The sequence below is a fragment of the Adiantum capillus-veneris genome, chromosome 15 (assembly GCF_014529385.1).
Source record: "Adiantum capillus-veneris isolate H3 chromosome 15, ASM1452938v2, whole genome shotgun sequence".
In the NCBI taxonomy this organism is placed as follows: domain Eukaryota; kingdom Viridiplantae; phylum Streptophyta; class Polypodiopsida; order Polypodiales; family Pteridaceae; genus Adiantum; species Adiantum capillus-veneris.
In genome coordinates, this window is record NC_140945.1 from 87,189,321 (window position 1) to 87,261,409 (window position 72,089).

General features: G+C 44.0%; 1 protein-coding gene across 3 annotated transcripts; it reads right to left on the reverse strand.

Moving 5' to 3' along the window:
• Positions 1-8,588: 8,588 nt before the first annotated feature.
• LOC147441020 (beta-1,4-xylosyltransferase IRX14-like) lies at positions 8,589-51,647 on the reverse strand. 3 transcript variants are annotated; one of them, XM_086482778.1, is made up of 4 exons: positions 51,389-51,647; positions 50,184-51,218; positions 49,446-50,066; positions 8,589-9,489 (listed from the first exon to the last, which is right to left on the reverse strand). In XM_086482778.1, the coding sequence occupies exons 2-4, from the start codon at positions 50,912-50,914 to the stop codon at positions 9,246-9,248; spliced, it is 1,596 nt and encodes a 531-aa protein (XP_086338904.1). In that variant the 5' UTR covers positions 50,915-51,218; positions 51,389-51,647; the 3' UTR covers positions 8,589-9,245. The 3 variants fall into 3 exon arrangements, with proteins under 3 accessions (XP_086338904.1, XP_086338905.1, XP_086338903.1); XM_086482779.1 differs by having other exon boundaries at positions 50,184-51,243; XM_086482777.1 differs by lacking the exon at positions 51,389-51,647 and having other exon boundaries at positions 50,184-51,347.
• Positions 51,648-72,089: the final 20,442 nt, after the last annotated feature.

Consider the following 72,089-nt stretch of genomic DNA (forward strand, 5'->3'; position numbering starts at 1 on the left):
ACAGAAAACGAATGTTTGAACAGAACCAGTCAAGCAAAAAACCCACCATAATGTTTTAAAAAAACGTCTTTCCCTCCTGTGTTAGCAATACGGCAGAGTACTGCTTAAAAGAATCCCAATCAAAACCGGTCGCGAGATAAGTTAAGGCCAGAAAAAAACCTGAGATGTTTAAGTGGTGAGCTCCATAGCTCTATTCGTGAAGCAGGTAGTAAATTCTCTCAGACAAAAACACAACAAAAAACAACCACTGGCTAAGTGAGGGGCAAGGTGACCCTCACCTTGTTTATATAGAGGTTGGACTGCAAGTCCTCTGAGCGTGAATGATGAGTGAGGCGAGCCGCCCTGCTTTGTGATCGTGTGATATCATCAAGTGGTACATAGAAACCCTTGAAAGGGGAGATCCATAGCCAGGAAGAATAGGCCGCCTTCTCGGCGTAATGAGAACAGAGTGTTTACTCACGCTCGTCACTCCAGGGAAAACATTATACGCTTTTTTAGTCAAGGGCCGTGTCCCATAGCCTATATATGGCATATTGTAAGCAGTAAACAGTATCCCATCAAATGCGAGCAAGATCAATGTGTGTGTGTGTGTGTGTGTGTGTGTGTGTGTGTGGGGGGGGGGGGGGGGGGGGGGGGGGGGGGGGGGGGGGGGGGGGGGGGGGGGGGGGAATAATAAACAGAATATATATAGTACCGTAGTGTGTGTGTGTGTGTGTGTGTGTGTGTGTGTGTGTGTGTGTGTGTGTGTGTGTGTGTGTGTGTGTGTGTGTGTGTGTGTGTACCCGCCCTTTCCCAGGCGCCATACACAATAGGTCGCTAGTAGGCCCATTGTGTATGGGCCTACTACCTAATAAGAGAAATAAGGTTCTCTTTATTAAAATGTAATCCAAGCCATTTATGATGGGTGAGAGCCTGTATGATAGTATTACAGATCTGATTTCTATTAAACCCATTAAGGTAGTATTTTTTAATAAGCAAAAAAACCTCCTACCATGCAAGAGAAGGGTTAGAGGAAGAGTAGCAAATTAGGTGTAGTAGGCAGATACAAGAGCTAATAGCAGCCTTGTAGGGCCTATTGCTATTCTTTTTTATGAACTCTATGAGTGGTAGTTTTAGGAGATCTCTTTTCCACACAAACTTTAGATCATACCCACACCCAAATGGGGTATGAAGGATTATTGAGAGGTTAAGAAATTGGACGGACGTGCAGAAATCCCCATTGGGTGTGATGGTCTCATGGAGAGAGGTAGGTTCAATTTTCTGGCAGTGAGGGTAAATTAGACAAATTTCATTGGGGAAGTCCCTATTGTTGACACTCAGTAGGTCATCCATGTATCTATAAGTATGTTTGAACTGTGGAAGTTTACTCTTGTAAGTTTTCATGGTTTTGAGACACCACATGTATTCAAAGAAAGCAAGGTAAATATTACACATAAGTGGAGAGCAAGAAAAACCCATGGGGATGCCAAGGCATTGGTTAAAGCAAAGACCACCTGAAACTATAGTGTAGTTATTTAGCAACCAGGAGATGTAGGAGCAAAGTTTAGCTTCATCAAAGTGTAGGGAGTGCACGGAGTGAGATAGGTGAATCCACCTAGGTTTTTTGGAAAGAGAGATGTAAAAGAACTTCTTCTTTCTAGCATTGGAGAAAGCCAATTTAATTACCTTGGCAAGAACAACTTTAAGGCCAAAATCCCCATTAAGGGGAATGTTTTCGTAACATTGTGTAATGTCAGCGGTAAAGATGTGGAAGATATGTTGAGAAAAGTTAAGTGATACCTCCGTAGAGTTTTTAGTAAGCCAAAAGGGGTTATACTAGACATGTAAGAAGTCTTGGCAGATTTTCTGTTTAGTGGCACAAATAAGCTCAAATTCAGATAAAATAAGGTCAATGCAAAAAGTAATATCCTTGGTGATATCGATAAAGATACAATTGAAGGCATCAAATATCCACCTGAATTTATGCTTATGGATTTTATAAGTGGAAAAAAGCACTAGAAGCTTATTGTTCAGCACAGAATAGCCAGGCAGCCCTAAGTGATTAGCAATTTTATTGGAAATAGTTTGAGGTGTAGCATTAATATGACAGAAATCCTTACCAGATACATGAGCGGCTTTCCAAGCAAGGTATTTTCAAACAATAGTGGGACAGTTAGAGCTTTTGTCGAGCCCAACAACAAACCATTTATCAGAGATCTTTTGAAAATCAGGAGTTAGCTGTGAAGTAAGCCAAGAGTCATCAGATGATAGCCATTTATTAGGAAGTTGTGAAATATGAAGGAAGCATTCATTCACCACTTCCCTTAAGTCCGGTAGGACTGTCATCTCCAGTCGGAGAGCACTGACAAGGTCAGTGAGACAGCTAAGTATAGTTGATAAGGCAAGGTATGGGTTTTTGGGAAAGTTAGGTATATGATTGAGCCCTTTGGCCAAAAAAATTTGTATTTTAAACTTTTCAATAATACTAAGATCATAAGTGCAAACATGGTTACCAAAATCCTCAAAATTTCTACAAAAAGAGGTAAAAATTGATCACATGTACAATGAGGGACAGAATCCTGCCGAAGAAAGTCATTGTTATAGATCAAACTTTTTATGGGATGATGATATTTTCATCCTATGAGTATATTGTCGAGCAATTTGTGATTACCAAAAAATAGATCAAAGCACTCACAAAAAAGATTTTTTGGTTGAACCAATCGAGGCGTGCATTGTAAAAGAGACAGTGTAAGTAGATGAAACCATTTTCCGGATCCACTTTGTTGAGAGTTCTTCTTCCGCAAGGGTTTGTAGCAACCTGCAATATAACCAAAGATTAAAATTCAGGGAAGTTTCTTATGGGGGGAGATCTGTCTCTTCCTCTTGTAAAGCTACGAACTTTTCCTCGGTTAGAGGATGAGCTAGGTGTTAAGAAAGAATTGAAGGAGTTGGGGGTGATCAAAAAGTTAGTCCTTTTGAGAGTTGGGGAGTCATCCTCATCAATACATGGTTTAAGAAGACTAGTGATGAGCTTAACACCTTTAAAGTTAGCATAAGTAGTTAAGTAAATGTCAAATTCATCAGCTTTTAACTCTTTCAAGATATCAAGCATGAGCCCACGGAAGATGTTGAAGGCAATCTATGCGATTACAATCTGCTTAGCCTGGCACCTAGCCAAGAGAAAATGAGGGAAAGATAGTCCACAGGTTTCTCCGGGAAAAGTAAGTCCAAATGGTTGAGAATAAACCAGATTGTATGATCAAACCACATGATGTTGGATTCACAAGAGGCTTTAGGGTCAAGAAATCTGCGGGCACATTTCACATAAGGACAAAAGACGTTCCAGGTGGACTCAGTATAAAAATCAGGGTTACTCTTAGCGAATTCCATGTTTCCTTTGGTGTGAATGTACAGACCTATATTAGAGGGGCACTTGGAGTGGTCGATGAGATTGAGGTTGAATGGTGCTTTGATTAGCTCACCTTTATCCAAGAATTGCACTCCTTTCAAAATCTTGAGTCTGCAATCTTCCACAGTAGAGGCAGGGAGGTTGGCAAGATAAACCCAGGTTTCACTTAAAATAAGTGCTAAGAAAACTTTGTTGGGCAAGACCCAAAGCTGATGGTCAACCCCGAGGGATTCAATTTCAATTTGTCTTACGGGCAAGACAGGAAAAAATTTAGAGATTTTGGGCACCATCTCTAGGAGGTTTGAGTCATTGAGGGAGCAAAGATTACTCTGAAAATCCTTAACAGCTTCAAGGGCTGCACTATCTCGATAGAAGATTCCACCAAGTTGTAGAATAGAAGGAGTGGTTGGTGCACAGACAAAAGAGGGATTAAGCCCACATAACTTTCTAAGAAAGTTAGATAGTTCTGCACCAGAGGAGGAGAATAGAGCGATCTCTTGCTGATATTGCGAGGATAATAGAGGAAACTGGGCAATGTATTGGGAAATTAAATTTACTCCTTCCATGGAGTCTTTGTCCAAAGTTGCTAAAATCTTAACCCAATCATTAAAAGACAGCATATGTAAGACAGATAATTTTTTGACAGAGGTAAGAGCCGATTCATAAATTAGTTGCGAAGCATCCAAGCTGCTAATACATCTGAGAACAAGAGAAGTAGCCACTGAGAGGAGCTCCGAGGTCAGTTCCAATCCTTTGAGAAAGCAAGAGTCTGCAAAAACAGTGAGGTGAGGTTCACTTAAATTTGCTATAGTAGATAATACAATCTTTGGCCTTCCTAGAGAGGAAGGGTCTAGTTCTAATTGCCAAGGCATTCTTTGGTTTATGGTCCTTAAGGTAAAGCTTAATCTGTTCGAGAATCTTTGCATGATTTTCAGGGTTGTGATTAGTGCTCATGCGAGCTGTCTTTCTATAGGGGTAAGCAGTCCTGAAAAGGGAACAGTGTAAACATAAATAGAAGAAAAAACAATAAATTGTAATTATTTTCGGGCCTGCAAACCTTCAACCAACAAAGTCAAGGACTATAGTAGCCATGAGCAGGGATCCAGAAAAAGAATCTAAAAGGGACCACCTAACACCAGTCAACCAATCAAGGGATTACAGACTGTGGGTCCAACTTAGAACTCAATTTCGAAGAGAATTTCCAAAGCCAACATCCCGGTTTCTCTTGAAAGAAAAACCTTGTGTAAAGGATGTGTGTATAGCTGTTAAATATTAGATATAATTGAATTTTTACATTCGAAAGACAACTGGCAAATGGAATCAAGGAATAGATATGCACAAAAACAACTCAGTATTAAAATCATTTAAGTACAATGTTTGTCGGAAAGAGATCCCCTTTCAGTACGCAGAAAGTAAAAGAACTTCCGAAGTCATTAGTGAGTGTTCCATCCAGAATAAAGTAGCTTGCCAAAGTAAAAAAACCTTTTCCAAGATAAGATATAGTCCTTACCTGCATCCATCCAAACAAGACAACAATTCAGTTAGCCTTGGATGTGTTTTACAGGTATCAATGGACCATGTCGGTTGTTATCCATGTCCATCTTTATAAATAAAAAAAGTAAACCTTAAACAAGCTTGGACCACAGTAAGACCTTTGTGTTTACAAGTTTAATTACCACTTCTAATCTAAGTGACAGATTTCCCTTCTAAACTAAGTGGTACATTCTCCCAAGAAATTTTTATGAGTTTATTTATCTGTTATATTAGTGAGGTATTTTTTGGTAAATAAGTAAAGATATTCCCTTTCTGATGCCATCTTATCTTTATAAGTCATAAACTATTAGCTAGCCAAGTGGTAGAAGCCTAGCTGGTCCAAAAAGAAAGGGGGGCAACTTGTGTATGTAAACGCCATAAAGCAATGTTGCAATTAGTGATAATGACCAGGTCATTCAAAGCATATAACTGATCTAATTTCATCCTATGAAACGAACACATGGGCCCGAAAATAGTGGTACAACAGTTTAAACACACCTCCCCTATACAGAAGTTTTTTCCAGTGACACAAGCGGTAGACAACATGCCATAAAATATTACCAGCATTGAATTAGTAGTAGGAATCCAACTTTATCCACGGTACGACCTTTCCAAAACCTTTGCTTGGTTTCATTACCAAGCCAAGACTGCCATATACGTACCTTCAAAAAAAGCCAGCGAACCAATTCATCAACCATAAAGCTGCCCCAAAATGGTACCTAGCGCATCAGATGCTACTAAGACCAAGAAAACCCCTATATATCGAAAAACCCAGTTTATTGCCGGAAAAACAAGTAATGTCAGCAGTCAGTAAAACGTTGCCATAGCTTTGAATCAAAGGTACATGGTCTCAAAGTAGTTCAAAGCCATGTTGGGGGCAGCTTCCTAAAAAATAGGAAGAACTCCTTTAAAATTCCCTTTGAATATCATCAAGCAGTAGATGCCAAGCAACCATATTCCATGCTAAGTAACATAATCCTAAAGACCAAAGTGTATAAGAACCACAGAAAACGAATGTTTGAAAAGAACCAGTCAAGCAAAAAAACCACCATAATGTTCTAAAAAAACGTCTTTCCCTACTGTGATAGCAAAACGACAGAGTACTGCTTAAAAGAATCCCAATCAAAACCGGCCACGAGATAAGTTAAGGCCAGAAAAAAACCTGAGATGTTTGAGTGGTGAGCTCCATAGCTCTATTCGTGAAGCAGGTAGTAAATCCTCTCAGACAAAAACACAACAAAAAACAACCACTGGCTAAGTGAGGGGCAAGGTGCACCTCACCTTGTTTATATAGAGGTTGGACTGCCAATCCTCTGAGCGTGAATGATGAGTGAGGCGAGCCGCCTTGCTTTGTGATCGTGTGGTATCATCAAGCGGTACACAGAAACGCTTGAAAGGGGAGATCCATAGCCAAGAAGAATAGGCCGTCTTCTCGGCGTAATGAGAACAGAGTGTTTACTCACGCTCGTCACTCCAAGGAAAACATTATACGCTTTTTTAGTCAAGGGCCGTGTATATGGCATATTGTAAGCAGTAAACAATATCCCATTAAATGTCGGGCAACATCAAATGTCGGGCAAGATCAATGTGTGTGTGTGGGGCAGGGGAGGGGGGGAGTGGGGTGGAAAAGGTAAAAATATTAACCAGAATATCTCTAGTACCGTAATGTGTGTGTGTGTGTGTGTGTGTGTTTTGTGGGGGGGGGGGGGGGGGGTCCATAATGCCGCATACAACATAGCAGCAGTACTCCCTTCAGGTTGGCTCTTTAGGCACGCAATACCCTGCTACTATCCCCATTTATGGTCAAAACAATCCCAAGAGCCCGCTGACTATATTGTATGTCCATGCCGCCCTGTTCCCGCTGCTTGGCGCACTGTCAGATACTATTGTCATCATAGTTTAATATTTGGATCCAACTTCTATTGAGCATCCCTTGCTGGATCCAGAGCCACTTCTCGCTGAGCCTTATCGTTTCTTCACTTCAATGTCTCTCATGTAGCAAACCCCTCTTCGGCTCCAATTACTGTGCTGATCACCATACGGCCTAGCACTGGTGAACTCTTCCATCACCTGGATCTCACATGCTAGGTGCTGCCTCCACCCGCAAAGTTGTTTTGCCTACTGATCAGTATAGCCAGTGCTATTGTTACAACTCTATTATTGGCCAGATTTGTGCAACGCTACCATAATTTCCTTGCATCAATCCAATATACAAACATTGACATGGCTCACAAATTGCATGTCTAGCGCAGCCGATGTGCGTGTGCCACTGGTAACAGCTGCCCTAGCCCCATGTGACTCTTTGCCACTTGGGCTCGAAACAGCTCTAGTAGCTGCTGTCATGCCTATGCAACAACACCCTCTTCCTGCTGATCTGACATACCCTCACCTGCTACGGAGAGTGAACAGATTCCAAAAGGCTTTGCATGCATTTTGTGAGGTAAACATACATAGCCAATATCAGCTTTTGACTTCATGTCTACAAGCTCCTCGGTGTTCTACAATAGCCAAGAGGCTTGGCCCACCTCACTAGCCTCAATAAGCTGAGTGTCCGCATCTCCTAGGAGAGGGCCACCGACTTTAACATGTGCTCAGTGTTACTACCATAGCCACACGCCTTGCCCATTATTTTTTCCTTGGACTCAATAAATCCAATATACCCAGATGAATCCAGGATAACCCCAGATTCACCCTTGAAGGAAAGTGTAAGGTTTAGACCGAACCACCAGCTCCATCATGCATAGTATTGACTAAATACCACGACATCCCCACTAACGTCGTCAGTGCCCAATAGTGGGTGAAGAACCAGGTACTAACATATGCTCCCAAACACAACACACACCACACGCACACACATGAGCATACATCAACACACAGTTCAGCCTTATGGATCTCGCGGAGGGTTGCCTCATGGATCTGCCTTCACCTCTTTGGTTCCACGGCCCGTACTGCCACGGATGTGGGCCTGCATATTGTTCTCGTCTCCAATTTTCCATTGGCCAACCTCACCGTTCACAGAGTCCAACCTCTCCTTCAAGAATGTAACAGGCCCTCCTGCCACTGGACCCACCGCAAAACAGTTTATATCTGCAGCTACTGGGAAACCCCTAAGGGTGTGTCTCATGCTAGCTGAACCCCCTACTTGGATGCCACCTCATTTCTCACCTACCACAAATGAACACCACCATGATTCATCACCCCCAGGCCCCCACTCTCCTGTAGCTAATTAATTAACGCATCACCCACCATTCCCAGTCATCATTACTTCATCCATAACTTTCTAATGAGTACTACAGCACTCACCGATCAAATTTTCTATTAACTCCCTCGGCACACACGCACACTCGCAAGCCCAATGACCAAGAAGATGCCTCAATCAGCATCAGATGGCCCCTCACGCCTGTGTATAGACCAAACTAATGTGAAAAGCATGGAAGCCATTAAATCAGCGCACACAATGCAGACAAACAAAAATTAAGGTTTTGCTTACGACAACAAGCTGCCTCTAGGCAGCACAACAAGCAAGCCATTGCATCAATCTGTGCCACAATTAAAGGGATAACTCTAACAAGAAATTATGGTTAATACTTGTGATCGCATGCTGCCTCTAGACAGCTGGTCACGAGTTTCAGCATAATTCACTACTCGTGGAACGCAAAGCCAAGAAGGTTTAAAGATTGTTGTTTAGTTTTTGGAAAGCCTGCAAAACCGGAGGCATTTTGAAACCTTCATAAGCTCTTCTAAAACTAGGTCACCAAACTTGCCTCTTCCATGCCTCCACAAGACTACACATCATGTATGTCCATTTCTACTATTATGATGAAATGTTTAAGACGAAACCATCGAGAGTTAGTGCACTAGAAACAAAACACCTAGAGCTGTGAGTAGAATGATGAAATTTTATTTTGATGAAATGGTCTCCCTCCTTTGACACTGCAACCCAATAAATCCGACATGATTGAAATGGCAAGCTAAATCATGTCTCGTACAGCCTACAGGTGAAAATCCTTGCATTAGAACTGTCTTCTGCATGATCTGTTTCCAAGGTGACTCGTCGTTCACTGGTTTAAAGAATTCAATGAGACAATTGTAACAGCAAGCGAATGCATGTCTTCTTCTTTATGAGAAAGGCCATCTACTTGTTCATTGCTTTGAAAGAAATTTTTCCAGGTTGCATGCTTGCTTGGCTGCTGCTAATTGCATGCTGCATCCGAGCCAACAGTTTCAGAGGGTAAGATGAGCAAAACTGTTTTCAGACAGTAACTCACAAAAGCTTATAAAATCCGGTCCAATGCTTGCATCTGTTGGATATAACCTCCCAATGTCAAAGCATTTTTTCAGCATTGCTCCTGACTTGATCCTCTTTCGCATGACGAGATCTATGCTTTCCTTTGCGTGATTTGGCTCCCTTAACTCTGCCCTTCCCACGGTGTATAATTGTTTCAGATACTACATGAGCAAACGGCAGTGGAGGGATTGAGCTAAAATCTGACTGAACCAGAGTTATATTTGGCCACGGTGTCTGTCTAGATGGAACCACAACTTCCAAGGGAGGACTTATTATCCACCTGACAAGACAAAGCACAAAATGCTCACAAAAGTGGTAAAAATTTTCAGAGATTCGGAAAGCCAACAAACTGAAATCTGCTACCTATTGATACGTCAGAAGACTTTTATGTATGTTATAAAAACAGACACAACATGCTCGTCATTCCATGTTCAGGTGGCATAAGCATCACAATTGCTAGTTAGAATACAAAAGCTGGAAAGTAGCCTCTACATTCTCACATTGAATATTTAAATCATCTGTATAAAGATCTATATGTTATGTAAATGCAGGGCTTCATTAATCGTACAACTGATCACCAAGCCAACGCAACATGTGGAAAGACCAGGCAAGCCCACACTCCATGTTCATTTTGTAGATTGTCAGAACACTTCACTCTTCTTAGCAGAGGTTATATCCCCTGAATTTTTTGGTGCATGCAGTTTATTCAGCCTTCAGCCTAAATTCATGAATATCAGTGTGTCCACTGAGTACTCTAGATATAAAATGGACTATTGTTCCATAATCAGAGCAGCTTTAATGTTCTTCTATGACCCCAGGAAGATTCAAGTCTAAACATTGGTTACTACATAACTATGTATGTGTGTACGACTTGGATTATGCCACATGCATCTGCACGAATGCACCGCACCAGGTGCAGCATTAATGGATGTGCCTTTGCGTTAATGATGGTGAATTCTTTCCCATCTGGAATAGAGAGTCCGACCTATGTAAAACCTCCAAAACACGGCCACAAACTCGTTCACCTCCTGGCTGAAAGACAGCCCTCCATTGTCTATAGGCTGGAAAACGCAGGTTCTCAAGTTTCTTCCTGACAAAATTCGAAGCAAAGCACCATCAGCCCCCTCTCAATGCAAAAACACAGATTTGGGTAGGTCTTCACGACAAAAACACAGCCACAAGTCACCCCCCTGCTGGCTAAAGATATGCCACCCAATCAGCCCCTTCACGCGTTATCGATCACAAGGCCACCATAGTCAAACTCTGGCTTTAATACCATGTCAAAGTGTGGTGACACGGGAGAATGGGGGAGAAGAGAGGAGGAGAGGGGAGAGAAAAAAGGTGAGAGGACAGAGGCAGAAAGGAGAGCATCGACTGTTGCAATGGATGCCCTAGCACCCCGCACTATTGTGAGCAGGCTGCCATTCACTGCTCTTCTGGCCTTTGTGATGATCTTCAGCAGAGGCTGCTATTCTTCCGAGAGTGCTTTGTGCTCTTCATCAACAAATTGACTTTCTATTCAAGAGAGTTGTCAAATTGTTCTTGCAAGTACAGTTTCAGCTTTTTTGCACTCGGCTTTGCTTTCTTCTTCGTAGCCTACTTGAGAGATGACTGGACGGCATCTTGCCATCATGAATGAACTTGTGATTCTTCAAATAAATTACGTATTTCAGGTCCTTGGAGTACTTGGTCATCCGTTTGGCACATGTGACAACCTGCAATTGACGTCTGTACTCCATCTTGTCGAGGCCTCCCGTTGGAAACGGGCCATGGTCCTCTCCCGATTCCTCAGAAGAGGTCGGCTCCCGTTGGAATCTCCGTTGTTCTCCTTCGTTCCCCCGCTGGGATTGGAGTACTCTTCATCTCTGAAGTCGGTTAGTCAATGGAACACTTTCCTCTGTCAGATTCAATGCTACAACCCATGTGTGCTGCAAGAAAAAGGATCGGATCCTATGTAGGAGAAGAATCGACTGGACCGATCTATACAACCACCTCATCACTTTTTACGTTTAGCACTTTTAGGGTTTACGTCCCTGGGCCAACAACTTCAGGTTGGGAGGGTTAGGGTTTTTAAAACCGTAATCCCATGTCTTGCCTTGCCACATCATCTTTGGTTGTGACACTACATGCTCAAGGAGTACAACCATGATATACACAAGATTAGCTAGCTCTCTCATGTACCAAACTGGGTGTGTAGCACGTCATGCATAGGTGGTTAGGAAATGACGAGTCCTCGTCATTTAGCAAAAAGGTCTAAGAAAGCCCGCTCTATCTCCCTTTGTTTATTCTACTCATATCATAGCCAAAATTCTCTAATCTCCCTCAAATGTACTATCTAAAATCGCTATCCCGCTGCTTTGGGTGTAACAAGCTTGGACACTCCAAGTGAGAAATCAATAGCAACACACGATCAAAAACTTCCAAATCCCTGAGCTTTAATATATATATACATATATATACATACATACATACATACATACATACATACATACATATATATATATATATATATATATATATATATATATATATATATATATATATATATATATATATATATATATAGAGAGAGAGAGAGAGAGAGAGAGAGAGAGTTGATACAGCCCGGCGTAGTTCCGTGCCCAAAAATATTGGCCCCACAGTCTGGCACGGTATTTCTTTATCATTAATCATTGCAACGTACAACTCCCGAGGGACCTTTGCTCGCAGACTCTGCATCCAGATCCTTTGCAGAGTGAGGCCCCAAGGGCTCTTACAAATAGTACATGGGATGCCCAAAAGCAGATCCCCAAAAGCAATCAGTTTAACAGCAATTTCACCCAAAAGCTCTAGTCTCCAAAAGCTAGCGTTGCAGATTTCTAAAAGCAGCCAACGTAATTTGCAGAAATCCGTACAGCCTGCAACGTGGCACCTGCAAGGCAAATCATGAAAATTCCGTATGGCCCTGCCACGTCAACATGTCAGCGCATTTTACGGAAATCCCTTTCAAGATTCAGGCTTCTATCTTTTAGGGTTTCAAGCCCCACAGCCGGTGCTTCATAAGTTCTTCAAGTTAGTCCGTTCAGTTTCTCTTGTCCACTTGGCTATTTCTCTTGGGATAGTTTCCCACACCGTTAAAATACTTTTCTTCTTCTTCTTCTGTCAAATGGTCATGCCACGTCATCACTTTGTGACATTGTCACAAAATGATGACGTGGCAGTACTGCCTGGAGGGACCAGATGATGTGGCAAAATTGTACGGAATCCCGTGAATCGCTCTGACATGCTGACGTGGCAGATGTACAGACCTCCGCGTTTTGCGTTGATGCCACGTGGCAAGCTGTACGGATTTTCGCCATTTGCAATGGCTGCTTTTGGGGACATTTTTTGAACCAGATGCTTTTGCGTTTATTGCTTTTCAACTGATGGGGCTCTGCTTTTGGGGAATCCCTTGTAAGAATAAATAGAACCCTAGGGTCCTCATTGTCACAAAGTGATGACGTGTCTGCCCAAGAGCATGCGGGAAACCCTAGCCCTGACTGCTACTGAAAACCCTAATTCTGCAAACCCTAGCCCTAAACCCTGCAAACCCTAAAATCTGCCAGAAAACCCTAACCCTAACCCTAAACCTGTCCTAAACCCTAACCCTAACCCTAGCAGCAGGAACAAAATTCCGGATAAAGTGATGATTTCCCAGCTGATGATGTGGCAGCATTTCCGGAAATTGCAGCGCTGAATTTTCAGCTTTTGGCGACGCAATTGAGCATGAGAGAGAGAAATTCCCTTGCTTTATTTTTAAAAAACTCAAGTGAGTTTGTGAGAGAAAAAAAAAGAGAGTTTGCTTTATTTCTGAAGCTTTTGGGGCTCTGCTTTTGGCATCCCTTGTAAAACTTTAAATAAGCGGTTTTGGAAACACTCTGCAGAGCATCTGGACACAGAGTCTGAGAATGAAACCCTAACCGCTCTCTTGTACTTTGAACATTGATTAATACATAAAGAAATACCGAAAGGGGCGCCAGTCTTTGGGGCCAATATCTCTAGGCACGGAACTCCCCCGAGCCAGTGCAAATCTATTGTGATCTGTGAATTGTTTTGAAGTGGTTATTTGGTGCTGTTGTGATTGATTCTTGACTTGGAGTGTCCAAGTTTGTTACAGTGGTATCAGAGCACGGCCGATTTCTCTTCTGTGGGAAATCCGATCTCCGAAAAAAAAATTTCCGCGGCACCTATGGCTTCACGCAATGATCAGTCGACTCCCTCTGCATCTGGAGATGAGGGTAGGGATCACAACGAAGATTCCGGCAGAGAGTATGGCCCGCCTCGGCCTACTCAGGCAGAGCAACGAGAGATGAAGCGTCGTCAATTGATCGGCGATGCAACAAAGATGATGCTCAGTTTTGCGAAGGACCCGAGGTTGGCAAAATATATGAGCAAGACTTCTTTTCAGGAAGTGCATGCATAGTGACAGAAAACCACAACACCACCCCCGAAACCTGCTCTCCAGAAACCTTCTAATCACAAGCAATATTCAGAGAAGAAATTAGAAGAGGTGTGTCACGTGACACATCCAACCCTATGTGTCCGTGGACAAGCTACAGGGTTCAGTCAGTCCAGTCAGCCTAGATTTAAAAGTGTTCTGGCACTTTCGTGAGTCTATTCGTAGACCGTGCATGCCCAGACACTTAGTGTAGATGCTTATCCTCTGGTTGCACACAGCATGATCATAAGCATTCCCATCAGAATCCTTCATGGGAAATTTTCTAGTGCATTTAGCCTATTTTCCCTATTTTTGACATTTTTCACTTATTATTAATTTTTTTTTCCGAGAAAAAGATCCTTCTATTAGTTAATGAAAACTGCCCATAGGGCTACAACCACCTCTGCAAGAGAGGGCTACAACAAACATGATGGGGAGACTCTCCCAATGAAAGAACAGCATATATACAATGAGGCTAAATCAAGAGATGGGAGGAGGGAAGAGCCACATAGGTGGACGGTAGTGCCATCTGAGCACACCCTAGACAATGGTGTAGAAAGGCCCAGGGCGCTAGAGTCGAAGGAAAGCCTCGCGGCGCTCCCGTATGCAGTCGGAGCTGCCTTGTAGTCCCTCAAGCTGTCCTATGAGAGTATGGATCAGCTCTAGCCAAAAGTCACGAACAGTCTCTGCTGGCGGCACAGACCGAGACTCAAAGATGTGGAAACAGTGGGCCCGCCAAATGAACCAGAGTGTCAGGCCACTGATGAGCTCCCAACACTCCTCTCTCTCAATGCACCACTCCTGTGGATTAAGCTCTGTAGCAGGCACAATAATCCCTCTACCTACAATGGCCTGCTGCAACGAGTCCGCAATAGTCATACATACCCCACCCTGGATGCCTCCAGGTCCAAAGGCAGCTGACCAAAAAGTATCATATCGTCCACGCAAAATCTGACCACATTGCCGAATGCGGCTCTCACACAGATAGTGCTCCTAAAGCATAAGGAGATCAATCTCTCCTCCCACAAGGCAACGCTGAAGCTCCTGACGCAATCGGCCCCGCTGTCGCTGAAACTGGGGCCCACCTAGTCCCTGCACGTTCCATGAGACGATCCTCATGGGGAGCGAGAGGGTGGAACTTCCGGTCCATTGTCTTTCCTCAAAGAGAGGCAACGACAAGCGGAGATAGAGATTACACGCACCATCATTGAGTGCAATCTCTCTTTTCATATTCTTCACACGGATCGTTGGAAACGCATGGTGAAGGCTATTGCCGCCGTTGGTCCATGTGAGGGGTGGACGGAAGTGTCATGCCATGACATGCGCACCAAGAAGCTTGATGAAGAGAGGGCACGAATCGACAAGTCTCTTGACCCCGTGCGTGCCAGACGGGTAAAGTATGGTTGCTCTATTCTCACCAATGGATGGAGTGACCAAGAAGCTTGATGAAGAGAGGGCACGAATCGACAAGTCTCTTGACCCCGTGCGTGCCAGACGGGTAAAGTATGGTTGCTCTATTCTGACATGCGCACCAAGAAGCTTGATGAAGAGAGGGCACGAATCGACAAGTCTCTTGACCCCGTGCGTGCCAGACGGGTAAAGTATGGTTGCTCTATTCTCACCAATGGATGGAGTGACCGCAAGAAGAGGGGAATCATTAATATCCTTGTCTCATGCCCTCTTGGCACCTACTTCTTGCGAGCGGTAAGGGGGAAAAAGGTCACAGGTGCCTTCATTTACCGCCACATTCGCAAGCCATAAAAGAGGTAAAAAAGTTTATTCCACTCTCAAGTATCTACTATTTTCAATTTTGTCTTTTGCCTTGGCTCTTCTCACTTTCCCTTCTTTCTCCATATGTAGATCAATCCAAGCAACGTCATTCAAGTAATCACCGACAATGCCTCCAATTGTGCTTCCATGGCCAAAAAGCTAGAGGCGGAGTATCCACACATAGTATGGACTCCATGTGCATCTCATTGCATTGACCTCCTCTTGGAGGACATTGGCGACCTACCTTGGGTGAAGGACATTCTATCCCAAGCCCTCTCCATCGTCAACTTCATCAACAAAAAGGTGAGAGTACTTGCAATATATCGCACTTACTCCGGCTTGGAGTTGAAGAAGCCTTCCGCAACACGCTTTGCCGCTATGTGGCTCCTCCTTGAGCGCCTCTATGATGTGCAAACCAACTGGCAAAAGACAATGGTCTCGGATGAGTTCAAAGCATGGATTGAAGAAGAGACCCAATCATCCCAACAAAATGCAAAGGCCATCCAACGGCTTTGCTTGAAGGAGGAGTTTTGGCAAGAGGTCAAGGGTCTTGTCATGGTGGTATTGCCATTGTATAAGGTGCTTCGGATAACCGACATGGAAGGGTCTACCATAGGTCTCCTTTACCACTTCATGGAGGAGGCTTACAAGGAGATTGAGAGATGCACCATTCTTGATGGAGCACCCGATGGTTCAAGGTAAACATTTCACCTTATGATTTATGTACATTGTAAGTTGTCTTTTTCCATCTACGGTTCTACCCTTCCATGCTTGACTATCTTTCTCTCTCTCTTTGTAGTGATGTGTTGGAGGACTCTCCAAAGAGAGATGACATTCTCTTCCTTGTTAAAAAGCGGTGGGATTGGATGAGGCGACCAATCCATGGCTTTGCCGCCCTCTTGCATCCGGCTCTCAAAAAGCCATCCATCTTTGCGGATCAAGCACTTCAAGAGGAGCGCGACAAGTACCTTCCAAAGATACTCAATGAAGAACACCATGGAGAGTTTCTCCAAGAGCTCATCAACTATGGAGACCAAAGAGGCACGGCATTCGCTTCCTCGGTGTGTTGGAAGAGGGATTCGTTAGTGAAGCCTCTTTTTTGGTGGGAATGTTTTGGCTATCAATTGCCTCATCTTCAAAGGGTGGCATTGAGGGTTCTTGGACAGGTATATCATATATATTAATAATTATACATAATACCATACCATAAATTATAAATTTATAATCTCAATCATGTCATCATTTGACATTCATCATTCATGTGACATAAATCACCCCTCAATTCCCACAATTCAAATCTCATGCCTCTCTTCTATCATCTATGTGCTCTAGGATTGCTCACCGGGTGCATGTGAGCGGAATTGGTCGGCGTATCTCTTATACACACCAAGATCCGCAACAAGCTTTCTACGAAGCAATTGGAGTGGCTTATCTATTGTCGCTCCAATTTACGCATGTTGCGGTCCATGCATGAGATGCCAATGGCTAGGCAGGTAATTCAGTTGGCTACATCATACTCTTTATTTATGCTTTCACATGTATGATGTATGATGTATCATGTGCTCATATTTTTGGCATGCCAAATTGCTAATGTCACCAGGAGGTGTATTTTTCTTGTTGCCTTCTGTAAATAAGTACTAGATATTTTTATTTATTTTTATTTTTACTTGTTTTCCCCGGAACCCTTGAAAAGGTGCAAGTGGACATTGCATGGCCAGTGTGAAACGGCTGCGGCCGAATAGGTTTCTCACAGCGGGAGTCTGGATCGGTCTCGGACTGGTCGGGCCAGTTAGCACTGAATTCTGATGAGTATGGAAGCATGTGTGCGCCAAATGAAGTTTGGGCCACTCGGAAACACTACAACACTAAATGAAGATATCGACGCGCCTATATCGACGGCCATGCCTTTCCACGCGTATATCGACGACATTAGCGGGCGTCGCTATACGCGTCGCAATGTGTGTCGATTTACATGTGGAAAGGCTTTATTTGCCACGCGTATAGCGACGCGTATATCGACGCCAAAAAAATTGGGGGAAAAAAGCGAAACCCGCACGCAGGGGCCATTTTCGCCTGCTCGGATCTTGGCCGAAACTTGCTGCGCAGGTATTATGTCCATCTCCACCCTCCCCAACCCCTCTCTCTCTCTCTCTCTCTCTCTCTCTCTCTCTCTCTCTCTCTCTCTCTCTCTCTCTCTCTCTCTCTCTCTCTCTACATCGTGTGTGTGTAGGAAAGAGAGAGAGAGAGAGAGAGAGAGAGAGAGAGAGAGAGAGAGAGAGAGAGAGGTGTGTGTGTGTGTGTAGGAAAGAGAGAGAGAGAGAGAGAGAGAGAGGTGTGTGTAGGAAATAGAGAGAGAGAGAGAGAGAGGTGTGTGTGTGTGTAGGAAAGAGAGAGAGAGGTGTGTGTGTGTAGGAGAGAGAGAGAGAGAGAGAGAGAAAGAAAGAAAGAAAGAAAGAAAGATTTTTAACGTCTATGTCAGGCCGAAATCGGCCTATGAGACAAATCAAATGTACATGGTGTGTATGTGATACAAAACTGAACTGAGTGTAGGTAGTGGGGTATCTGAGGAGGGATGGAGCTCTATCTCTAGGGGTATATGCATGTCTATATGCTCAAGGTAGTACAATCATGAGAATGCATCAAGCTATCTAGCTCCATCCTGTACTAATGGGGGGATGTAAGATGTGGTACATGGGCGGGTCTGGTGCCAAGGCTGCCCGGATGAAAGCTGTCGGGTCGGCCCTCATCCGGGCCACTCGCTCCTCAGTGGCACGGCGCTCCCGGGCTCGGATCTCCTCGATCTGTCGGTGGTGGGAGCTCGCGCCCCTGTAGCCTGTGACTCGTGGTCGTCGTCTAGCTCGGCTCACCTCCGCCTGTGGGAGTGTCACTCCCCTCTGAGTGTCTAGTGGGGGAGGGGCGGTAATCCTCTGAAAGAAGTCTGTGAGCTGCGACTGTCTCCCCTCTGTCTGTGTAGCTGTGTGTGGCTGTAGTAGTGTGTCCCGATGGCTCTGTATCTCTAGTAAGAACCGTCCGAGCTGTCTCTGATCTCGAGAGTCCATGATCTCTCGGAGAGTGGGCTGTCCTCTGAATAGGGCCTCATACCTGCCTCTGATCTCAGTGTATGCTCTGCATCTACATACAAAGTGCTCCTCACTCTCCACCTCCTCTGTGCAGGCTCTGCAGACGCGCTCCTCCCTGGGAACACCAGTATGTCTCCCGATCTCAATCTCTAACCTGTGTGAAGCCACTCTCAGCTGACCAATCGCCACCCGTGAGCTATGTGGCATATATGTGTCCATGTAGCGTGGTCTCTGTATGAACCCCCCGGACAATATGGTGAGAAACTGGTCTCTGTAATCTGACATCCTCGTCCCCAAGCCAGGTGACTCCCAGACTCTCCTAGTGTATAGTTGCCACAGATCTTGTCTCAGTACCAAGTTCCTCTCACTGCGAGAGAGGTGAACATATGGTGAGTGGGGGTCGTACTGGAATGGTGGTAGGCTCTCCATGTCAAGACCGTGTCCCTCAAACCATGCTCTGACCTGTGAGTACCATGCTCTCTCATGCCCACTCTCTGATAGCTGTATAGCTGCCTCAAATGCTCTACGAGTAAGTCTGTCAGGAGGTAGCTCTCTCATCCTCTGGATGAAGCAGACTGTCTGGAATAGTGCCTCTACCACCATGGGTGGTGTGGCGAGCTCGGCTCTAATAATGTCATGTGGCACTGTCTTCTTGCTGCGGAGCAAGCGTGAGATCATACATACCTGTGGCCTCTCAAGCTGTGTCCACTGGTCAGCTGTCAATCCTGGTGCCCATACTGCCGCCGAGTACATCAAGGCCGGGGTGACTAAGGTGTCGAAAAGCCACCCCTTCGTGCGGGGTTCCTGAAAGTGTGCCTGGTGGCATCTCCGCTCTAGCATGGCCAGAGCTGCATATCCTCGGGTGAGCCTGTCAGCAGTAGCCTGCCTCATAGTGAAGGGTCCTGGTAGGCTGGTGAATGTGATGCCAAGGTAGACATAGGAGGTGACTACATCAACCTTTCCTCCTGCTGCTGTGAAGGTGGCAGCGCTCCTCACTGCACTGGATGTGTGAAAGATCATAACCTTGGTTTTGCCAAGGTTCACAGTCAACCCTCTGTGTGTGCTGAATTCGTCCAAGGCCTCAAGATGGCGTTGCAAGCCCTCGGGTGACTCTGAAATCAACACAATATCATCAGCATATAACATGATGTGGACCGGAGTACCTGCCAAGTCGCTCCCCTCTCCCCCTGCTCGCAGTATGTAGTCGGAGATCTCGTCGATGTAGAGCCCAAAGAGTGTCGGGGAGAGTGGGCATCCTTGCTTAACACCAATGGTGCTAGCAATGGTCTCTGAAAAACCGCCTGGGCAACGAACTCGACCCGTCACCTTCTCGTAGAGAGCATATATGGCCCAAATCATCTCTGTTGGTACCCCAATGCTGTGAAGGCGCTGGAAGAGTCTCTCGCGTGGGACTGTGTCAAAGGCCTTGCGGAAATCCACAAAGCAGCAGTAAAGCCTCTTCTTCCGCGCCTTTGCCCCATCAATGAGGCAGCGCAGAACGAAGATGTGATCAGTGGTGGAGAAAGCTCGTCTGAAACCTGCCTGGCCTGGAGCTCGTAAACCCTCGATCTCTGCGTAGCAGCTGAGCTGTGCCTCAAGTACTGCTCCATATAGCTTGGCCATCGTGTGGCCAATCATGATAGTCCTGTAGTTCCCTGGATCCAGGGTGTCGCCAAATTTGTGGATAGGCACCATGGTGTGCTGTGTCCACTCCTCTGGGAAGCCCTCCCCTATAGCCCGGTTGAAGACATGTGCAATCAACGGGGCTATAGTGGAGGCCGCATAAATGATGTGCTCACTCTGTAATCCAGTATGGTCAGCTGATCGTCTGTGCTGCATGCGGCGTATGGCCCTCTCTACCATCCGTGCTGTAAAGAAGGAGGAGCACGTGGGGCGTGGCTCGTGTGGCTGTGGGATAGGAGGCTGTCCTGGCACCTCGTAAAGTCGCTCTGCATAATCATGCCATATATGTGGATCCTCAATAGCTGTAGTCGGACGTGGCTCGCGCAGGGTGCGCCATGCTGTCACGCTATCCATGCTCATGAATAGGCGGTATAGCTCAAGCTCCTGTGCCTCTTCGAATGCTCGCCGCTTTTGGCGTGTCAGCGTCTTCATATGCCGTCTGGCCTCTCTCTCTGTGATCTCTCCTAAGGCTCGCTGTGCGCGGAGGCGTCGGTATAGCTCTCTGCACTCATCATCATACCAGCGGTTCTGAGGCATAGTCCCGGGGGGGGGAGTGCGTCCTGTGTGAGTGGTGTGTGGAAAGGAGCTAATAGCTGAAGTGTGGAGAACGGAAGAGATATGTGATGTGAGAACTGAGAGAGAGAGAGAGAGAGAGAGAGAGAGAGAGAGAGAGAGAGAGAAATGTGTGTGTGTGTGTGTAGGTAATCAAAGAGAGAGAGAGAGAGAGAGAGAGAGAATTAATGTATGCTTAGGAAATTAAAACTAAAGAAAAAAAAAATTAAAGAGAGAAATGAAATGAAATGAAATGTTATATTAACGTCTTCGAAAGGCCAAAGTGACCTATGAGACATAAGACAAGAAAGTTACAATGTGATGGATCTGATACAAAGTCAGAGTAAGAAGATGACAAAATAAAATATTATGGAATCCTAAACTGCTGGGTGTGGACTAAACGGCTAAACGAGCTAGTTGGGATAGGTAGATCTCCTCCATGGTCAGTACTCTGACCGGACGTTGTGCATGTCAAGCCAAAGTGACCTAGCTAGATCCTCTGATGCAGCCTCTGTCGATGTTGTGTAGTCCTCCGCAGTCGTGGGCGTCTAGATCTCCCTAGATCAGTGGCTCGTTCGATCATTAGAGAGATAGGGAAGTAGAGAGAGAGAGAGAGAGAGAGAGAGAGAGAGGTAAGTAGAGAGAGAGAGAGAGAGATAGGAAATAGAGAGATAGAAAAAGAGAGTTATATATATATATATATATATATATATATATATATATATATATATATATATATATATATATATATATATAGAGAGAGAGAGAGAGAGAGAGAGAGAGAGAGATAGGGAAGTGGAGCTCCAGGAGTTATGGCAGAGAAATAGGAAAATAGAGAAATAGAGAGATAGGAAAATAGAGAAAGAGAGATAGCGAGAGCGAGATCGAGAGAGAGAGAGAAAAGAGAGATAGCGAGAGCGAGATCGAGAGAGAAAGAACGAGAGATAGGGTACATAGACAGAGAAGAAACTATGGAACTAAAAGAGGCAAAGGGGTTTTGCCTCCTACATGCATTGCCATGTACACCTGGGAGTGCACGTATGTGTCTACCCATATAGGATTTGACCAATAAAGACGAGATTTTGACCCGGTGGTCCTGATCTCCGTACACCTCTGGACCGAGGGTCACGGAGATTGGGCAAGACTAGAGAATGCAAGGTAGTTTACATTGTGAGGAGTATATATATATATATATATATATATATATATATATATATATATATATATATATATCTCGTGCATCTCTCTCTCCCCTTTGGCACATATGGTAATGCCCCACTAGTTGGGCTACTCAGATGAACATGTACAGTTCTAGGGTTTATGCGCGTTTGCCAAGGCAAGAGCCTTCTGAACAGGAACCGGATTAGCAATTGCTAATCCCCCACAGGTACGCACAGTTCCATCGCGAAAGATTGCGAGTTTGGAGAGTTTTCTCGCGTGAAAACTCGTCCAATTCACAGGGGAACTGTCCCATTGCGTGCGGGAGCCCTTGGGACACGCATAGGCGTGTTCACTCCGCTAAAAACGATCCGAAACAGCGAATTACAGCCTGCTGTGTTTTTCTGCACGTTTAGGGTTTCGCACCTAAACTACAAGGGAAACCCAGGGGAGCCTCGTGAGAGCCTTGGGATGCGTGTACAGGCTTTTGGGCACCCAGCAGTGAAAAACAGGGAATTACAGCCCGCTGAATTTCTGTGACAGCTCACCAGAAAGCTTCCAGATAGCGAGGGAATCCGTTCTAAACAGGTGCTTTTGACCTACAGGGGTTTTTGCGCCGTTATGCTGCCAAAATCAGGTCGAAAACCTGCGTTTTCAGCCCTTGCCAGGTTTGGACAGCTTTGTGAAAGCTTGTGCGAAGTGGTCAGATCGTCTACTTTAATTTGAATAAAGAAATACTGAAAGGGGCGCCAGTCTTTGGGGCCTACAGGGTGTCGGTCTCGTGTGCGTAGTGGCATTCTAGTCGCTGGACGCAACTGTGTTCTCTTTCCTTCTCAGTGCTCTGTGTAAAGTTAACAGGTAAATTGAAATAGTACCGCCCTCTACGTTGTACAGGCCGGTTATATGGTTCCATTGCCGGGATTGTTGTGGGTGAAAGCAACACAGAGCTTGTCGTTATGGCAAAGAAGAGAGACCAAGTACCTGAAGAGGGATCTTCCTCACATGGCACGGAGAAAGTTCCTTCAACTCTTTAAGAAGAGGACGGGTTGTTTAGAACTCAACTGCGTTGCTGCATGGACATGTTTCAGCAGTTGGCTAACAACCCAAGGATGCAGGAGTTCTTACAGGCTCCGACACAGGGTTTTCAGCCTCCTACACAGGGCATGACTGAGCCGTTGCAGGAAAAGGAAATTTCCAATGCGCAGAGGACTCATGATGCTCGAGGGAAAGCCCATGTGGTTGAGCAACTAGCGGTGTCCAATGATCCAAAGCAGCTTGCTTTAGTTGGACAGGAACCGTTTGTGAATGGTCAAGGGAGTAATGAACACGCTATGCGTCAGACCCTTCCATTACCTAATACTTATCCTGGTTATTTTGGAGGTGGTTCAGTGTTTCAAGCTATGGCTGGACCTTCCACAGGTTTTATGCCAAGGAATGTGTTCGGGACAATGCAAACAGGCATGGGTAACCCTATGTACGCGAACACGGGTGTCCAACCAGGTTTTCAGAGTGCCTACGGCCAGTTTTGAGTGCCTGGAACACAATTTGGTTTGGCTGGTTTTTAGCAGCCATACGTACAAAATGCAGACATGACAGGGAAAACAGTTGATGCGAGTGCTGGAATGAACACTCATGGAGCACCACTGTTACAGGCACCTGTTTATGATAATGTGGCTCCTCTGAGTCAGCTCAAGGATTACAAGGAAGGTGGGCAGGGAGTGAAGTTTGAAACTTTCAGAGGAACTGAGGATCAATTGAAGACTTTGACCTTCATACAACAGTTTGATGCAGCTTATGCTGGAGGAAACTTCATGGAATCTTCAAAGATACGCAAGGCTGCCACTTTCTTGAAAGGAAATGCACTTCAATGGTGGACCGCATTGAAGCCCCAACAACGTGGGTCCAATTCAAACAGCTTTTTGCGCCTGCATGGTTGACAAACACTTTCGAAGTGGATGTGATGACAGAATGGCACGAGTTGAATGCTAAACAGTGTGCGAATCTGGAAGAGTACAATAAACAATTTTGGGCCGCACTGTTGCCAGTCACCTCTTACAGGTTTGTGCCATTGTCAGAACAAATTGAGAAGTACTGTTGCGGATCGCCCAAGAAAATCAGGGACTATTGCACAAAGACTACTGTCATGAATATGTTTCAGTTGATAGAGAATGCAAGAGTGGCCAGCAGTCTGTCGAAAGGAGATTCCGATGGATTTAATAGCCACAAGAAAGGGTCCCACGGCAAACAGTTTTCAGCCAAGGGCAATGTTGCAGCAAAGCCTTATGAGCCTCACACAAAGAAGCCCTCCACTGAAGAAGGTGATACGTCCAAGAAGCAGTCTAAGTCTTCTTCGGGACAAGGACAAGGACAAAAAAGGCATTTTTCTGGCAAAACCTTTGAAGAAAGGAAAGCTCTTAGGGAGGCCAAGAAATGCTACATTTGTGAATAGGAAGGACATTTTGCAAATGAATGTCCACAGAAGAAGTCACAGGATAAGGATGACAAGTCAGACCATAAAGGGAAGAAGCCAAAGCCAAGTGCAGGACTTGTTCTAGATTTGGTTGGAGACCAGCCAAACACAGATGCCACGGAGCTGTGCAGAGCTTGGGGCAAAGTTAGAGACCAGACAGTGCTGGTTTTCTTTGATCCAGGAGCCCGTGCAAATTTCATATCACCAGAATTGGCATCAAAGTTGGGCATTCGTGCAGAGGAGATGGGTATGACAGGGGAAGCAGGTTTGGCATGCCCAGGTCATTCAAAGCCCGTTACTCCCATTTTGGGGAAGCTTCGTCTGCACATTCAGAGCTATGTGGATGCGGAAGAATTTCATATTATGCCACTTGAGGGCTGTGTGTGTTACTGGGTATCCCATGGTGTTACAGGTTGCATGCTATGGTGGATACTTACAACAAAAAGATTACCCTTGTACATAGAGGAAAGACTCATGTCCTTGATGTAAAGCTTAAAGGCGAGTCTGTTCCAGTTGTTTCTGCTTCTGCTACTTCATCTGTAATAAAGAATCATCTTTCTGCGTACTTGATCTTTGCAAAAGAAGTACCTCAAGTTGTATCTAATTTGTCTACCTTAGATAAAGACGGGTCAACTTTTTTGAGTGGTTTCAGTGATTGTTTTTCGGACTCTTTGCCAGGGGAGTTACCCCTTGAGAGACCTGAGGATCATACTATAGATCTTGTGCCAGGTTCTAGTCCACCGAATAGACCACCATACAGGGTTAGTGCAGCCCAGCAGAGAGAGATTATGAGTCAGGTTAACGAGCTTTTAGAGAAGGGGCTGATTCAGCCCAGTTCATCCCCTTTTTGTTCGCCTGTACTCTTAGTGCAGAAGAAGGATGGTTCATGGCGCATGTGCATTGACTATCGCGCCTTGAATAAGAATACCATCAAGAACAGGTTCCCCATACCGAGGATAGATGACATTCTTGATCGGCTTGAGGGAGCGTCATTGTTTACAAGAATAGACCTAAAGAGTGGGTATCATCAGATACGCATTAGGCCAGAAGATGTCCATAAGACTACGTTCAGGACAACATTTGGTCTCTATGAGTTTCTTGTCATGCCATTTGGTCTCACAAATGCTCCTGCCACGTTTAATAGAATGATGGACAGAATTTTTAGACCACATAGAAACTTCATGGGTACCTTCTTTGATGACATGATTGTCTATTCCAAGTCTGAAGAGGAGCATAGGGATCACTTGACTGCAGTTTTCAATGAGTTACGTACGAACAGCCTACTCATTAATGCGAAGAAGAGTGAATTCTTTTTGCAAGAAATTCACTTCCTTGGGCACATTGTTTCAAAGGATGGGGTACGCATGGATCCCGCTAAAGTGGAAGCAATTAAGTCATGGCCAGACTTGAAGTCCGTACATGACATTCGAAGCTTTCTAGGCTTATGTTCCTACTACAGGAGGTTCATCCGAAATTTTGTTGAGATTGCTTCTCCACTCGATGCACTACAAAGAAAAGGAGTTACTTTCAAGTGGACAACCAAGGAAATTTTAGCGTTCAAACACTTGAAAGAGAAGCTGACTTCAGATCCGGTAATCATTTTGCCAGATCTTTCAAAACCTTTTGTGGTTTAGTGTGATGCATGTGGCCATAGTCTTGGTGCAGTTCTAATGCAGAATGGCCGAGTAGTCGCATATGAGAGCAGAATTCTTTTGAAGACTGAAAGGAACTTGCAAGTCTATGAGAAAGAATTGCTGGCAGTAATTCATGCTCTCACTAGTTGGAAACACTATCTACTAGGGGCTGATTTTGTTGTCCAAACGGATCATCAAACCTTGCGATATTTTCTCACACAGACGAAGTTGTCTGAGAAGCACATGCGATGGGCAAACATCTTGTCAATGTTCCATTTTCAGATTGTACATGTGCAAGGGAAAAAGAACGTGGTGGCTGATGCGTTGTCACGAAAGCCCCAAATTTCAGCAGTGTCAATTCCGTACCATTGTGAACTAGACGAAATGAAGACACAATATGCTGAAGATTCAGATTTTGCAAGGATCTATGACCAGCTTGTTGATGGGCAACATCATGAGCACTATATACTTAAGAATGACTTTCTCATGATGCATGGAAAGTTATGCGTTACTAAACAGTTACGGCCAAAGATTTTGATGGAAAGTCACGCTCCACCTTATGCTGGGCATCGTGGAATTGATGCGACAGTGAAAAGGGTTGAGGCATTCTTCTATTGGCCAGCTTTGCATCAAGATGTTGACACATTTGTAAGATCATGCTTAGTATGCCAAAAAGTCAAATTTGACAGACAAAAGCAACCGGGATTGTTGTAGCCATTGCCGATCCCAGATAGGCCATGGGAAAGCATAGCAATGGACTTTATCTTTGATCTTCCAAGGATGCAAACAGGCAATGATGGGATTTGGACTATTATTTGTAGGTTCAGTAAGCAGACCCATTTCATTCCTGTGAGGAAGAAGATAAAGCCAGAACACATGGTCAAGATATTCATGAGCAATATCTTTAAATATCACGGGATGCCTCAGTCAATTGTCAGTGACAGGGATCCACGTATGACGAGTCTTTTCTGGAAGGCATTGTTTGAGAACATGGGCACTACGCTAAAGTTCTCTTCTTCCTTTCATCCGCAAACTGATGGACAGTCAGAAGAGGCAAATTCTATTGTTCTAGACCTGCTCAAATGTTATGTGTCAGAGCACAAGGCAACTTGGGAACACCATCTTCCATAGGTTGAATATGCTTACAATAACACTGTGCATACGTCAACAGGTAAGGCACCATTTGAGATAGTGGAAGGAGGGAAGAAAGTCCCGCCCATTTTGCAGACTAAGGACAAGATTTTTGAGGCAGACAAGTATGTGCAAGATATGGATGAAACATACAGGAAGATAAAGATTGCTCTTGAGAAGACTCAGGCTAAGCAAAAGAAAGTTGTTGATCGTCACCGTCGTGAACTTGTATTTTCACTTGGTGATTGGTGCTTTTGCGCTTTGAAAAGGCCAGGTTAAGGAAAAGGAAAGGCAAGGAACGCTTGTTTCCTAAGCTCAGTATGCGATATTATGGTCCTTTTCAGATTTCAGAAAAGATCAGCGATGTAGCTTACAGGTTAAAGCTACCAGAAGGCTGGAAAATACATAATGCTTTTCATGTCAGCCTTCTAAGACCCTTTGTCGGTGATGTGCCAGAGAATATGCTTGATGAGGAACAACCCGAAGTGGAAGAATTGGATGACATCCTTGTTCCTGAATAGATATTGGCACATAAAGAAAGAAAGGTTAGAGGAAAGGTTGCAAGATGCTATTTGGTGAAGTTCGAGAACTATCCATCGTTGGATGCCAAATGGATGGAAGAGTCTGAAATTTGAATTGGTTGATTCACCTCAGCTATTGCAATTGTATCTTGAAGGCTTTCAGATGGAACCCACAGTGACTTGATGTAGCCTTTTCTGGAGCAAGGCAAGAGCATGGTTCATGATGCTCAAGAGAGTAGTTAAGCAATTGTATCTACTCTTTCCATACAGAATTTAGCTAGAGAAGTTTGTGCTTGAGAGTACACTAGAAGACTTCTATGCTTGATATATGTGTTGTAGCCAGGTTGGTGGGATTGTTTAATCGTCCAACGCTACATTTCCGGAAGCATGTATATCTTGGATTCCCATCATAGAATATATGTGATATCAGGAGATACTGCATGTATTATTGGCATGCAAGCGAGGTCGCTTGCAGTATTTCAAGGGTGGGGTGTGTCACCAGGAGGTGTATTTTTCCTGTTGCCTTCCGTAAATAAGTACTAGATATTTTTATTTATTTTTATTTTTACTTGTTTTCCCCGGAACCCTTGAAAAGGTGCAAGTGGACATTGCATGGCCAGTGTGAAACGGCTACGGCCGAATAGGTTTCTCACAGCGGGAGTCTGGGTTGGTCAGTCTGGACTAGTCGGGCCAGTTAGCACTAAATTCTGATGAGTATGGAAGCTTGTGCGCGCCAAATGAAGTCTGGGCCACTCGGAAAGTCACTTATAACTTTAAAAGTCAGTGGGAACTAGAGAATTAACTCAAAAGGGGCAAATTGGACACATGGCGGCTCCTGGTGCAGTTTTCCACTTCCATCAGCAAGAGGGGGCGCCCAATTTGAGAGAGGAGGCTGATTTGACTCATAAGTGACCTACAATGTGTGTGTGAGTAGTGGGTGCAAGTCTACAGCTTTAATGGAAAGCTTGCCTTCTCCTCTGTCTCATGTAGCGCGATGATTTGCTCTCGTGCGTCTCTCTCCCCCCTTTGGCACATATGGTAATGCCCCACTAGTTGGGCTACTCATATGAACATGTACAGTTCTGGGGGTTTATGCGCGTTTGCCAAGGCAAGAGCCTTCTGAACAGGAACCGGATTAGCAATTGCTAATCCCCCACAGGTACGCACAGTTCCATCGCGAAAGATTGCGAGTTTGGAGAGTTTTCTCGCGTGAAAACTCGTCCAATTCACAGGGGAACTGTCCCATTGCGTGCGGGAGCCCTTGGGACACGCGTAGGCGTGTTCACTCCGCTAAAAACGATCCGAAACAGCGAATTACAGCCTGCTGTGTTTTTCTGCACGTTTAGGGTTTCGCACCTAAACTGCAAGGGAACCCAGGGGGAGCCTCGTGAGAGCCTTGGAATGCGTGTCCAAGCTTTTGGGCACCCGGCAGTGAAAAACAGGGAATTACAGCCCGCTGAATTTCTGTGACAGCTCACCAGAAAGCTTCCAGATAGCGAGGGAATCCGTTCTAGACAGGTGCTTTTGACCTACAGGGGTTTTTGCGCCGTTATGCTGCCAAAATCAGGTCGAAAACCTGCGTTTTCAGCCCTTGCCAGGTTTGGACAGCTTTGTGAAAGCTTGTGCGAAGTGGTCGGATCGTCTACTTTAATTTGAATAAAGAAATACCGAAAGGGGCGCCAGTCTTTGGGGCCTACAGGGTGTCACAAAGTGATGACGTGGCGGACAGCAGAAACCCTAATTTCTGCCAGAAACCCTAAAATTCCTGCAAACCCTAAATTCCGGAAATCGCGGAGGCGGATTATTAAAAAAAAAAAATTGGAAAATGATGAGCGACGCGAATTTTGCTTTTGCTTTTTTTTATTAAAAAAAAAGAAAAGACTCTCTAAGAGAGAGAGAGAACTGATGCTTTTGATTTTAAAAGCTTTTGGGGCTCTGCTTTTGGGCATCCCTTGTAACCTTTAAATTAGTGGTGAGGGCCTCACTTCTCAAAGCATCTGGACGCAGAGTCTGAGAGTGAAACCCTAACCGCTCTCTTGTACTTTGATGATTGATTAATATAAAAAGAAATACCGAAAGGGGCGCCAGTCTTTGGGGCCAATATCTCTAGGCACGGAACTCCGCCGGGCCAGTGCAAATCTATTGTGATCTGTGAATTGTTTTGAAGTGGTTATTTGGTGCTGTCGCGGTTGATTCTTGACTTGGAGTGTCCAAGTTTGTTACAGTGGTATCAGAGCACGGCCGATTTCTCTTCTACGGGAAATCCGATCTCCGAATTTTTTTCCGCGGCACCTATGGCTTCAGGCAATGATCAGTCGACTCCCTCTGCATCTGGAGATGCGGGCTGGGATCACAACGAAGATTCAAGCAGAGAGTATGGCCCGCCTTGGCCTACTTAGGCGGAGCGGCGAGAGATAGAGCGTCGCCAGTTGATCAACGAGGCAACAATGATGATGCTCAATTTTGCCAAGGACCCGAAGATGGCAAAATATATGCACCAGACCTCTTTGGAAGAGGTACAGATGGAGTGGCAGAGAACCACAACACCACTCCCGAAACCCGCTCTCAAGAAACCTTCTGCCTCCAAGAAATATACGGAGAAGGAACTGGAGAATGTGGTTGATGCACGGATTGCTCAGCTTTTCGACGTGCAAAAGAAAGGCAAAAAGCACGGCAAAAAGCAGAACAAAGGTACTGACTTCCCGGGATATTTGGGTCGTCAGTCGACATTCGACAAAGCAAAGAAACGGAAGAAGCGTGTTCGATTTGAAGGAGTACCCAGTTCTTCTTCTTCTTCTTCTGACAGTTCTTCTAGCTCCTCGGATTAGAGCGAAGAAGACAGAAAAAAAGCAAAAAGCGAAGCAAGACACAAAGCTTCGGAACGGGCAAGAAAAAGGCAAAGAAGGCTACATCTCGCCCAGAGACTGACAATTCTACTAAGGACTCGTCTACAGAAAGCTCAGATTCCGATGACGGAAAGTTTTATGCGAACAAGAAGAATTTTTACAAAGCCAACCAGTATGACTTTCTCGAAGATAAAAGCAAGAAAGTCCGAGAGTTTAAGGAAGGTGGCCACTCGATCATGTTTGATACTTTTTCAGGATACTCAGATGCTTCGAAGGTTTTGTCTTTTATACAGCAGTTTGACATCGCTTTCGCGGGAGGACGCTATTCAGAGCACTCCAAGATTCGGAGAGCTGCCTCTTACTTTAAGGGGAATGCTCGCACTTGGTGGTCCACGCTTCTTTTAAACAAGACTGCGCCAGTTAAATGGCTGAAATTTAAGAAGCTTTTTATTTCTTCTTGGTTGACGCAAGAATATGAACGCGATATACGAGCTGCTTGGAACCATCTTCGGATGACAAAGAGAGATAAAGTGAATGCTTACTGTGAGAGATTCTGGAGCTCTTTTCTACCCGCCTCTTCATTCAAGAAGATCTCGTTCAGAGAACATTTTGAGAGGTTCACCTTGGGTCTACCTACAGAGATCCGAGACCACTGCTTGGAACAGAAGTCAGCTTCTATTCAGGAGTTGATGAGTCATGCGAAGCGGGGCTTTGCAATTCACTCTGGAAGTCTGACCTACCCCACAGATGAGGCCATGACACAACGAGCCGAACAGACTTCTGGGAATGAAAGTAGAATGAAAAAGAGCAACCCAAAGAAAAAAAAAAAGGATGCACGACCCAAGCTTACTCCTGAGGAGAGAGCTCGCTTCATCAGAGAGGGGAAGTGCTTTGGATGCGGGGAACATGGACATATTTCCGCAAAGTGCCCTGATAAGGCACAGAAAGAACAGAATGATAAAGACGACGACAGGTCTGAGAGTTCGAGAGCAGCTGAGGAATGTGGCAGAAAAGGCAGATAGAAAAGCAGAACTGGTACCACATGGCGTGGGACCTGCACCGAATCTAATGAATGAGAGTACAAACTTTGCCGCTTTCGGGGCAAAGTGAAGGATCAGGAAGCTCTTTTGAAGGAGCCAAGGCCAACTTCTTTTCACTTGGAATTGGCGCCTCGATTTGGAACTACGCCCGACAGACTGACGCCACAGGCGGAGGTAGTTCGACTCGCACCCGGATGGGATGTTGCCATTACACCGAGCATTGGCAAACTTTGTTTGCAATGACAGGGGTGTTCAGGGCACGTGAGTGACGTTCTACTCGGGATCCCTTGGTACCACAAGAACTACGCCGTGGTTGACTATCGGGCCGAGAAAGCGACTTTGATAAATGAAGGGCTTAGAGATTGTACTTGATGAACTTCAGTTTTCTTACTCATTCTTTTGGGAGAACTGAACGATGGATAAAGGTTGAATATGTTTTGACCTGAAGAAAAGAACGCCAAGATTTTTTTTCTCCACGCTCATGCCGATTGCTTTTGAGAGGGCCTGAAGATCATACCATTGATCTGATATCTGGAAGCACGCCACCGAATCGGCCACCTTATCGTGTGAGCCGAGTACAGAATGAAAAGATTATGAACTCAGTGAAAGACCTCTTGGAAAAGGGTCTTGTCCAGCCTAGTACTTCACCGTATTGCTCTCCAGTGTTGTTGGTTTTGAAGAAAGACGGATCTTGGAGAATGTGCATCGATTATAGCACTCTCAACGAAATCACCATCAAGAACAGATTTCCGATTCCTAGGATCGATGATATACTCGACAGGTTACAGGGATCCTCGTGCTTTAGCAGGATTGACTTGAAGAGTGGATATCATCAGATCAGGATAGCACCTGGAGATGTCTACAAGACAGCCTTTCGGACGACTTTTGGGTTATTTGAGTTTTTGGTGATGCCTTTTGGCTTAACCAATGCTCCTGCGACATTTAACCGGATGATGGACAGGATTTTTCGAGAGTACAGGCTATTTGTTGGCACTTTCTTTGACGACATCATTGTTTTCTCCAAGAATGAGGCAAAACACAGAGATCATCTGCTTCAAGTCTTTCAGGCATTACGAGATCACACGTTAGTGATTAATGCAAAGAAAAGTGAATTTTTCCTACTAGAGATACACTTTTTGGGACACATTGTGTCAGCAGCAGGAGTGCGAATGGACCCGGCCAAGATAGAGACTATCCGTGATTGGCCCGATTTGAGGAATGTCCATGAAGTTAGAAGCTTCTTGGGACTGTGTTCGTACTACAAGCGGTTCATACGAAAGTTTGCAAAGGTTGCTTCCCCTTTGCATACCTTGACACAGAAAGGAGTACCTTTTTCGTGGGGACCCCCAGAGGTGACTGCCTTTCAGACGTTGAAAGAGAAATTGACTACGGGACCTATTTTGACTTTGCCGGACTTGCAGAAGTCATTTGAAGTATTTTGTGATGCTTGTGGTCGTAGTCTGGGTGCGGTCTTGATGCAAGAAGGCCATGTCATAGCTTACGAGAGCCGTTTGTTCTCTAGGCCGAGATGACAGCACAGATCTATGGGAAAGAGCTTTTGGCGGTTATCCATGCTCTTACTCAGTGGCGGCATTACCTACTCGGAGCGGATTTTACTGTCTTTATAGACCATCAGAGTTTGCGCTACTTCTTGTCACAGAAGCAGCTTTCGGAAAAGCAGATGCGGTGGGTGAACATCTTGTCACAGTTCCACTTCCAGATTGTCCATGTGCAGGGACAAAAGAATGTGGTGGCAGATGCTTTGTCTCGAAAACCGTTGGTTCTGGCTATTTCCGCGATACATCATAGGAGCTTCGAGGATATGGTCGATCAGTGTGCCACAGATACAGATTTTGCAGATATTTCACACAGATACGAGATGGGGAGACAGTAGCTGGATACTCCCTTCAGGAAGGCTACTTGATGAAAAAGACTATGTTGTGCGTTACACAGCCGTTGAGGGAAAAGGTTATGACTGATTGCCACTATCCACCTTTTACGGGTCACCGCGGCATTGCTACCACCATGAAAGGGGTAGAGAGAGATTTCTTTTGGCGGAGACTGAAGAAGGATGTGGAAGAGTTTGTGCGCAGTTGCTTGGTATACCAGAAGGTCAAGTTTGACAGGCATAAGGCACAGGGATTGTTACAGCCTTTACCCATACCCACCCGCCCCTGGGAAAATATTGAAATGGATTTCATTTTTTTTTATCTCCCGAGAATACAGAATGATCACGATGATTTTCCGATTACATGGCACGCCTGAGACGATTGTCTCCGACAGAGACCCCAGATTTATGAGTTTGTTTTGGAAGGCAATTTGGGAGAACATTGGCACGCAGTTGCAGTTCTCGTCATCGTTCCACTTGCAGACTGACGAGCAATTTGAGATTGCCAATTCAGTGATTTTAGATTTATTGAAGTCTTGTATCTCGGATCAGAAGACTCAATGGGAAAAGAACTTACCTTTGGTGGAATTTGCCTACAATAACACGATACACTCTTCGACGGGGAAGACGCCATGTGAGATTGTTGAAACTGCTGCGAAGGTTCCATCCTTCCTGAGCACGAAAGATTAGAAATTTGAAGCGGATGAATATTCGCGAGATTTGGATACGGCTTTTGCCAAGGTTCGCGAGACTTTACAGAAGTCTCAAGAACGACAGAAAAAGGCAGCGGATCGCCATCGTCGCGACTAGAAACTGAAGGAGGATGATTGGGTGCTCTTACTTTTGAGAAGACACGCCTAAGAAAGAAACAGGGAAAGGAGAGGCTTTTTCCAAAGCTTAGTATGTGATACTACGGACCTTTCCAGATTACTGACAAGATAAATGATGTCTCCTTCCGATTGAAACTGCCAGATACTTGGAGGATTCACAATGCATTGCATGTGAGTCTCTTGAACCCTGTTAAGGGTGATGTGCCTGATGATGGGGAGCCTGATGAGCAACCCAAAGTGGAAGAAAACGAGGAGATCCTTGTCCTGAACAGATTTTGGCACATAATGATACGAAGAAAGGTAAAGTCCGAAGGCGGTTCTTGGTTAAGTTCAAGAACTTTCCTGCATTTGATGCGAAGTGGATGGAGGAGGAGGACCTAGCAGATACTCCTCGGATTGTGAAACTTTACCTCGATGTTTTTGTTTAGCATAGTCTACTCCAAACGGAACCCAGAATTCAGCTTGGCCGGAGATCTGGTGCAGTGGGATGCACAAGAGGGGAGTCACTCCGCTCCCTTGTCAACAGATGCCTCGATTTTGATACTAAAGTCACTGATGTCTCTTTGAGCTTCAGGGATACTGAGAGCTGACAGTATTCTGCTGGATGACTTTATGAAATGGAATTCCTGATTATGATACTGATTTGTTCTTGACTTCTTGTGAGTGCAGGAACTGATAGCCGAAATGACTGCAGCATTTTGGTCTGATTGATCTCGAACAGACATGGTTGCAATAGGGGTTAGTCAATCGGACATCGATGAGGTCCCGATTGGACCTAGATGTGATTGCTAGCTACATTGCCGATAAATCATGGTCTAAGATCCGAATGAATGTTGAATGTCATGTGATGTCCTGTGATGTCTGGTGATGTCCTGTGATGTCGTGTGATGTGACTGTCGATTTTGTACATGTGCTAGATGTGCGTTCCTAGTACGTAGGTACTAACAGTCAGTGTCTGCTAAGACGGTTTATGGCTTTTGTCGGTTTTGCAGGCGTAATCGCGGTCGATTACAATGCTTTCAAGAAGGGGGTATGTCACAAAGTGATGACGTGGCGGACAGCAGAAACCCTCATTTCTGCCAGAAACCCTAAAATTCCTGCAAACCCTAATTTTTGCCAAAAACCCTAAATTCTGGAAATCGCGGAGGCGGATTATTTTATTTTTTTTTTTTTAATTTGGAAAATGATGAGCGACACGAATTTTGCTTTTGCTTTTTTTTATTAAAAAAAAAGAAAAGACTCTCTAAGAGAGAGAGAGAGAACTGATGCTTTTGATTTTAAAAGCTTTTGGGGCTTTGCTTTTGGGCATCCCTTGTAACCTTTAAATTAGTGGTGAGGGCCTCACTTCTCAAAGCATTTGGACGCAGAGTCTAAGAGTGAAACCCTAACCGCTCTCTTGTACTTTGATGATTGATTAATATAAAAAGAAATACCGAAAGGGGCGCCAGTCTTTGGGGCCAATATCTCTAGGCACGAAACTCCGCCGGGCCAGTGCAAATCTATTGTGATCTGTGAATTGTTTTGAAGTGGTTATTTGGTGCTGTCGCGGTTGATTCTTGACTTGGAGTGTCCAAGTTTGTTACACAGGGTGTCGGTCTTGTGTGCGCAGTGGCATTCTAGTCGTTGGACGCAACTGTGTTCTCTTTCCTTCTCAGTGCTCTGTGTAAAGTTAACAGGTAAATTGAAATAGTAGCGCCCTCTACGTTGTACAGGCCGGTTATAGCTAACTCCGTTAATCTTCCTGTATGTTGTAAATGACAAATAGGTGAATGTAGATGAATGCAAGCTCTCCATTGAGACTCTTAAGAGTCTCAACAAAGATCGCGATCCAGAGGAGGAGCAAATATTTCGAGACCTCTACTTGGAGTTGGAGGAAAATTTTTTTATCGCCGTGTCTCTCGCACACGGTCCCGCAAGGTGGTTGTGCAAGCTTTGGCAACTACAGGTAGAGGAGCTTCCACTTCGGTTGCTTGTGGGAGTGAAAGAGCGTCAGCACAAACACCCAGGACCTGCGGATCCTAGAGAGCCAGAGTTTGATGATGAGGGCAACATCCTTAGTGAGGGAGATTATGGTCTTGCATCTAGTGCATCCGATGCAAGTAGTGATGAGGATGATGCAGCTACCTCTAGCTCAAGCTCGGACCACAACTCCGGTGATGAGAGCGATATGAGCACTTAGAACTCTCTCTTTATGCTTTAAAGTTTGCACCCATGGGCCATGAGACTATGAGTTGTGTCACTACCTTTTTGTACTACTTTTTGTCACTTGTATCTCTCGAGCCTCGACTCTCTACTTATGTATGAATTATGAAATCAAATGCAATCATGATCATCTTTTTTCGAACATTGCCGTTTCCAATGTCCATGGCCAAATCTTTAATCTTCTTACTTGTAAGACATCTCCTTTAAGTTGTATGTACTTAATACTAAGTAGTTACATTACTAAGGTCTATGTCACGACTCATAATAGACTAAAAGCTCTAAAAGATATATGATTTATTTTTTTGCATCGTACGTTACTTCAACATACGTCTAATTTTTTTTAGTTCGATTAGTACCGCACGTCTTCGTACGTGTAGCCATCGTACGTGACCGTACGTGTCAACTATGGCAACCATCCCAACACTGAGTCGAGGGACCACTCTGTCTCGGCTCTACCACAGAGGGGGAAGGAGAAACCAGCTGCTGAGTCCAAGGCCTCTGTCCCCCTAGCGGCAAGGAACAAAGCATGGACCCTGAAGCAGGCTGCCTCATGGTCTGCTGCGGAATCGTCGAGAAAACGAGTGAACCCGTAGTCGAAGAAGTCCCAGCGGCATCAGATGTCAATGCTCGTCAGACCACGAGGGATAGCTGCAAGGGAAGATGTCTGAATTTGCAAAGGGGGCCGTAAAAAGGGCTGACCCTCTCTCACTAGGCAACTCGTGGCAAAGGCGCTGCCAAGAGATCTCCTAGCCGCCGGAGAAGGACCTGTCTCCTGAGTCGACTGTGGAACTGGAGCAGGAGGGGGGGGAGAAGGAGCTGGGGGGAGCGGAGGAGAAGAGGGGCGGGATGGGGCGACAGAGGTAAGGGGGCGAGGTCGAGAGGCGACGGGGGCAGAAGGCAGGGGGGAGGATGAGGAAGAGGGGGGGAACTCTGGGAGGGGGGAGAGGCTGTCGAGGGTGAAGCGGAAGTGGGGGCTGGCGCAGGGATCTCCTCTTGCTCAAGAGGACCAAAGCGGTTCCCCGTGGGAACCCACTGCTGCTAAGGAGGCACCGGAGGGCCACTCTGAGTGCCAGGCTGACGTTGTGGCCCCTGGCGTCGTTGACCACGGGCTTGCTGCCACCCCTCCTCCGTTGGAGCCCCAGGCTAGGAGGGTGGCTCTGCATGTGTGCGCTATGCCGATGACTGTAGCTGCGGGCCAGCGCTAGCAAGCTGGGGCTGAGGCTGTGGTGCAGGTCGCGGCCTCCTCCGTGGACAGGCCTTCGCTAGATGGCCCATCTGTCGCCAAATAAAGCACTGGTTCGGGAGGCTCGAGTACTCCACACTCTGTCTAAACCAACCCCCACTCACACGAGGCAAAAGAATAACCTTCGGGAGCGTGTGGGTATCTCTGACCAAAACTCGAACTGAGGGAATGCCAGCCGCCTTGGCAGCTACTGATGCTGCCGTACGAGGTCTCTCCAGGACAGTCCCAATGGCGGAGCCGATCCTGGAAAGAAGTGGTAAGTACTCCCTCCGTAAACCCGGAAAGCAGACTGAGATGGGGATGTCTGCCTCCTCTACTAGAACATCTGAAGCCGGGTCAAAACCATGTCGCCACTGTCGAAAGTGGGCACGTCACGCACGTGATGCTCGAATGGCCAGTGGACTCATAGCTATGACCTTGGACGCCATCTCGAAGGTCTCAAACTCGATCTGATAGTAACCCCGTTCGAGAATCTGGACATCCAAGATCTTGCCCACCTCTGCGAGAAGGCGGGCCTGGAGAAGATCTCGCAGCTCTCCTCTGCTAGGTCGGGTGCCGAGAATCTTTCAGATGACCGAGGTCGCCTGCAATTGCTCTACCTCTGCGGCAAGGCCCGCTTGCTCTGTCAGCGAGAGAGCAAGTCGAATGGTGGGCTCAGCGGATTCGTGCGAGGGAGCTTCTGGCGAGTCCCTCTGTGGCGAAGCTGGAGCCTCCATCTGTGTCTACTGCTATGGCGTAAGAAGAGGGCGACGGGAGGGTGCTGCAATTGGGCGCACAGAGCACTGCCCCAAGGAATTGAACCAGTGCCGAATGGGCCGAACTGCAGGGAGCTGTCGAGGTGAGAGAAAAAACGGGCAGGCGAACAGGCCGAAGGGGGGGGGGGGGGCAAGCGGGAAGGATAGTGCAGCTGGCGCAGGGGAGGGGGCAACGGGCGACGGCAACGGGGGCTGAGGGCGGGCGGGGGGGGGAGGGAGGCAGCCAACGGGAGGGGGCAGCGAGGAGGGGATAGGGCGAGGGGAGCGGCGTCGGGTGGGGCTCGAGCGAGGGGGGAAGGAATGCGGGGGCGGGCAGCCAAGAGGCAGCGCAAGGGGAGGGGGAGGGACAGCAGCAGCGAGCTCGCGAAGTTTTTCCACATGCAATCTTATGTTGTGTGATTCACTTATTATTTTTAAGTGACTTTTGTTGGAAAGTAGGTAGGGCAAATTGAGTAAGTTTGTATATAAGCAAACCTAGACTAGCACTAATTGGCAGAAGAGGCAGCAGGAGCACCTTGCTCAACAGGCAACTTCTCAGCAAGACCCCCCCCCCCCCGGGGGCAGGAGACTTAGCGTTTTCAGCCAAGGATGGCCAGCGTTTTTTTCCATTGCAGATCAGCCCCAACGTTTTGCATTGCAGACCAACCCGACAACAACAAGACACAACAGAAGCCTAGCGTTTTTGCAGAAGCACAGAATTCAGCCCTAGCGTTTTTGATTTGCAGATCAACCTCAGTGTTTTTGCAGATCATCGCAACAGAATCAGCCATAGGACCAACGTTTTCAGTTTTCAGCCTTTAGCACTAGCAAAAGAAGTCCCGAACCTCGCAGATCTCACCTTCCCGTAGTAGTTCCTCGCAGCACGGTGGGATCCATCGAAGTTTACAATTTCAGCCCGGAAAACGCAGATTTCAGCATCTGCGTTTGCAACGCGTCGTCGTTGCATCGTCGTCATCGACATCGTCACCGACATAGAGTCAGAATTCAGCAGATACAAGATTTGCAAATTTCAGCCCTTAGCGATTTCAGTTTTCAGCCCGTCTCGTCGTCGACATCGTCGGCAAGTCCAAGCATTGTAGAGATTTGTGCAATCATAAGTAGACCACTCTCGCCGACGAGAGTGGGGCCTTCAAAGGAGGGTTTTAACATCGTCCTTGGTGTCGTATTTCTCCTCTCTCTATCTCTCAGTCTCAACATTCATTCCGCTACACCTAACATTGGTATCAGAGCTTTGGCAGTGTTCTGTATCACTCAAGGAAAGAACCACAAGAATCACAAGAATTTTTTTTGCTTGTTGCGGTCGCACGAACCCAAGTTCGCTTGGGCGTGTCGATTCCTAATCGTGTTTTTGAAGAGTGACAGGAAACCCAAGAAAGAAGAGCTTGTCCAACCTCCCCGTGTGCCTCTTTTCACTCATATAGAGCGGACCGTGCACTTAGCGGCCGGCCAATCGACGTGAGGTGGGAAAAAGCAACCGTGGTGTGAGCGCAAGGCCACCAAGGGGTGCGCCCGCGGAAAAGAGCAGAACTCAGGTGAATAGAAGATCCTTCTCAAACATAGATTGCAAGCGAAAGAAAACCTCAAGAACCTCAAGACCCGCAAGAACCTCAAGAACCCCAAGAACCAAGACCCTCAAGAACCCAAGTTCCTCGTGAACTTAAGAACCCAAGACCACAAGAACCCACAAGAACCCAAGACTTCAGTGGATGGTCATCACTCGAAGCGGAATGGATACTTCGCTTGGAGGCGATGAGCATGAGAGAGGTGAAGAAGAATTTTTCCCACCAGGAGGTTTTTCCGACCCTCCCCTTCCCCATCAACTTATTTGTGCAATCATAAGTAGACCACTCTCACCGACAAGAGTGGGGCCTTCGGAGGAGGGTTTTACATCGTCCTTGGTGTCGTATTTCTCTTCTCTCTCTATCTCTCAGTCTCATACACTTTCATCCACAGTGTCCATTCACTTTGTTGTGTCCATTGCACTCTCTCACTAAAGGAACAGAAGGCTCTCCCTTCCGTAAGTAAAAGGAACCTTGAGCACAGTTCGGAGCACTCATCTTGAGCAAAGCTCAAACATTCATTCCGCTGCACCTTACAAGGTGGTTGATGCACGGATTGCTCAGCTTTTTGAAGCGCAGAAGAAAGCCAAAAAGCACGGCAAAAAGCAGAAGAAAGGCACTGACTTCCCAGGTTATTTGGGTCGCCAGTCGACATTTGACAAAGCAAAGAAACAGAAGAAGCGTGTTCGCTTTGAAGAAGTACCCAATTCTTTCTTCTTCTTCTTCTGACAGTTCTTCTAGCTCTTCAAATTCGAGAGAAGAAGACAAAAAAGGTAAAAAGCGAAGCAAGAAACAACGCTTCGGAAAGGGCAAGAAAAAGGCAAAGAAGTCTAAATCTCGCCTAGTGCCTGACAGTTCCCATTGACCCAGCATAAGAAATCGTACTCATGCTTTGAAGAAAAAAGGATGTTGTTCATGTCATACTTGTGTCTTGAGGACTCGTCTACGGATAGTTCAGACTCCGATGACAGAAATTTTTTGCGAACAAGAAGAATTTTAATAAAGCCAACTTGTATGACTTTCTGGAAGATAAAAGCAAGAAAGTCCGAGAGTTTAAGGAAGGTGGCCAGTCGATCAAATTTGACACTTTTTCAGGATACCAAGATGCTTCGAAGGCTTTGTCTTTTTATACAACAGTTTGACATCGCTTTCGCGGGAGGACGCTAGTCAGAGCACTCCAAGATTCGGAGAGCTGCCTCTTACTTTAAGGGGAATGCTCGCACTTGGTGGTCCACGCTTCTTTTAAACAAGACTGCGCCAGTTAAATGGCTGAAATTTAAGAAGCTTTTTATTTCTTCTTGGTTGACGCAAGAATATGAACGCGATATACGAGCTGCTTGGAACCATCTTCGGATGACAAAGAGAGATAAAGTGAATGCTTACTGTGAGAGATTCTGAAGCTCTTTTCTACCCGCCTCTTCATTCAAGAAGATCTCGTTCAGAGAACATTTTGAGAGGTTCACCTTGGGTCTACCTACAGAGATCCGAGATCACTGCTTGGAGCAAAAGTCAGCTTCTATTCAGGAGTTGATGAGTCATGCAAAGCGGGGCTTTGCCATTCACTCTGGCAGTTTGACTTTCCCCACCGATGAGGTCATGACACAATGAGCCGAACAGACTTCTGGGAATGAAAGTAGAAAGAGAAAGAGCAACCCAGAGAAGAAGGATGCACGACCCAAGCTTACTCCTCAGGAGCAAGCTCGCTTCATCAGGGAGGGGAAGTGCTTTGGATGCAGGGAACATGGACATATCTCCGCGAAGTGCCCTAAGAAGGCACAGAAAGGACAGAATGATAAGGACGACGATAGGCTTGAGAGTTCGAGAGCAACCGAGGAACCTTGAAGAAAAGGCAAGATGAAAACAGGATTGGTTCCAGATTGTGTGGGTACCGATCCCAACACCATGGACGAGAGTAAGAACTTTGTCGAGCTTGGGGCAAAGTGAAAGATCAAGAGGCCCTGATCTTTGATGGAGGAGCCAAGGCCAACTTCATTTCACCGGAATTGGCGGCGCAGCTCGAGATCACTCCCAATCGGATGGGACCACTTGCGGAGGCAGTTCTAGTGGCACCCGGCAGGGACGTAGCCATTACACATGTCATTGGCAAACTTCGGTTGCATTGTCAGGAGTATTTGGGGCATGAGGACTTTTTCATAATGCCTTTGGAGGGTTGTGATGTTCTCTTAGGGATTCCCTGGTACCACAAGAACGTCGTGGTCGATTATCGGGCAAGGAAAGCGACATTGACTACAGAGAAGGGCAGAACCATTGTACTTGATATTAAACTGAAGGGCGAGTCTGTCCCTATCATATCGGCTTCGGCCATTACTAAATTAATGAAATCCAGTCTGTTTGTTTACTCGATCTTTATGAAAGAATTGAGCGATAAGGATAGGACAAATATGTCTAAACTTGATAAAGAATGCCAAGATTTTCTCCACTCTCATGCCGATTGCTTCTCAGAGGGCCTACCAGGCGAGTTACCACCTGCTCGTCCTGAAGATCATACCATTGATCTAATACCTGGAAGCACACCACCGAACCGGCCACCTTACCGTGTGAGCCGAGCACAGAATGAAGAGATTATGAACCACTGAAAGACCTCTTGGAAGAGGGTCTTGTCCAGCCTAGTACTTCACCGTATTGCTCTCCAGTGTTGTTGGTTTTGAAGAAAGACGAATCTTGGAGAATGTGCATCGATTATAGAGCTCTCAACAAAATCACCATCAAGAACAGATTTCCGATTCCTAGGATCGATGATATAGTCGACAGATTACAGGGATCCTCGTGCTTTAGCAGGATTGATCTAAAGAGTGGATATCATCAGATCAGGATCGCACCGGGAGACGTCTATAAGACAGCTTTTTGGACGAATTTTGGGTTATTTGAGTTTTTGGTGATGCCTTTTGGCTTAACCAATGCTCCTGCGACATTTAACCGGATGATGGACAGAGAGTACAGGCTATTTGTTGGCACTTTCTTTGACGATATCATTGTTTTCTCCGAGAATGAGGCACAACAGAGAGATCATCTGCTTCAGGTCCTTCAGGCATTACGAGATCACAAGTTAGTGATTAATGCAAAGAAAAATAAATTTTTACCAGAGATACACTTTTTGGGACACATTGTCTCAGCACAGCAGGAGTGCAAATGGATCCGACCAAGATAGAGACTATCCGTGATTGGCCCGATTTGAAGAATGTCCATGAAGTTAGAAGCTTCTTGGGACTTTGTTCGTACTACAGGCGGTTCATTCGAAAGTTTGCAGAGGTTGCTTCCCCTTTGCATATCTTGACACAAAAAGGAGTCCCTTTCTCGTGGGGATCCACAGAGGTGACTACCTTTCAGACATTGAAAGAGAAATTGACTACAAGACCAGTTTTGACTTTGCCGGACTTGCAGAAGTCATTTGAAGTATATTGTGATGCTTGTCGTCGTAGTCTGGGTGCGGTCTTAATGCAAGAAGGCCATGTCATTGCTTACGAGAGCCGATTGTTCTCAAGGCCGGAGATGACAGCACAGATTTATGAGAAAGAGCTTTTGGCGGTTATCCATGCTCTTACTCAATGGTGGCATTACCTACTCGGAGCGGATTTTACTGTCTTTACAGACCATCAGAGTTTGCGCTACTTCTTGTCACAGAAGCAGCTTTCGGAAAAGCAAATGCGGTGGGCAAACATCTTGTCGCAGTTTAGCTTCCAAATTGTCCATGTTCAGGGACAGAAGAATGTGGTGGCAGATGCTTTGTCTCGCAAACCGTTGGTTTTGGCTATTTCCGCGATACATCATAGGAGCTTCGAGGATACGGTCGACCAGTATGCCACAGATACAAATTTTGCAGACGTTTTCACACGGATACGGGATGGGGAGATAGTAGAGGGATACTCCATTAGGGAAGGCTACTTGATGAGAAAAACCATGTTGTGCGTTACACAGCCGTTGAGGGAAAAGGTTATGACTGAACGCCATTGTCCACCTTTTACGGGTCACCGCGGCATTGCTACCACCATGAAAGGGGTAGAGAGATACTTCTTTTAGCCGAGACTCAAAAAGGATGTGAAAGAGTTTATGCGCAGTTGCTTGGTATGCCAGAAGGTCAAGTTTGATAGGCATAAAGCACAGGGATTGTTATAGCCTTTACCCATACCCACCCGCCCTTGGGAAAGTATTGCAATGGATTTCTTTTTATATCTCCCGAGAACACAGAGTGGTCACGATGGTATCTGGACTGTTATTGACAGATTTAGCAAACAAGCTCATTTCATTCCAATGAAGAAAACGGTCAAGCCGGATCACTTAGCGAGACTGTTTGTGGCCCAAATCTTCAGATTACATGGCATGCCTGAGACGATTGTCTCCGACAGAGACCCCAGATTTACGAGTTTGTTTTGGAAGGCAATTTGGGAGAACATTGGCACGCGGTTGCAGTTCTCGTCATCGTTCCACCCGCAGACCGATGGGCAATCAGAGATTGCAAATTCAGTGGTTCTAGATTTATTGAAGTCTTATATCTCAGATCAAAAGACTCAATGGGAAAAGTACCTACCTTTGGTGGAATTTGCCTACAATAACACAGTACACTCTTCGACGGGGAAAGCGCCATTTGAGATTGTTCAAGGTGTTGCGAAGGTTCCACCCTTCCTAAGCACGAAAGATAAGATCTTTGAAGCAGATGAATATACGCGAGACTTAAGTACGGCTTTTGCCAAGGTTCGCGAGACTTTGCAGAAGTCTCAAGAACGACAAAAAAAGGCAACGGATCGCCATCGTCGCGACTTGAAATTGAAGGAGGATGATTGGGTGCTCTTACGTTTTGAGAAGGCATACCTGAGAAAGAAAAAGGGAAAGGAGAGGCTTTTTCCAAAGCTTAGTATGCGATACTACGAACCTTTCCAGATCACTGAAAAGATAAATGATGTCTCCTTCCGACTAAAACTGCCTGATACTTGAAAGATTCACAATGCATTTCTCAAATAGCACCAACGCAAATTGCGAAAATCCGTACAGCCATGCCACGTCAACAGCCAACGTGAAAAGCGGAAATCCGTACAATTTGCCACATCAGCATCTTGTTAGCGCAGATCACGGAAATCCATATTGTTCTGCCATGTCAGCAAACAGCGCAAAATCCAGGTTGTTCTGTACAACCTGCATGTACATTGTCTAGTGTCCACGTCATCCTGTATGTCCGGGCAATACTACCACATCATCAATTTGTGACATACCCCCCTCTTGAAAGAATTGTGATCTCCCTTGATTACGCGTGCAAACAGACAGAGGTCATAAACCAATTCAATAGATACTGACTCTAAGTATCAACGCACTAGACAACACACATCCAGCACCAAATCTCATTGATGTCAAATTAGCTAATCCCATATTGCAATCACATCCATGGATTCTGAGACCGAAATGCTGCAGACATTCAGTCAATCATTCCACTCAAACATTGTCATGTGCGAGTAATCATTTTCCGAGGATCACCATGTCGAAGTACTTCTCTCATAAAGTCATTCAGCAGAATACTATCAACACATCAGTATCCATGAAACCCAAAGAGAAATCAGTGACTCTATTCCGTCCAAGTAATATGTGACAAAGAAGCAAAGTAACTCCCCCTCTTGTGCAATCTTGCCTGCACCAGATTCAACCCATTGATTTGTAGGAACTCTTGGAATAGCCACAGCTAGACCAAAAGCGTCAAGGTAAAGTTCCAAATCTAAGGAGTATCTACTAGGTCCTCCTCCTTCGTCCATTTCGCATTCAATGCCGCATGGTTCTTAACTAAGAACCACCGTTCACTTTACCTTTCTCTTTCCTGTCTTGGAAAGCCAGTATCTGTTCCGAAACGAGTATCTTCTCGTTCTTTTTCATTTCACGTTCATCTGGGAGCTATCACTGCTCCAGAGCCATCATCATCATCTCATTCATAATCGTGTTATATGCTTACAAATAACAGGTTCTTTCATACAACATTGATTTCATTCAAAATCTTTTGCCAAAATGTCACGTGACACATCCCAACCCTATGTGTCCGTGGACAAGCTACACCATAGCAGGGTTTTCGTCAAGTCCAATCAAGTTAGATTAGAAGTGATCTGGCACTTTTGTGAGTCTATTTGTAGACCGTGCATGCCCAGTCACTCAGTATAGATGCATATCCTCTGGTTGCACATTGCATAAGCATAAGCATTTCCATCAGATTCCATCAGAGTCAGTTTGGGGATTTTTCACATGACTTTATAACATTTTTTCCTATTTTTGACATTTTTCACTTATTTATTAAGTGACTTTTGTTGGGTACTCAGTAGGGCAAATTTGGTAAGTTAATATATAAGCAAACCAAAGTTAGCACAAATTGGCAGATGAGCAAAGGCACAGCAGGCTTCCCCAAGCAACAGGTGTCCCCCCCCTCTCTCAGCAAGACCCTCACCAATTCCTTGGCGAGGCCACTCCTTCCACCAGCGTTTTCATCATCGCCATAGGGATCCCTTTCCTTGGCGTTTCTAGAGCCAGCCATCGCCATCCCTCAACCTCTCTTGCCTGGCGTTTTCACTGCCAACTAGCAGCAACCCTAAGATCCAGCCTTACCTGCAATTCAGCAGCGAATTCAGCCATTAAAAACGCACCATTAGCCTGCAGCCAAACAACGTTTTTACCAACAGTTCAGCCTCCTAGAAAAACGTAGCAACTCTCAACGTTTTCAACAGGAAATAGCCATTCAAAAATGCAGCTTGGACCCTTGAACTCAGCGTTTTATTCAGCCTTAAACCATCAGCAGAAACAGGGAATTTCAGCCATGAGATCAGCCCCCAAGATCACCCGATTCTCAGCCCTTAAGCCTTTGTGGACAGCAGATACAAGAAGATCCAGACCAGCCCTAAAGTCATCACCATTGTCGTCATCGGCATAGTCCAAATTGCATCAGTCCATTGCATTCGCATTGTATACTTTTGTGCAATCAAAGTAGACCACTCTCGCCGACGAGAGTGGGGCCTTCGGAGGAGGGTTTTACAACCTCTCGGGTGTCGTATCTCTTCTCTCTCCTTCTCTCAGTTTCATTCACTTGCACGCACAATATCCACTCACTTTGTTCGTGATCACAGCACTCTACAAGACGGAAGGCTCTCTCCTTCCCTAAGAACAAAAAGGAGCCTTGAGCAAATAAAGATCACTAATCATGTATTAGCTATAGCATGACCCCCAAGAGTTTAGGGATATTAAAAAGACCCAGTAGTGGACAACCCGACCAAAGGTGCAAACCTTCCGTCTTGTAGAGTGCTATGATCACGAACAAAGTGAGTGGATATTGTGCGTGCAAGTGAATGAGACTGAGAGAAGGAGAGAGAAGAGATACGACACCCGAGAGGTTGTAAAACCCTCCTTCGAAGGCCCCACTCTCGTCGACGAGAGTGGTCTACTTTGATTGCACAAAAGTGTACAATGCGAATGCAATGGACTGATGCAATTTGGACTATGCCGATGACGACGATGGTGATGACTTTAGGGCTGGTCTGGATCTTCTTGTATCTGCTGTCCACAAAGGCTTAAGGGCTGAGAATCGGGTGATCTTGGGGGCTGATCTCGTGGCTGAAATTCCCTGTTTCTGCTGATGGTTTAAGGCTGAATAAAACGCTGAGTTCAAGGGTCCAAGCTGCGTTTTTGAATGGCTATTTCCTGCTGAAAACGCTGAGAGTTGCTGCGTTTTTCTAGGGGGCTGAACTGTTGGTAAAAACGCTAGTTTGGCTGCAAGCTAATGGTGCGTTTTTAATGGCTGAATTCGCCTGCTGAATTGCAGGCAAGGCTAGCGTTAGTGGGATCTTAGGGCTGCTACCAGTTGGGAGTGAAAACGCCAAGCAAGAGAGGTTGAGGGATGGCGATGGCTGGCTCTGGAAACGCCAAGGAAAGGGATCCCTATGGCGATGATGAAAACGCTGGTGGAAGGAGTGGCCTCGCCAAGGGATTGGAGAGGGTCTTGCTGAGAGAGGGAGGGACACCTTTTCCTTGGGGAAGCCTGCTGTGCCTTTGCTCATCTGCCAATTTGTGCTAACTTGGGTTTGCTTATATATTAACTTACCAAATTTTCCCTACTGAGTACCCAACAAAAGTCACTTAATAAATAAGTGAAAAATGTCAAAAATAGTAAAAAATGGGATAAAGTCATCTAAAAAATCCCCAAACTGACTCTGATGGAATCTGATGGAAATGCTTATGCTTATGCAATGTGCAACCAGAGGATATGCATCTAGACTGAGTGACTGTGCATGCACGGTCTACGAATAGACTCACAAAAGTGCCAGATCACTTCTAATCTAACTTGACTGGACTTGACGGAAACCCTACTATGGTGTAGCTTGTCCACGGACACATAGGGTTGGGATGTGTCACGTCACAGTTTCTTGACTTTGAGTCTCGCACAATGGACGGATCTCCCTTGGTGCTGTAGATCTTCTCTCAATGCGGCTACCTTGCCCTCAAGAAAATACAAGTGATGGTGTTGTTGCAGGCACTTGCCTTTTGGATGGGGCTTGTTGCGCATATCACCGCTACTTGTCCCTGTAGTGGTGTGTGCCCATCGTCTACAGAAAGCGTAGCGACGGAGGAGCTGGCTGAAGTATCCCACTAACTACGGAGAGTATGAAATAACTTGGTCCAGATACCACTGTGTGTATCCGCGGAAGTGGAAGGTTGACCACCAACATACAAGCATCTAGCCTTCCAAATCATTTACAAGGTGACTACAAGTACATTTTGTGAGCCCACTCACATAATCTGAGGCTACGACTAAGAAGAAGCTTGTTAATAATCCCACGTAGGGAATCTACAATAAACCCTACATAAAAAATATGCCATGTCAGCTGGTCCATATGAGCTGCCACATCATCAAGCCCTAAAAGGTGAAAGAGTATCTAAACATGACATGAGGCAAAGGAATTGTGGAGTAAGATTCAGAAATAGGATAAAGCAATGATCATTGTCCACGGGTATCATTACAAGTTTTTTGCATTCTTTAACAGAGGAGTTGTGTGACAAAAACTCAATAACAGGTTCTAGAAGTATGTAACGGCAATAAATAAACGGCAGCCTTGGAATGAGTATATTTTTCATCAAAATACTAAAGAGAGTAGCTTTTTTAACCAAATGCACATGCCTTTTTTCCTAAACTAGATCAAAAAGAACCGGATTACATACAAGGAAATTCTATATGACCCATGAAGTTCTTGAATGGTGGAAAGGTGTCTAAACAAGACACAAGCCCAGGAAAACTGTAAAGCTATGTAAGTGCAAAAGAAACCAGCAAATTTACGCAACGGTACCAAATCTTTAGCAAGAAAATGTGCCATTTTATACAGATGTAAATTTAAAGCAATGGTCATATCTGCATTACATGAGCTAGATGCTTAAGTTTCACACATACCTGGAAGGAAACTTACAGCCTTCAGCAGCCTCTACTCCAATCCACCACATCAAAATGTTCCTCCCACAATCGCCAAGAGGCTCAATGTAGGAGTTATTCCTCAAGAATGCAAGGGGACTTTCTGGCATAGGGCTGTTCTCACGAAAAACCTCATCCCAGCTCTTGATCCAAGATGGCTTACTGACATCTTCCCAAAGCATTCTTGAATTCAAAGCAAACCCTGCCCACTCAAAGTGTTTATTTGAACTAGGAACATACCACCCAACCAAGTGTCCTTCTGGATTGCAAACCGGGCCCTTCACTGGTAATGAAGATCCAGACATAAGGTCCTCCTTAACAGAAGGTGAGTGCCCATTCTTTTTATAGATATTTGACTCTTCTGTCATGCCAGTATCGCCAACTTCAATTTTAGACTTGCTCTCTATTGATGCAATTGAGAAATTATGCACAAGCTCAATATTTTCTTCCGAAACTAATGGCAATTCAGAGTGAAATAGAAGCCCCACTGTGAAAGTCCCAAACCAATCAATTTTTTGCACCGCCTCAAATAAATCCAAATTAAAAGTATTGCTTTCATCCAGGAAAATCACAACTCCATCTAATTGGAGGTTTCGTACAAACCTGAACAGGAATCAGGAAAAGCAAGACGTCAATACAAACTGCAAAGAAGTTAAAAAAGGACTAACACAGAGCTTAAGAGCAACCTTGATTGGCATTCCATTGAAAGATCAAGTTTACCTCAACCCTTCAAGCCTCAACTGTATCTCCAACTGTTCTCTATCCTTTGAATTGGCAGGCATAGGTTCTTGGACAGCTAAATGATAGTAGGAAAGCCGTGATTGTGACAGCAGTTCCACAGTCCCATTAGAAACACCTCCAGCTTCAACCACGATCCAAACTAATGGACCAGGAACAATACGAAGTGTGTGAATGAGGCACGATAGGTAGACTGCTTGAAAAGCTCGTACATAAGTTGGAGTTACTACAACAACCTGCTTGCGTTCCTGCAGACCATAGAGCCGCTGTTGTTCTTGCTGCACCTGCTCAATAACTCCATGTGCAGCAAGGGTTTGTACAGGGTTTGGATGAGGCCAAGATCTGATGAGTATCTCATGCCTTCCAACATGGACTCTCCTACTTTTAGCGGAGGGTGTTGATTCAGATACAATCGGTGTGATGTCTCTCTTATCATCTATCACATAAGGAGCCCCTGGCAAAGCTCCAAAGCTTCTTGCTCTGTAAAATCTAGTGATGCTGTTGGAAATGAAAGTACTATGGGCTGGCTTAATGGAAATTACCACAAGACGAGTTTCGCCGGAGAGGCGGAACCCAAGAACAAGAGCAGCAACACAGAGCAAAGAGTGCAATATCAGTCGGAATAAGCCAACCGAAGACCTAATGGCACCATCTGACGCCCTCTCTTGATTGCTTCCTTGGTTAATAATACTGCGGTTTCTGCTGAGCTTCATAACTTCCAACCCCAATTAAGCTGCCCTTGTCTGATTTCTTGTGCAATAAGCAGAAAGAGAACTTGCCACTCAAGCAGCATCTTTCTAGCATCTAAAATGACAGCTTATCCCCAGTCCATAACAAAATGAATAATCTTTTTCATCTGTAATCGACCTCTTGCACAAGATCTGCAAATGAAAGGATCACTGTGACACTGAAAAGGATCCGTAAAACCTTCTGGCAGTCATGCAACCGTCTGGACTGTTTACACGAGCTCGACAGCAGAACAATCTGCTACAAAAGCACTAACACTCCTTCATGGATCTATTAGAGGAAATCCGTCTGTTAGCTGCTGGACGCAAAGCCAGGAACAAAGCATCCAAGGTTCAAACGTTATGAAATCCAGGACTAAATACAGAACTCCAAAATCCACCCGCCCCGCCCCGCCCCGCCCCGCCCCCCCCCCAACGAAGAATTGAAGCGAGAAGACGAACCTACTACAGAAGCAAAACCTTGAGACACAGAAAGCAAGCTATTCGAGCTTTCTTGGCGTCCACAGTGAAATCAATGAACGATAAAGCGATCAATGTGAAATAGTCGGAAAAGCGGCATCAGCTGTAAATGAAGTGCAGACGCTGTTGCGAGTGAAGTACCAGCTACAACAAAGCTGTTCAAGCCGCCATAACTGTGAAAATGTGTCCCTGTGATGTTTTTTTTTTTTAATACAGTTCCTACATGATTTGGAGGAAGATTAACATGTGGGAATTTGGGAACGCGGGGGCGGGCGGGGGAGTGTTTTTGTTCTTTTAAACACTAGTTCTTGAGGACATGCATGCCAAATCTACTATCTACTAACATAATATGGCGGAAGGGGGAGCCCTCTACACGTGTCACAATCTGCGACTTGAAGGCCAAAGTCCAAAACAAAAACAAACCCCTTTGCACGCGATAAAGAGGGAGAGAGGGGGGGAGAGAGAGACCGCCAAAGGCGGCCGGCCGTACTAGTACCTAGAAGAGCAAGAAGGATACTCGAACAATGGCATCATCCTCAAGTACTTTGATAGCTTTGTTAAAAAACCTTATGCGAATACCCGATGAGAATAATGAAGAGTTTATTTGTCGTACCAATCTTACATTCAAAGAGATGGAAGATTTTGAATAGATCGCTTGCTAATGAACTATTAAGCTTTGATTAGTGTACAAAACTTTGCATGCACACTTCTTAACAGTGTTCCCCCTAAATTTGTGTGATTTCTCTAATACCTTTTATGATTGCCTAGTTCCAAGATGATATGAGAGAGAGAGAGAGAGAGACCAAACAAAGGTGGTAGTTTGTCTTACCTTGATAGTGAACAATACTGCAGAGGTCGTCTTTCGTTTGGAAGAAGAGATCTTTATAATTCACATCCTTTGAACATAAAGAACAACAATCAATATATTGGATTTATTAATTTACGAAACTTGGTTGATCACACATACTGAATATTAGTCACATTTGTGGTACATTCTATTGCAAGTGAGTATACATCAAACCCAAATATGTGTGCAAATGGAGGTCGTGCTATTCTCCTCTATTGATATAATCAGAAAAAAAACGCACCCTCCTTTTTGTTCACACTATTGTGCCACATTGTGTGCACATTGAAAAAAATGACAAAAAGAATTCAAAGTTTCAATGGCACTCTAGTGGCGAACTAGTGTTGATGGTGTATGGGTTTAGATTATATGCCAAATAACATTCTTGGATGGGATTGATCAAGTTCAAAATAGGTATCCTTCATCATTTGTATGTCGGATGTGGTTTTCTCTTTCCTTTTCTTTAAGGGGAAGGGAGCCACTGCGGGGGGGGGGGCTTTTGGAAGAGCGATGGAATGGTCAATATGTATGTCAAAAGTGGTGCCACACAAAGAATTTGGAGGATTTTGTTTGGAGTTGTGACTCGTGTGTCAAGATGCGCGGGCTTGAACCTTCATCGAATTCAAAAATGGCCAAAAACCAACTATTTGTGATTTTTTTTCTAGTTAAAATTGGGGAGGGGGGCTTGCGAGGTCACTATGTGGTGCCTTTTTATCCAATATGCAATGGGGGAACCCATAGGACTGTGTAATATAGGGAGTAGAGCTTAAAGGTATCACAAAAGGGCTCCCTATTGGGGAGCTCCCTGATGGCATGGCTATGGTGGGCAGCCCTTGTTTGTGATGTGTGTGTGTTGCGTGCACTCTTGTTGTGGTGGCGGTTGGGCTACTATCGCCATTGTTGGCATCCTGGTGATGGGTTGTGGTGGGGATGTTGGCTAGTTGGTATCACAATGGGCAGCATAAGACTTGTCTTTACGGTTGGTAATCCCCTTAAGGGGCTTTTCCCACCTTGCTTGGGGACCGTAAGAGCAATATTACTATGGAGTTGAGGGTGGGTTGGGATGTTTGCATGAGAAATGAAGAACAAGATAAAAATAAACACCTTTTTGTGGTTTTTGCTATTTCAGGCAGAGATGAAATGTTGGGAGAAAGAAAAACATGTTTTTGGGGGAAGGGGGGGAGGCACTAGTATTCTCTTGAGTGTGCTTGGAGAAGAAGGGAGTTGAACGGAGGAGAAAGTAGAAGAAAAATAGAAGAGTTTGTCGAGGCCAAGAAGGAGATCTCTCCGTTGGTGGCCCATAACACAATTGAATTGGATACATTATTAGACTAGAAAGAGGTCATAGAGGCGACTAACATGACTATTAAAAGATAGAAATGGGTGGAAACGTATAGGGGATGATACCAATGGGGAGGAATTAACTACGTGACCCAAAGGAAAAATAAATAAATGGAGATTAACCAATTTTGGACAAACTTATAGAGGACTTCATGAGTTGAAGTTAAACTTGAAAGATGTTAGGTGTGAAGATAATGGTTCTCAAGTAGGGCCAAGTTAACAACGACCATGCCAGGAAGGTGATACTTTTTTATGCATGTGGTGTCACCATATATAGAAAGACTATGATGATTCTAATGAAGCAATAAGCTAGAAAGCACTCTTCTAGAAAGGCAAGATGATTCATATGAGGGAACTGGCCTACCTTTCAAAACCAACTTTGGGATGGGAAGCATGAAAAAGGCAATATTGTTGAGTGATAAATATAATTTCTTTGTGTAGAAACATTCTACTTATCCTCTTGTTTTGGGACAACCATTTATTATGGCAATGCAGATGGAAACAAAAGACTTAGAAATTGGATTTGCTTATGCAAGGATACAAAGCAAGGATGGTAAGAGTGATATTCAATTAGAAATAGTATGTGTAGTTCATATAAGGATCTGAGAAAGTCTTGAGGATCGATTGTTATCAAAGGTGAGAGGCAAGTTTTAAGATGACACAATTTTTTCCAAGTGCCATTATAAAGTGGGATAATGATGGTACTCAAAAGGAATAACTGTTGTCGAATGTTGATGATCAACATGGCTTTTTCTTTAAGAGTTTTGGATTACCTTCTGAAAGGTTTGATATCTTACATTAAATTTAATGATTTATGTAAATGGGAAAAACAATATGTATGTAATGCTCAAAGAAATTTTTAGGGGTGTGAAGTGTTGGATCAAATGAGACTTTTTGAAGAAGTTTCTTTTGTGAATACAATAGAAGAGCTTGAAGTTTCCACTCAAATTGGAATTGGTTATGTTAAGGTAATTTTTAGTGGACATGTAATGAATTCTTGTGCGATTTAAAGAAGATGTGAAGGATGCATATAAGGTACATGTTAATGCCAATCATAAAATTGTACCAAGGAAGGTGAGATGTGTAGCGGCACCTCTACCAAAAGAAGTGATGAAACTATGGAGAAGACTTCTCAATAGCCAACTCTCATAAGACAAGGCACAAATTTACTAAAGAGACATTGCAATAATTGAATATTGTAAATGAAGATTTTCTATCACAAGAGGAGATAAAGTGCTTTTAAGATATGTTGCAAAGGCATGGGAAGGCTTTTTCTTTCCAACCATGTGATCTTGGATGTGTACATCTTACTATTGTAGCACTAATAGTTATTTTCATTGTTTTGTACATGACTTGGAATTCCAAAGGTTCATCTTCCAAAGTTGATTGATCTACTCAATGAAAAGATTAGGATGGGGATTCTGGAACCATCTTGTGCACCCTATTCACATAGGTGGTTTACAATTTCTAAAAAGAATGGTGCATTGAGATTCATTCAAGATATGCAGCCAGTAAACATAGTGACAATCAAGAATGTAGGAACTGATCCAATTTTTGATGATTTTGTAGAAACTTTTGCTTGGAGAGCCATGCCATTTACTCTATGAGGGATCTATATTTAGGATATGATGAGTTTTAGTTAGCCATGGAAAGTAGGGATTTGACTACTATGTGTACATCGTTGGAGCTGGTAAGGATGTGACTTTACCATAAAGGGCAACCAATCAATTTCAATTAACCATGGAAAGAAAAGATTTAACTATTATGTGTACACTGTTGGGGTGGGTAAGGATGTGTACTTTACCATAAGGGGCAACCAACTCAGTTGATAAATGGTACAAACGAGTTGTTAGTGGATCTTCTTTCTTACATCACAATGCCTTTTATTGATGATGTGCCAAGAAAACATTGTGAAGAGGGAAAAAAGGATATGGCAATAGATCAGAGGGGTTGCATAATTTTTTTTACTAACCATATTGTTGATTGTGACTATAGAAGGTGGTAAATTGGCTTCCCTTGCACGGGGGTTTATTTAGATGAGTTACTTAGCAGAGTTACCAATAGTTGCCTGATGTTGTGTGAATGTGTGACCAGTCGGACCCTAGTGCAGACACCTATAAATAGGACCCACTAATCCCATTTTGGGGATTTTGACTTCTGCAGCTACTATAACTCTAGACACTAGACATTTTGTAAAGCTCAGGAGCATTTAGTGCTAACCCTTGCATCATTGTAATCTCAATATGTTATTTTCTATTCTTTCTCTATTTTTTGAAACCCATTCCGTATCTGAAGTTTGTACATGTCATCTAGTCATCTAAGTCTGGATCCATCGTCTAAACATTGGAGTCTGAAGTATGGGCAGTGACTCTGAGTCTAACTCTAAAATAGTTATCAAAGCAATCCATCTCATTCATTTTTGGTGATCACGGTGGTGAGATAAAGCTCTTGACAAGAACCAAATCTTTTACTTAGAACTCAAAGTTAGTGAATCATTCAAATGTTTGTATGAGGATCAACACGAGGATGGAGAGCTGCCCCATCGTTTACTGAAATTCAAGATTACATCAATACAGTGGCAAGGGAATTAGAACAAGAGTACAATGAGAAACAACAATCTCAAGGTGAAGAAACGAAAGGGAATCTAGGCATCGGTGAGGGTAACTCACCATAGGCTAGACAACATTCAAACAAAGTTGAAATATGCTCTCACTTGAATGGGTCTCATCATTCGGTTCTAAAAGAAAAAGCAAAAGATCATACTGACACCACCGATGCAGCTATATGTAGACCTCGACGATCAAATTATTAGATAAAACTTGGTTGGAAAAAGAAGCTAACACTATTACAAAGACTGATGATGACTACACTGAGAGATGGGAAGCAGACAGTGACCATCATGACAAGCACATACATTGGGAGACAAAACCAAATCAGAATGATAAACGTAGACGTCAAGAAAGGGAGTTAAATCATCATGTTAAATCCAGACAAGGGAAGAGGTCAAGTGATATAAAAGTAACATTTCCCACTTTCAAATGAGTAAAGTGTGAGCTTTGTCCTAAAGTGTGAGTCGAGAGGAGAGTGGATTATCCCACATACTGTGGAGCAAGGATGTAGAGCTATATAAAGCTCATTTTCATGAATGAACAACACAACTCTATTTTGCATTACATGCTTGTCTATGGTGAGCTTGTGCTAAGCTAAGTCAATACTCTAGATTGTCTTTATGAGTCCAAGATAATTCTATCTTGGAACGTAATTCACTTGAGTGATAACCTTGCTTACACACACACACACACACACACACACACACACACACACACACACACACACACATTGACGCTATGTTTCTCTTTCATCCACCATAGCTAGCACGATCCCCTTCCCAACAATTGGTATCAGATCTTTAGGTTATGCTAGCTAGATTTTTCATTATGCATTCGTGTGTGTTAATTATTAGCATCTCTCACTAATTAAGCACTAATCTAGCTATGTGTGGGCATGTCCTTGGCACACCCAAGAGGCCACTACCCTCCATGGCTAGGTAGGCTTGATTAGGAGAGTGTAGGTGCATTAATCATTTAAAATCTTGCATATTTTCTTAATCTGTTTGTGCTTCCACTTACACAAGTACCAATTGATCACCCCAATGATCAATTAGTGCCTTGATTGATTGGTCACATCATTTAACAATCGTCTCTCTTCAAATTTGTGTGTATATAGTGTCGATTTTTGCTACTTTTGCATTTGCAATTATTCCCCGCACTTTCATTATCAACTTACATCATTTCCATTATCTTGAAGTAATCCTCAAGAACTCTCTATAGAGCCCATAAACACTCAAATCCGACAACGAATGCTTCACCGATTAAATTGCTATGTTTAGGTGTGTGTGAAGGACTGCGGAACCTGGCATAAGTAAGGCTTTTTCGGCTTTACCTCACACGAAGGCCCATGGGGCCCTTTGGCTTAGCTCATTAACCCTATTAAAGGGGTGGTGTGTGGAGTCGTGGGGTCAATTGCCGGATTTGGAAGGTGGCCTTGTGGATGGACTGGAAATTGGCGCTCAGTTGTGGTTGAGTCCCTTGTCGGGTCTGCTGGGGAGTATTCATGGGCACAACCTTTTGGCCTCCAGCGCCGACCAACCTGCCCCCGCCTACCCGAATGGCTTCCCGGAGCTGCCCCCACCTGCCCTGCTGCCCCGCGCCTGCCTGATAACCTGCTCCTGCTGCCCGCTTGTGCCTAGCTTGCCCCCGCCTGCTTGAGAAGCTACCCGACTGCCCACGTTGCCCGCGCTTACCGGATACGAAGTCAAAGACCATGAAGCAGTTGAAAGCAACAACAGAAGCAACGAAGGCAAGAGACCTAACAAAGAATCAGCCCACATGGTAGAAGACGAAGAAGACAATGCGGATACCAACCTTGTCTTTTATGAAGACCCATTTTGAAGATGCAGCCTCTCTACTTGTAGGGGAGGACTTTTATCATCCTGTGTGGATATCACCATCCTTTGTGGATTTTATTTTCCTGTGTGGATTTTGCATCTTCAGTACCTTGTCATAGTCCAAACCTTAAGGGGAGGATTGTAAAGTGTGAGCTTTGTCCTAAAGTGTGAGTCAAGGAGAGGAGACAGGATTTATCCCACATACTGTGGAGCAAGGATGTAGAGCTATATAAAGCTCATTTTCATGAATGAACAACACAACTCTATTTTGCACCACATGCTTGTCTATGGTGAGCTTGTGCTAAGCTAAGTCAATACTCAAGATTGTGTTTATGAGTCCAAGCTAATTCTATCTTGGAACCTAATTCACTTGAGTGATAACCTTGCTTACACACACACTCACACATTGACGCTATGTTTCTCTTTCATCCACCATAGCTAGCACGATCCCATTCCCAACAAAATTTAGTCACAAAGATGACCTAGAAGTTCATATTCAATAATTTGAACAATATGTTGATCTAAAGGATATAGATGAAGATGATTGGGCACAGTAATTTCCACAAACTAAAAAAAGCCTTCATGCTAGACTATAGTGAGAACCGAGGGAATGAGGATATCCTTTGTGAGCTAGATAAGATCATGCAAGGTAAGCTTTTCGTTAGGATTTATGTGGAGAAATTAAAGAATTGACCAGACAATTGAACGAGCCACCCTTAGAGAAGCATATGCGTGCTTGGTTTTTTAATGGATTCAGAAGCAAGAAGTCCAAAGAATAAGAAGTCCTAGCACTTTAACATAAAATTTAATGATCTAGTGCAAAGAGCTCTAAAAGGGGTACAACAAGCTAAGAAGGAGAAGGGCCAGAGAGAAAAAGAAAGCTCTAGTTCTAGTGAGTCAACAACAATTGAAGAGTCATCAACCATATATAGTTCTTCAAAAGGTAAGATATCAAAAATATCCAAGAGCAAGAAGAGGGAGCATGGAGTAGAAAGATGGAGGGATTGTCCAAGCAGATATGTTAGATCTCTAGACCAAACCTCCAATGGGAAAAGTAGAGGCCTAGTGCACACAATGCAAATCCAAAGAAAATTTGTTTGATGAATGTTGCCAACATACTTATTGCAAAGCTTTTGAGTACCGGCGGAACAACTATAGAATTAGAATCCATCATTTCAAGGAATGGAAAGATGTCTCCACAATAGCGTTGACCAATCTAGAGTAGGAGAAGGCTTTTTGAAAATGGAGAGAATGGAGGTAATACCAATGGAATGCTAGGACAATGGATGGTGGCGGGGTGGTAGGGATGGCAAAATCCATGGGAGCATGTAGAAGAGAACAAGAGGAAGAGAGATGATTGACAGAGAAACTCCATGCTATTGTTATTGAAGAACCTTTGTACTCCATGATATATATAACTAGAGTAACCACTCTTGTTTTACCATGCAAACTCCAGAAAAGGAGTGATGTGTATTTGTCTCTTATAGGGTAGCTTCTCGTGGGTTAGACCAAAACAATAAAAAGAGCTTGAAACCCAACAATTCCCCCCCCCCCCCCCCCCCCCCCCCCCCCCCCCCCCCCTCCCTCGGCGCCCACGCGACAACCACATTGGGGTGTGTGTACTTCCCTCAACAAACAATGGTGGGACAACAAGGACTCAACCAAACAGACGACCAGAGAGGTCTTACCACTTCTATCAATGTGGCAGTTCTATAAACATACAGATGTGACATGACAGCGACTGAAAACTGACAAAACTAAAACAAAGACTATGACATAGAGCTCATGAAAAAAATTCTAGAAAAAGTACATATATTGATGTACCATGTTTTTTGGGAGGTCATTTGCAAAAACAACAGAGATTGTGCATCCCCAAAAAAATCTAGCAACCCTTTATCTTTTTGCTTCATCAAGTTTCTTTACAAATTCAACACACAGCTTCTCAATCCTCTCGTATGCTTTATATGCATCAACTATAATTATTCTAATGTGCCATCATTTAATATCTGCAAGAAAATATTGAAGACATCCGAAGTGTGGTTTTGTTATGTCATCAAACAAAATGACATTGTAAGGCCTCTAGGAGATAGCTTCTATAAGTTGTCTATCCTCTTTATAACCTACATATCTCGGGTGGCTCCAATCAATTGAGAGACGATATGTTCCCCCTTGTACTCACTCGTGTTAATGTAGATCAAAGCTTCTTCTGTGTTGAAGAGCATAAGTAGCCCATTGTTGAAGAGAATTTTGAAACATTGTAGGCAAGAGACCATTAAATCACGTTTTTGTATAGCATTTTAGAAGCCGTTGTGCATGATTCACTGACCTTGATTGTTGCTCGCCGTCAAGCAACAACGTTTCAAAATGCTAGCACAACAGAATATCTTCACCACCTCTTTGCCTACATTTTAGAATGTGTGTGTGCAAAGCTTGTTGCCACATAGGATTTGATAGCGTGTTGAAACGCTTCCACCACCTAGGCTTTGATACCACAATTAGGACACGGTGCTACGGCGGGTGGTAGGGATGGCAAGCCATGGGAGGGAGGGAGCATGCAAAAGCGAATGAGAAGGAGAAAGATGATCGATAGAGAAAACTCCATGCTATTGTTATTGAAGAACCTTTGTACATGATATATATAACTAGAATAACCATTCCCTTTTTACCATGAAAACACCAGAAAAGGAGTGCGTGTATCTACCTCTGACAAGGTAGCTTCCCATGGGTTATGCCAAAACAATAAAAGGGCTTGAAACCCAACATGGATCACTAAAGAGGAAGGTACTTTAATTTTTCATGACAAGGACACGTTAGAACTGATTTTCCCTGGTGAAATTTTAGTTGCTACACCTATGGAAAGTACAGACACTTTGTAGCGCATGTCCAGACAATCTAAAAGTTGAAGTCTTGGAGGGGTCACTTTCAAAAAATTACCTATGTCACATGTGTTCAAAGGGTATAAAAAAGCCCCTATACTTAGATGCTTTGATGTAATAAAGAAACTCCTTTTTCTTGACAAAATTAACAAATTTTTCCCAATCTGCAATGAAAACCCCCTTCTATAAACAAAGGATATTAAAAACCCTCTATAATTCGATGCTCTGAGGTAATAAAACAACCCCTTTTTCTTAACAGCTTACGGATTTTTTCCCAACATGTAATAAAACCCCCCTTATGTAAATAAAATGTTGTTAATGTTTCAAGATGTTTTCCAGCAAAACCCCCTTATTTGAACTCATGTGCTATAATTACATTTTTGGGAGTGACTCTCTTGAGGTTGAAGTGGTCAAGGGAAAGGTGGAAGAGCCGGTACCAGTGAGCATGATCAATAGGAGCGTTGGCGTTGTCATGGAAGAACTACCAAATGAGCAAACAATCAAATGAAGAAAAGTGAAGAGGCTCAAGGGTGGGAGAAACAAAGGGCTATTTAGAAAGCTAAGGGAAAGGCCAAGGATGTGGATGAGTGGTAGGAGCAGAGGGGGTTGGCAGTTTGAATCAGTCAAGATATGGATAGAGAAAGCTAGAGAGACCGGAATGCTCAAAGGCTAGAACCATTCAAATGCTTTCATCGATAGTTGTAGAAGCTCCAAAAGTGGAAATCCTAGCTTTTGAAACTAGTAAGAGCAGTGTTGAGGAGGCAACGGCTAAGAAAGCAACAAAAGTATATGAGGAGTATCCCAAGAAAGAGGTAGGACAAGTCAAGGTAGACTTGGCCAAACCTAATTGAAAGGATCTAGGGACAGAGAATGTTCAACTGTAACAATCTAAATCTCCACAAAAGGATCCATTAGCTGGAAGGCATAGGAGGCCAACAGAGGCATGGCACTTTGAAGACAATTTCTAGAGGGAAGGTCGTCCAATTCAGATAGTAGTTCTAAAAAAGAATAAGATGAGATATATGTCAAAGTATGCAAGAGAATCCAGAAGCTAACTACTAAACTTGTTGATATCACAAGGGCGTTACCTGAAGCTACCGATTTCATCATATGGTAGAGGAAGAGAGGTTCAGATGCAATGGTAGTTAACCCATCTAAAATTAAGGATGATAAAGTACCGGTCATTCACATTGACTACAAGGTTTGAAAGGAGTGGGAACCATTGTCACGTGTCATTTTGGATAATAAAGATCAATAAGCATATGAAACTAGAGATTAAACAAAAGGCTAGGCAATTGTTTCAAAAATACCGGGATGTTTTTCTTGGGAACATATGGATTTGAAAGGTCAACCTTGAAGTCTACCTGCATCACATACCACTGAAACCAGATTCATGACCAGCATGACTACAGAGGTCAAAGAAGAAATTGACAACCTTTCAAAGGTAGGTTTCCTTAGTAAATTCGTCAATAGTGATTGGTTGTTCCCTATTTTGGTAGTTTCAAAGAAGAATGAGAATCTGAGGGTATGTGTTGACTACAAGAAACTAAAGGCTTATACAATTAAAGATCCAATCGCGCTATCCTTTACAACCATGATGTTGGATGAGATAGCTAGACATGAAATGTACATCTTTCTGGATGGGTACAATGGGATTAATTAGTTGAAGATAGCACTAGAAGATTGAGCAAAAACAATGTTCATTGCTGAATGGGGAGCTTTCATGCATCTGACTTATGCCATTCGGTCTATGTATTGCTATAGCAAACTTTCAATGATGTATGATGGAGATCTTTAATGAGTTTTTGCACAGGTTTCTACCAATTGTTGCATATGACTTCACAATCTTCTTGTTTGAAAACATACATCTCCTATTTTTGGAAATGGTATTTGAAAGATGAGAGAGAAGAGGATTTGTTCGAATCTCTTTATGTCAATATTCATGGTTTGGAAGGGGTAGCTCATGAGACGTGTTGTGTCCAAAAATGGTATTGAGAGGGTTGACGATAAGATCCGCAGTGTCCAACACGCTAGAGTGTGAACGAATTTGTTTGGAATTAGTTTGGTTTTGGGATACATCAATTTCTATCAGATATTTATTCATATGTTTGCTACAAATGTCATTCCATTGTACGAACTAACGTAGAAAGGAACTAAGTTCATCTAGACTCTTGAATGAGGCAAAGCAAAGGTATTCAACCATAGAAGAGAGGCACTAGGAATGGTACTCAGTGCCATGCAGTTCATACATTATTCGTTGGGGAAGCTATTTTATTTCTAATTTGCTTTATTTGATTAATAAGTTGTCATCCAAGGAAGATTAATTAGATGGATGATGCTCCTTCTAGAATTTGATTTCAAGATCTTTCATAAGATTGGCAAGACTCACTATGGTGAAAAATTCCTATCTAGAAGTGCAAAAGGTATCTCATCAATGTCCTTAAGAGATGAGCCAATGGCAAGTCTCACTGTGGTGCAGACTTCCTATCTCGAAGTGTGGAAGGTATCTCATCGATGCTCTTAAGAGATGAGCCAGTGGATGCTAAATTATTTTGGACAATGATAATTGAGGAATGTTGGGGTAAAGTCGGTGTACCTCTTATCTCGACCGGATGTGCCAAAAACGTTTGACCGCCCATCACTTGTACACACCTTATTCTTTACTATGATAGAAGAATAAGGGGCTCTCTCACACACATTGTGGTGAGATGATCCACCCACATCCTGTGCTCTCTCTCTCTCTCTCTCTCTCTCTCTCTCTCTCTCTCTCTCTCTCTCTCTCCGCACAACACCACACTCGTGCACTCACAATTGGTATCAGAGCACATGGTGATCGCAGGGAGCATGGTAGGTGCTCAAAGTTAGGTGCATAAATTCTAAGGTTGAAGATGCAATATCAACTTTATGCAAAGCTTGAGGTTCAAGGTTTTTTGGTAGGTTTGGGTAAAGAAGAAGCGGGTAGATTTGGTCGACGATCGTTTCCGACCGAAGTGAAGCTGTTGGCATTGGTAGTATATGTGGAGCTTCTTTTCACATTTTCACATGACACTTTGGCATCACCTTTATGCTTTGATTCATGGTCTTTGCGAACGGATTTGCATATGGTTATGGTGAATGGTTGATGCCCATTATACATGCATTTTGGCGAGCACTTTTGAGTGCCGATGAGCTCTATTGAGAGCATTGTTTATACATTGATCAATTTTTTTGGATCAACTCTTTCAACACTTGTTAATGCACGGTCACTCTCTGTGTGTACATTGAGTGTAGATTGCCATTGTATGTGACATTGGGGAGCCGCTTTGGCATTTCTACTCATTGGCATTGAGTAGTGTTATGGTTTATGGTTGCAATTCCTCTTTTGGAGACTATACTGGTCGAGGTTTACTCCCACTTTGCCATGTCTTTTATTGATAGACTTTGGTGCGTTTATAGTAGTCGAGAGCTTCTTCCACTTTGGCACCTTGGATGTAGTTTATGGTTTGAGACTTTGCATTTTCACTCATTTTGGAGGGAAGACTTTGTCCACTTTTCTCCAGATTCTCACCATAGTTTGCCTTGATTGCCATACAAATTTTGATGTATTTGCAATAATTGGATTGAGACGGTGATTCTCTTTTGTTGTAGTTAACTTTGCTCCCAAATTGACGGATATATGGTTGTTTTTGGACATAAATTGGTGTTCCTGTATTTACTCTCGCAAGTGTGAGATTTGTATATGCTCGAAGTAGTTACAACAAGACTTATGGTATGCACTCTTTTTTATCGATGAATATTCCGATTGTGAGTCTACTACATACAGTTTACATGCAGTCACTAGTTACGTATTCCATGTACTTTTGGCAATTGAGACTTGCATTAGTATGATAATTGTTGCAGAGCACAGTGTGGTTACACTATTACAAAATATTTTATGCCTTCATGTGCTTGAGCACTACCAGTGCTGGCGATCTCTTTTGAGAGTGTTTTCTTCCCACATGGAGCTCCCTTTGTTAGAGGTTTGGTGCACTTCTCTTTGCCATTGGTGTATGCACATTTTCCTTGTACATGATGTAGATCCATAACTTCAGTTATGGCAGTTGATATGTGTGACATGAGTCCACGACAATGACTCATGTGAGACGACGGTCTTATTCATGTCGACACTTGAGATGTTGGCATTGTGGTCATGTAGAGCACATTAAATGTCATTGCTTTAGATGCATGAGATAGCAATGTAGATGTATGAATGATGTAGAGACCGTTTTGATGACACGAACTAGAGAGGTGGCTTTGTATGCTAGTGACAATGATGTGACGTTTGCCTCTAGTGTTCCTCTTGCTTTTATATTTGATAGAGATGCCACTAGCTCTCGATGGCTGCTAGATAAGTATGCATCATTCCACATCACATCATGTTGTGAGTGGTTTAGCCCTTTTGCTAGAGGGAGCCTTAGTTGTGTGCATCTAGCTGACGGATTAGCATATGACATAGAGGGTGCAGGAGATATATGCTTGTTATTACCCACTGGGGCACCTTATATGTTGCAACATGTGCGTTATGTTCTGGGTTGCATTTATACGGCCATATAATGAAAATTATACTTATTTTTTGGATTATACAGTGTTTTTCCAAATAATACAGTGTAAAACGTATAATTGAAGGAATACTTCGATCGAAGAACCGTATAATATATACCCCTCTTTGATCGAAGGAGCACATTGCAGCTTTTGCAGTTTGTTAGAGACAGAGGAGACAGAGCAAGCATGTGTAATTCATTTTTTAGATTAATTTTTAGCTTTGTTTTTGGCTAATTCGTGTTGTGCTAGAGGTTCACCTCGCACACATAATTAGTTTGCAGGTGCGTAGGACTATTCTAAGGTTGTGTCGACATAGTCACACTCCTTGAATAGATAGATATTAGAGCTTTGTCTCGTGGTTGTGTAGACCAATCGGTCACACTCCAGAGAGAGCCATAGGGAGTTTAGAATCCCACTCATGCTGTGTAGAGGTTCCTTCCTCACACTTCAGAGATGGGGTAGGAGTTTGTCACTTCGTGTTGTGTATGAGAATACTCACACTTCATACATATTCAATTCACCTAAGCAATAGTACCAGATAGTGAGCGTCATAATAAATAATATCTAATTCTCCTAAATGATTTTCTCATGTTAAACTGATCATTTAATATGGGGAAGTGCCAGGGGAGAAAAAGATAGAATATTGGTTAAGCTGGTAGACCGGCCACAGTAGGGATCCAAAGGAGGGCAAACAGGGATCCAAAGGGGGGGACATCTGCAAAAGAGCAAGGTGCAACAATGGGCTTAAAAGACCCTAAGGTTCAGCCCATTAAGACTTCCAAAATGCTAAGGTTCCAAAATTCAAAGGTTGTGTCCAAAGGTCAAAAACCTAGGAAAATTGGACAAAAAAGTCTTCATGAATCCCTGCATAGGAGGGGGCGAGCCCTAGAAGTAGGAGATGAGAGAGAAACACATACTCACACACACTCACAAGCTCCTTTACACAAAGGGAAAGAGGGACACATGTCAGCTCCCTAGCCCAGATGCCCACAAGGTGTACTCAAATCCTATTGGATGGCCATGGAGGTGGACCAATGAGAATTAGGCTAGAGTAAATCTAGTTTAATTAATTTAAAAACACTTAATAAAAGAACCAATAAGAATTAAGCTCTCTAGAAGACTATTGGACAGTCTCCCAAGAGGTCCAATGAGCATTCAACAGCCCAATGGCTTGCCTGATTCCTATTGGCCAGGAGACAAAGGGGTCCAATGAGATTTTAGTTGCATTAATTAATTATCTAAAGCTCTCACAAAAGGGGAAAGGGGGACACATGTCAGAAGGCTATCACTTATGCTCATGAAATCCTATTGGCTAAGCCTAGAGAGGTCCAATGGGGTGGTAGAATGAGCAAATAGCAAGAGGGGTCGACCAAGAGAGAGAGGGGGCTGGTTTTCTCAAGGCATTATTGCATACACTCACACTAGTCCATGTGTAGAGTAAGGAGACTCTCTCTCTCTCTCCTTCTCAAGCTTTAATGTAACGCTTATCACCTACTCCAAGCTTGTGACAAGGGAGGCCTACACCAAAAACTCTTGTCTTTGTGATGCAAATCCAACTAAGAGCCAAGCTTCAATGCATGCTCATCTCCTCTACCATGCTAAATACTAAGCTAAGCTATGCTAATATGAGTGATTATGTGAGGAGATGAACATCTTTCTCATAAGACTACTCCTTCTTCCTGTCAATCTACTCTCATACCCCGCTAGCTCTCACCATCTTCGAAGGTGTGTGAGGTCTTGGGTCTGAGATCCGTGAGGGAATTGATGTTGTGTTTAATAAGTGTTTTGCTTAGTGCTTGAAGTTTCCACCTTCATTGCACTAGCTAGTATAGAAGGAACACAAAGAATTGTATTGTAAAATGTCTCTCTTGATGGGAGAAACCATAATACAGAGCCTTTTGGAGGGGGGACCGGCTCCATGAAAATCCGGTCCTCAACTGTTGTTTATAGCTTAATTTCTCTCTCTTTTGAAGTATTGTTCATGCTATCTAACTAGGTGTTATACTTTTTGTTGCTCTCTCCACCCAAGCACTCTTGTAAATCTCATTAGGAATCTATTCTAATGAAATGCTCACTATGTTCATGCTATTTTTTGCTACACACAAGTTACTAGGTGAAAGGGCGGTGGTAATGCGTGTGCTAGTCTCCACCCAACTCTTCTATCTTATAGCCTCCCCCTAGAGTACACACTGTCCGATCGTGCCGGTGGCCTTGTCCGTAGGACCCATGTCCTTACATTACCCCCCTTGGAGAATCATTTTTGTCCTTGAAAACGAACGTAGGAAAACATTTCTTAAGTGCGGAGACATTCTCCCATGTAGAACCTTCTTCAGGTCTATCTAGCCATTTTACCAACACCTATCGTCTGACATGATGTCTGGTGCGAAGCTCATGAGAATCCAAAATCTTTTCGAGCTCATGAGGGATGCTTGGCAGTTCGATAAGGTCAACTAACACACATGTTCAATGACATTATCATTTTGTCCTAGTTGTTTTTGTAAACGGCTAACATGAAAAACAGGATGAACTCGTGAGTGCTCTGGGAGAGCTAACTTATAGGCCACTTGACCTATACGTTTGAGAATGGTAAACGGTTCACAATAGCGTGGTGAAAGTTTAGCAACTTTTCCCGTCTTCAGACTTTCTGAATGCTTCGAAACTTTGAGGAAAACCTTGTCTCCTTCTTCAAAATTAGCAAGACAACGATGCTCATCTGCATACTTCTTATATCGATCTTGAGCTTGCTTAACATTTTGTCGAGCAACTTGAAGCATGTCAAAATGGTCTTGGAGAAAATCCTTCGCTTGCTGTATCTTCTCCTTAGCCAACCCCACCGTAACGGGTGATCTAGGTTGAAATCCATATAAAAGCATAAATGGACTAAACCCTGTAGTCACATGCTTTGAACTATTATAAGCAAATTCCAATATAGGTAAGTAGTCTTCCCAATTGGTTTGCTTCTTGCTAACATATGCTCGTAGCATATCCTCTAGCACTTGATTAACTCTTTCTTTTTGACTGTCCGTTTTTAGATGATCAGCCGTACTTAGATTAATTTTAGTTTCCAGCTTTTGAAACATAGCTCTCCAGAAGTGATTATCAAAGTTTTGATCTCTATCACTAATGATACTAGCTGGAAGACCGTAGAATTTATGTATATGCTCTATAAATAGCCGTGCTAATTCCGGTGTCTTAACCATAGTCTTAGTGGGAATGAATCGACCCATCTTTGTGAGACGGTCTACAATTACCCAAATGGCATCATGGCCACGATTTGTAGTAGGTAGTCCTACTACAAAATCCATAGACTCTCCCACTTACCTTGTGGAATCTCTAAAGGATGTAAAAGGCCACGTACCGTGAGGCGCTCTGCCTTATTAACTTGGCACTGTTGGCAGTTTAGTACGTACTCTTGAACATCATGATGTAAGCACGACCAATAAAATTACCGTCGAACTAAGGCATATGTCTTACGAATACCTGGATGACCAGCACTTGGACTATCGTGACACTCAAATAAGATTTGGCGCCTAGTGTCTGAGTCCTTTGGCACATATACTCTACCTTTGTGGAGTAAGTAGCCATCATCAATGGAAAAATTCTTCCATCGCTTAAGCTCTTCCTGAGTAGGGGTGGAGCTCTGTGTGTTGGAGTTTTTATCTACGCATGTAGAGACATGTTGATCTGGATGTACAGAGACATGTGAGTGTGAGGGATCCCTTTTTAAAACTGCACTCCACACTTTAGCATATGATTGATCTTGTGCACACTTGCCTTGTAATGACTCTAAAAGTCCACTCTTTATTTCCGTGAAAGCAAGTGAGTTAATCTGAAGCATCCGACTTAGTGCAACCGCTACTACATTATATCGCCCCTTGCGATATCATAGCTTACAATCATAATCTTGAAGGATTTTGGCCCATCTAGCTTTACGGCCCTTCAAGTCTGTTTGATTAGTAAACCACTTGATACTCTCATGGTCAAAAACTACTTCAAACTCGGCACCATATAAATAGTGTCGCCACTTTCGTAAAGCGTGAATTATGGCATAGAGCTCTCTCTCATAGATAGAATAATTTTGTTGAGCTCTATCTAACTTTTTACTTTCAAAAGCTATAGGTCTTCCCTCCTGGAGAAGTTTTGCACCAATTGCTTTATCACTAGCATCAGTCTCTACCACAAACGGCTTCAGTGGGTCGACGATTGCTAGGATGGGAGCAGTGGCTATAGCTACCTTGAGCTGTTTGAAACTGCATTTTTGGGCTTCTTCTCAAGAAAAGGTCTTACCTTTTGCTTTAAGTTGATCCATCATAGGAACAACAATTTTGACATAATCACTGATATACTGTCGATAAAATCCAGCCATGCCTAAAAATATTTGAAGTTCCTCAACCGTGTTGGGATATGGCCATCGAAGAATGGCAACGACCTTGTCCGTGTCCATCTTGATGCCAGAATAAGAGATCACATGACCGAGGTAATGTATCTCTGTTTTAAAGAAATCGCACTTGCTTTGCTTAGCATACAACACGTGAGCTTGTAGCTGTTTAAAAACTAATCGTAAGTGTTCTATGTGTTCATCTTCAGGCTTACTGTAAATGAGAATGTCATCAAGGAAAACCATAAAAAAAAATTCCAAGATAGGTACGTAAGACACTATCCATGAGTTTCATAAATGTAGGTGGAGCATTGGTTAGACCAAAAAGCATAACCAAAAATTAAAAATGCCTGAACCGTGTTCTAAAGGCAATTTTGGAGATATCTTGTAAAAGGATGCGCACCTGGTGGTATCCTGAATGAAGATCTATCTTTGTATAGTATCTTGCCCCATGGAGTTGATCAAACAACTCATCTACTCTTGGTAGAGGATACTTGTTCTTCATGGTTATGGCGTTTAATCCGTGATAATCTATGCACATGCGCATAGTGCCATCTTTCTTTTTTACCAATAGAATTGGTGATGCCCAAGGCGAAGTGCTAGGTCTAATGAAATTACGGGCGAGGTAGTTAGCCAATTGACTCTTAACCTCCTTGGCTTCTTTAGCACTCATACGATAAGGTGGTTCACTCATCGGTTTAGTGCCTAGCAAGACATCTATGCCATGCTGCACATTACGTATAGGGGGTAAACCCGATGGTAAATCACTTGAGAACACATCACTATACTCCGTGAGTAAGTGAGTTAGCTTTTGCAGTGCAAAAGGAGAAAGTAAACTAGAGTTATGCTGGGATGGAGAATCTTGTAATTCTTGTAATGTTGGTTTTACAACAGTTGCACGTTGCTTTATAGAATTAAAATTGAGATCACTTTGCTCGTTAGATTTGTTAACACTTTGTTTATCAGTAGAATTCATTGCACTTTGCATACCATTACTACAATTCACTGCACTTTGCTCTTGAGAATTCACAAGACTTGGAGACAAGCAATAACACAAAAAGACTTCATCTATTAAATCTCTTTCTGCAAAATAGAAAGCTCGGCTGTACATATAAGAGGTGCAGATGGTATATTTTTCTCACCAAGCAAAAGCACATGTTTACCATTGGCCATAAAGGATAAGTTGTTGTGTTCATAACTAGTGTGCAATGTGTTTCCTAAACCATGCAGCCACTCTTGTCCTAAAACTACATCAGCACGGTCCATGTTCATAACTTGGAAGTCAAGGGTCATTGTATGATCTTGAACAATAAGCTCAATCCCTTGAACTACTGTGTCCCATACTTCTTTTTCATTCCCAGACATCTGCTCCACCTGGCATGATGATGTGGCAGGCTATACGGATTTTCACGTTTTGCACTGGCTGATGATGTGGCAGCTGTACCAATTTCCATAAATTATGCTGGCAGCTTTTGGTATTGCTTTTGGGACCAGAAGCTTTTGAGTTTGAAGGCTTTTCATGTAAACTGCTTTTCAGGCCAAGGGCCTTTAAATATGAGGTTATGGCTCATTCTCTGGCATGCTTCCTGGAGAAGGTGCAGAGTTTGGAGTACCGACTTGTACTGTGTTGATGCAATATAAAGTAATACCGAAAGGGGCGCCAAGGTTTGGGGCCAATACTCTTTGGGGTGGAATTCCGCCACTCCGTGTCGTGTGTCGTCTCTCTCTCTCTCTCAATACTGTTTTTATTGAAGTGCTAAATGTCTGTTCAGTCTGTTCTTTTCTATTGGCACGTGGTGCCCGTCTTGTGTGTGCTAGTCTCCACCCAACCGTGCTATCTTATAGCCTCCCCCTAGCGTACACACTATCCGGCCGTGCTGGTGGCCTTGCCCATAGGACCCATGTCCTTACATTCGCACGCACATGCAACCCGCTTTTTGCCTCCTCCCAAAAATAGCTCTGATACCAGTGAAAGGGTGGTGGTAATGCATGTGTTAGTCTCCACCCAACCGTGCTATCTTATAGCCTCCCGCTAGCGTACACACTGTCCGATCGTGCCAGTGACCTTGCATGTAGGACCCATGTCCTTACACTAGGCCATTAAATGTTACATTGTTATTAGAGCATAAGGTTTCTCTTTTCTTTCTCAAGAAGGGAGGTCCTCAAGCTAGCTATAAATGGTTGGTATTATTGATTGCATTTGAGTATGTAGAATCGGGATTTTTCAGCCTTACAGT

What these genes read in the sequence shown, in the direction of transcription:
- LOC147441020 (XM_086482778.1), bottom strand. Translation starts at nt 50,914, where the DNA reads ATGAAGCTCAGCAGAAACCGCAGTATTATTAACCAAGGAAGCAATCAA. An exon ending in TTGAGGCTTGAAGGGTTGAG is followed by an intron (nt 50,067 to 50,183) that starts GTAAACTTGATC and finishes ATTCCTGTTCAG; the next exon opens with GTTTGTACGAAACCTCCAAT. An exon ending in GGCTGTAAGTTTCCTTCCAG is followed by an intron (nt 9,490 to 49,445) that starts GTATGTGTGAAA and finishes TTGTCTTGTCAG; the next exon opens with GTGGATAATAAGTCCTCCCT.